Source organism: Aquarana catesbeiana, linkage group LG02 (assembly GCF_042186555.1).
Source record: "Aquarana catesbeiana isolate 2022-GZ linkage group LG02, ASM4218655v1, whole genome shotgun sequence".
In the NCBI taxonomy this organism is placed as follows: domain Eukaryota; kingdom Metazoa; phylum Chordata; class Amphibia; order Anura; family Ranidae; genus Aquarana; species Aquarana catesbeiana.
Genome location: NC_133325.1, coordinates 552,269,597 through 552,341,685, shown reverse-complemented (window position 1 = coordinate 552,341,685; position 72,089 = coordinate 552,269,597). Strand labels below are relative to the sequence as shown.

Below are 72,089 nucleotides of genomic sequence, written 5' to 3'. Positions count from 1 at the left end.
ACTGGACAGCATACTCCAGGTGCTGCCGGACCAGAGTCTTGTAGAGCAGGAGAATTATCGTTTTATCTCTGGAGTTGATCCCCCTTTTAATGCATGCCAATATTCTGTTTGCTTTATTAGCAGCAGCTTGGCATTGCATGCCATTGCTGAGCCTATTATCTACTAGGACCCCCAGGTCCTTTTCCATCCTAGATTCCCCCAGAGGTTCTCCCCCCAGTGTATAGATTGCATTCATATTTTTGCCACCCAAATGCATTATTTTACATTCTTCTACATTGAACCTCATTTGCCATGTAGTCGCCCACCCCATTAATTTGTTCAGGTCTTTTTGCAAGGTTTCCACATCCTGCGGAGAAGTTATTGCCCTGCTTAGCTTAGTATCGTCTGCAAATACAGAGATTGAACTGTTTATCCCATCCTCTAGGTCGTTTATAAACAAATTAAATAGGATTGGTACCAGCACAGAACCCTGGGGAACCCCACTACTCACCCCTGACCATTCTGAGTACTCCCCATTTATCACCACCCTCTGAACACGCCCTTGTAGCCAGTTTTCAATCCATGTACTGACCCTATGGTCCATGCCAACGGACCTTATTTTGTACAGTAAACGTTTATGGGGAACTGTGTCAAATGCTTTTGCAAAATCCAGATACACCACGTCTACGGGCCCTCCTTTATCTAGATGGCAACTCACCTCCTCATAGAAGGTTAATAGATTGGTTTGGCAAGAACGATTCTTCATGAATCCATGCTGATTACTGCTAATGTTATTGTTCTTATTACTAAAATCTTGTATATAGTCCCTTATCATCCCCTCCAAGAGTTTACATACTACTGATGTTAGGCTAACTGGTCTGTAATTCCCAGGGATGTTTTTTGGGCCATTTTTAAATATTGGTGCTACATTGGCTTTTCTCCAATCAGCTGGTACCATTCCAGTCAATAGACTGTCTGTAAAAATTAGGAACAACGGTCTGGCAAGCACCTGACTGAGTTCCCTAAGTACCCTCGGATGCAAGCCATCTGGTCCCGGTGATTTATTATGTTAAGTTTCTCAAGTCTAATTTTAATTCCATCCTCTGTTAACCATGTAGGTGCTTCCTGTGTTGTGTCATGAGGATAAACACTGCAGTTTTGGTTACTGAAGCCCCCCGATTCACTCGTGAAGACTGAGGAGAAGAATAAATACAATACCTTTGCCATCTCCCCATCCTTTGTAACCAGATGTCCTTCCTCATTCTTTATGGGGCCAATATGGTCTGTCCTCCCTTTTTTACTGTTTACATACTTAAAGAATTTCTTGGGATTTTTTTTGCTCTCCTCCGCTATGTGTCTTTCATGTTCTATCTTAGCCGTCCTAATTGCACCCTTACATTTCCTATTGCATTCTTTATAAAGTCTGAATGCTGAGGATGATCCTTCAACCTTGTATTTTTTGAAGGCCTTCTCCTTTGCTTTTATATGCATTTTTACATTGGAGTTAAGCCATCCAGGATTTTTGTTCGCTCTTTTAAATTTATTACCCAATGGGATACATTGGCTAATGCCCTTATTTAATATGCTCTTATCTCTCCTCCGTATTCTTTGTTCCTAATATTTTATCCTAATTTATGCCTTTTAGCAGTGTTTGTAGTTTAGGGAAGTTGGCTCTTTTGAAATTCAGTGCCTTTGTGTTCCCTTCATGTTTCCTATTTGTGTGATTTATACTGAAACTAATTGGCCTGTGATTGCTGTTACCTAAATTGCCCCGTATTTCCACATCTGTGATCAGGTCTGTATTGTTGGTAATCAGTAGATCCAGTAATGTTTTATTTCTAGTTGGTGCGTCTACCATCTGACCCATAAAATTGTCCTGCAAGACATTAAGGAACTGGCGAGCCTTAAATGAATGCGCGGTTCCCTCCGCCCAGTCTATGTCTGGATAATTAAAATCCCCCATTATGATAACACTTCCCATCCTTGCTGCTAATCCAATTTGTGATAGGAGATCCGTCTCCACCTCCTCCCTCAAGTTAGGGGGCCTATAGCATACTCCCAGTATTATTTTCCCCTTAGCTTCATCCCTTTGGAGCTCTACCCATAAGGATTCCACCTCCTCACTAGCTCCCTCAGTGATGTCATCTCTCACATTCACTTGTACATTATTCTTGATATATAGGCATACCCCTCCCCCTTTTTTACCCTCTCTATCCTTGCGGTATAGGGTATACCCTTGAATGTTTGCCAGCCAATCATGAGAGCTGTTGAACCAGGTCTCTGAAATTCCCACAAAATCCAAATCCTCCTTGTACAACAGTATCTCTAGTTCACCCATCTTGTCCGCCATGCTCCTGGCATTGGTGAACATGCCACATAGTTTAGACCGGTCGCATATTGTCCTCGTATTGGGTGTTTCAAGATTGCAACTAGGACTTGCTATTATACTCACCTTGTGTTTTTGTGCTTTGGTTAACCTACCACTAATGCACCCAATACTACCCATGGAATATCTTCCGCGCTGGCTATCACTGTCTCTGGACCCTCCCCCCCATCGCCTAGTTTAAAAACCCCTCTAACTTTTTGGCCATCTTCATTCCCAGCAGATCTGCACCCTCCTCATTTAGGTGCAGTCCGTCCCTTCTATAGTACCGGTTACCGACTGAGAAGTCAGCCCAGTCCTTCAGGAACCCAAACCCCTCCTTACTACACCAGCTCTTCAGCCACTTGTTTACTTCCCTAATCTCCCTCTGCCTTTCTGGTGTGTCTCGATGTACCGGTAGTATTCCTGAGAACACTACCTTGGAGGTCCTTTTCCTCAATTTAGCACCTAAGCCCCTAAAATCGTTCTTTAGGACACTCCATCTGCCTCTGACTTTGTCATTGGTGCCAACGTGCACCATGACAGCCGGGTCTTCACCAGCCCCTCCCAGTAATCTGTCCACAAGATCCGTGATGTGCCGAATCCGAGCGCCCGGTAGACAACATACTGTTCGGCGCAGATCGTATATAGATCAGCACCACAGATAGTATATAGATCATAACCACAGATAGTATATAGATCAGCACCACAGATAGTATATAGCACCCCCTCGCGGTTGGCTTGCGGCTGCCAGCACCCCCTGGCTCACGGCACACTCACAGCAAACCCTCCACCCCCCCTCATGGGTGGCTTGCGGCTGCCAGCACACCCCCCCAGCAATGCGGAACACTCACAGCAAACCCTCCACATCCCCCTGCGGGGGTGGCTCGCGGCTGACAGGAGGTCCAGTGGCTTACCATCAAAATGGAATATTCTTCATAAATAGGCCCCGCTTGGGCCATGCGATCCATCCAAATTCAGCTTCTCACTGGCACAGAGCAAACGGAGGTGACTACGTGGGAAAGCATCGCCTATGTTCTACGGGGGTGCCATTCTAAACATAGACAGTGAAGAATGACATGGAAGTGAACAAGTGGGAGTGTTGCCGTGCAAAGCATTGCGCCACAATGCAGCACAAAACCCCGCAAATAAAGCATCTCGTCTGCAATCACGCAATTGCATTGACGTCACGCTTCCCATAGTGCACTGTGCCCGGCGCCCGAACACAGTGCACTTAAAGGACCTTTTTTTTTTCTTTTCTTTTGTTTTTTAAAGGGCCTTTTTTAATTTTTTTTGTCACTAGCTTTGAGGGGGGCGGCACCGTGCACCCCCTATGGACGGGTCGCCACTGGTGTCCACTCTGCATATGGGCCCCCTCTATGGTACACAGCCCACTCTTCTCGTACACAGCCTACTTGTACACAGCCCACTCTACTCTATGGGCCCTCCGATCCAATCCTCCCAGATGGAAGGGGACCGATCCCCTTCTGTTTTTTAGTGGATTAAATTGGGGGTAGGCAAGTGTAAACAGACACATGTCTGTTTACATCTGCTGCTCCATAGCGAAGCTGCTTTCACATTGCCGAGGTATGGTTTACCCATACTGCGGGTACAGCACAGTGCACCTGTGTCTTTCTTGCGGGTTACCTGCACTTTGCCATAAAATTTTATTGTATCCTGCAGGTGTGGTACACTTTCTGAAAGGGCACCAAAGCTCCTGCATTCAGGAGTTTTGGTGTGCTTTTAAAAAGCACCAAACCCGCAGGTAAAAACAGAAGTCTATAGCGCAGTGAAGGTAACCTGCAGGTGCCCTGTGCTGCATCTGTGGATCAGTTTGACAGCAGCCCGGAGTAACCAGTGTAGAGAACAGATATGTCTCTTGCTGTTTGGCTTTAATTAAAAATACTGACTTCAAACTTCACTTCTTCCTCAGGATTCCTGCAGGTATCTGTCCCATGCTGTTGCTGTCCCAGGCGGGTATCTCCAGCTGTTGTTGCCACAGGCAAAGCACATTTGGTATTACTCCACCTGTGACAGGCTTCCTCTACCGCCGCCTCCATTCTTACCACTGATGCTCTGGGATAGCGAGTTGGGAACCTGTGATCTGGGCTTGCCAACCCGCCATCCCAGAGCAGGGGTTTATGGGGCACATCAGAGGGCCAGCGGCTTGCACCCCTGCTCTACTCAGTTCCCATACCAACCTGCACAATCAACAAGTGCTGGTCCCCATCAAATTGTGGATCCGGAGTTGGATCTGCACTTGCCATGGTGCTGCACATGTGATTAGTTATGACATTCACAGAACTCTAAATAGGATATTCTCTGAATTACCAATCTAAGGCTTTATTACTTAAAGCCTATCTCTGGGGAATGTAAAAGCCTTTCTTGTAATGGGGTTGCCTCTGTACTGCAAGGTTTAATTGGTCTTTTAAATCTAGGGGACACGGAAAATATTTTTTTTGAAAACTGACACTTTTAATAATTATCAACAATAAAAACAAGAAAATACTAAACAATATACATGACAAAAGCCAATAAGTGCCCATTGACATTGCAATCACATGAAAAAGTGGAATAAGACACGTGGATCCTGTAGATGGAGACAATATACAACAATGTCAGGTTTAATGATCACAACCACAGCAGCAGTAATACTACGACATCACAACTGCCCAATGGCATGTAGCTGAGTGGGAAAAAGCACTGAAATGAGCACAATGGCAAAAGTCAAAGGGCATACAGTACAGCAAGACAGAGGTAGAAAGAGAAGAAAAGAAAAGAGAAAATAGTAAAGAGCAACCACCCACACCAGGACCCCCCCAAAGACCAGAGTCACCGTCCACACAGGGCGTCACCAAATTAGTAAGACTTCAGGCTGAAGGGGATTCTAACAGATCCCACAATTCCCAAACCCGGTTATGGGCATCGAGAGTGTGTTTATTGAAGCGGTCAGGCTTTCCATCCGTTTCACTGAAAAAGCAGTTTTACTTACCTGATTCATGTTTCGCTTTGGTGCTTTCCTCTTCTCCACTGTGATCTGGCAGTGGACTGTTCTTTTTTATCCTCATGTCCAATGCAGGGCTATCGTCCCTGCATTGTACATGATGATGTCAGAGGACCTGCAACTGCTGGAGTGTAGGGGAGAAGAGGCTGCTGGCAACGATCCTTCAGAATGAAAAGAACCTGAATTGAACCATGAACCATGAATAGGAGCTGAGGATCAGTTAAATATAGCTGCTTTTCCTGGTCCCCTAGACCTAAAGGAGCATTTAACCCTTTCAGTGAGGCTGGGATGAATTTTTACTTTCCTCTGAATTCAGCTTTAAAAATATTAAACTAGTCAATTATATTCCGTGCATTTAGAAACATATCTAGATCTTCTGAGTTGACTAGAACTAGCTCCTGAGGGAGTTTATTCCACATTTTCACAGCTCATATTGTAAAGAAGCCTTTGCTTATGAAGGTTAAACCTCTTTTCCTCCAGACAAAAAGAGTACCCCCTTGTCCATTGTATTGACCTGAAAGTGAATAACGCCACACCAAGTTCACTATATGGATGTCTCTTCTCATTTTAGCTAATCTTTCCTCATAGCTGAACTCCTCCATGCCTCTTACCAGTTTGGTTGTCCTTCTCTGCACTTTCTCCAGTTCACCATCATTCTTGCCAGACCAATCTATTAACCTTCTATGAGGAGGTGAGCTGCCATCTAGATAAAGGAAGGCCTGTAGACATGGTGTATCTGGGTTTTGCAAAGGCATTTGATACAGTTAGCCATAAACGTTTACTGCACAAATTAAGGTCTGTCGGCATGGACCAAAGGGTGAGTACATGGATTGAAAACTGGCTACAGGGGCGAGTGCAGAGGGTAGTGATAAATGGGGAGTACTCAGAATGGTGTGGAATGTGGGGTCCCCCAGGGTTTTGTCCTGGGACCAATCTGTTTTAATTTATTTGTAAATGATCTGGTGGATGGGAAAAACAGCTCAATCTTAGTATTTGTGGACGATACTAAGCTAAGCAGGGCCATAACATCTATGTAGTATGTAGAAACCTTGTAAGAAGATCTAAACAAATTAATGGGGTGGGCAACCACATAGCAAATGAGGTTTAATGTTGAAAAATGTAAAATAATGCATTTGGGTGCCAAAAATATGATGCAATTTACTCACTAGTGGGAGAACCTCTGGGGAAATGTAAGGATGGAAAAGGATCTGGGGATCCTAGTAGATGATAGGCTCGCAATGGCATGCAATGCCAAGCTGCTGCAAGCAAGGCCAACAGAATATTGGCATGCATTGAAAAGGGGATTAACTCCAGAGATAAAACAATAATTCTCCCACTCTATGAGACTCTGGTCTGGCCACACCCAGAGTATAGAGAACATAAAAATAGGCTCCACGCCAATGCAAAATTAAGATATAAATATAAATATTAAGCTGCTCCCCTGAAAAGTGAAGTACACTCCTAGATGAAAAAATGTGAAAGAAAAGGGGGCGCTAGTTTAATTCATCTACATAGAAATTACAGATAATGTGAAAAAAATGTGAAAAAACTAAATCACACACAAAAAAAATAAGGATCTTGCCTGGAGTGTTTTTTAAAGTTTTTTTTGTGTGTGATTTAGTTTTTTCATTTTTTTTTCACATTATCTGCAATTTCTATGCAGATGAATTAAACTAGCGCCCCCTTTTCTTTCACGTTTTCACGCCTAGAGTATGCCATCCAGTTCTGGGGACCAATCCTCAAGAGGGATGTGCTGGAACTGGAGAGGGTCCAGAGAAGGACAACAAAGCTAATAAAGGTACTGGAAAATCTCAGCTATGGGGAAAGACTGAAACCATTGAACTTATTCTCTCTGGAGAAGAGACGCTTGAGAGTGGATATGATTTCATTGTACTAATACCGTACTGGCGACCCCACAATAGGGAGAAAACGTTTCTGCGGAAGGGAATTTAATAGGACACGCGGCCATTCGCTAAAATTAGAGAAGCGGTTTAACCTTAAACTGCATAGAGGGTTCTTTTCTGTAAGAGCGGTAAGAATGTGGAATTCTCTTCCAAAAACAGTGGTTTCAGCGGGAAGCATCGATAATTTAAAAAAACTATTGGATGGGCACCTAAACGACCACAACATACAGGGGTATACAATGTACTGTTAACATAAAAACAAACACACAGGTTTGACTTGATGGACTTGTGTCTTTTTTCAACCTCACCAACTATGTAACTATGTAACCTGGTGATTCTGCCAAAAACACACCTCCTGTATTAGAGTGCCTACACTCTGGACAAAGGAGCACAGAGACACCTTTGGACAGCAACATTGTTAATCTGGGGGGAGGGTAGTGTTAGATGCACTGGCAGATTTAAATACACTAACAAATTGAAGACAAACTCCTGCTAACACTATTTTAAGCCGTCACAGCAAACAGGTTTTTTTCCTTTGGGGATAAACATTTTACATAAATAAATAAAAGCAGACCATTGTAAGCACCCCTACCAGTGGTAAATGGTTTGTCTCAACCCTCTAACTGCTACATCTGCAGAACAGCTTATTCTGTTGAAAAACAAAAAAACGAATTGGTCTGATCACCAGGTGAAAGAAAGAAAGCCTAGCAAAGAAAACAAATGCAGCCATCACATATACTAGTTGGTAAGCTGCAATATAATAAATGTTTCCTTTTGAGTTTAATACAGCTTTAGCCCTCTTTTACAGAAAGGGGGTTTATGACAAATGGAACTCCCCAAACAGGATACTGCATTGCACAAAACCTGTAGGTAAATAAGAGAACCAGAACAATTACAAAGTGGAACAGTAGGTTTGACAATAAATTTGCCAGAGCCTCTAGCCAGGACAGGGCCTCTGTGAAAAGAAGGGATTCCTTTCCTGAGAATTAGCAAAGGGCCCAATAAGAGTCTTGGTGGAATTGTGCACATATACCCAGCAAAGTCCAGTTGCAGGGGCCCCTGAGGATGATCATGATGCAGCATTCATCTTGGAGTCAGGTCTGAAGATAAGATATGCAGTGATGGGGAGAATCTCCAGCCATTGTCCAACCAGCCTGGAATGCAGCTTTTCACATACAGAAACCGTGATGTGGCACTTGAACTCAGATTTAGCCTATCTACTCTGTGCTTATTTCCTAGTAGCACCTAATCTGCCATGCAAATGGATCTCTAACTACCAAAAGTGGTTGTCAGATGCCTAACCTGGCTCTAGCCTATACTGGTTATTAAGCCCTGAACTAAAACCAACTATAGAATTCCAGATCAGAAGGGACAGGGTTACCTAAAATAACAGGAGCTGCATATAAACTCTACTACAATAAACAGGTTCACCTGCTAATATAGCGGAAGAAGACTACTACACACATACAGTAGCACAGACCTAGCTATCTGCCAATGGGCATATGAGCTCAGCCCTCAAATTTTCCACTCGCCTACTCGCATTTTGCAAGTGGAAAATGAGGGCTGGCGAGGAGCTGGGCTGCCTGGGAATGGGGGGGGGCGAGCAGCACCAGCGGGCGGAGTTGATCAGGAGCCGTTCTCCCGGTGGAAGAGTGCCATGGAGGTAGAGGAGAGCCGCGGGATCACCGAGCAGTAAAACACGCTGTAACAGCTGACATTGAAACGGTCTCTGCTCTGCTCACTCTCACAGGCACTCTCCTAACCCCATGCCTGTGATAGACAGAACGCGGGTCCAATGCAAGGATGCATTATGTCTATTACAGGCGTGGGGTTAGGAGGAGGCGGGGCTCTCCTATAACTCGTCATGATCCCTCTCTCTTCCTCCGCCCTGGCAAGGCTGCAATGGGGCACTGTGAGGCTACTATTTGGGGCACAGTGATGCTGCAATGGGGGCACTGTGAGGCTACTATTTGGGGCACAGTGGTGCTGCAATGGGGGCACTGTGAGGCTACTATTTGGGGCACAGTGATGCTGCAATTTGGGGAACAGTGAGGCTGCAATGGGGGCACAGTGAGGCTGCAATGTGGGGCACAGTGATGCTGCTATTTGGGGCACAGTAATACTGCAATGGGGGCACTGTGAGGCTGCTATTTGGGGCACAGTGATGCTGCAATTTGGGGAACAGTGAGGATGCAATGGGGGCACAGTGAGGCTGCAATGTGGGGCACAGTGAGGCTGCAATGTGGGGAACAGTGATGCTGCTATTTGGGGCACAGTGATGCTGCAATTTGGGGCACAGTGAGGCTGAATTTCGGGCCACAGTGAGGCTGCAATGGGGGCACAGTGAGGCTGCAATTTGGGGCACAGTGAGGCTGCAATTTGGGGCACAATGAGGGTGCAATTTGGGGCACAGTGAGGCTGCAATGTGGGGCATGGTGAGGCTGCAATGTGGGGCACAGTGAGGCTGCAATGTGGGGGATGGTGAGGCTGCAATGTGGGGCATGGTGAGGCGGCAATGTGGGGCATGGTTAGGTGGCAATGTGGGACACAGTGAGGCTGCAATGTGGGGCACGGTGAGGCTGCAATGGGGGCACGGTGAGGCTGCAATGGGGGCACGGTGAGGCTGCAATGGTGGGCACAGTGAGGCTGCAATGATGGGCACAGGTCATGCTGCAATGACGGGCACAGGTCACGCTGAAATGATGGGCATAGGTCACGCTGCAATGATGGATACAGGTGAGCCTGCGTTGATGGGCACTGGTGAGGCTGTGCTGAAGGGCTGAAGGGAACTGATAAAGTTGTTGTTAATATTTATTTTTGTAACTTAATTCTGCATAAAACATTTAAGTGTCATTCCATGAGATCATTTATGATGGTGTGATTAGGGGTGGGGCAGGGTAAGGGTTGGGTGGGGCAATTGGTGGTGAGTAACCCTTGAGACCTGGCTAGTAGCTCAGGACTTTTTTGAGCCCTGTATGAGCTAATAACAATTGGACAAACATAGTCTGTCTGTCACTAGGATTCAGATACACACATCAGATAAAAACTATTGGAAGCTGCAGTTAAACTATCAGAACACAGGAATACTTGCATAATAGTCTCTGCTTCTGGTCTGGGTAAAATACAACAGTAGCAACAGCCCCTGTGTGTAAGGTCATGTGGAGAGCAGCAGACAGTGGAGGGCAGCAGATTCCTACACCGTTTTAAGTCTATGATCTACCAGAAAACTGAGATCCTTTTCAACAATTGACTCCCTCGGCTGTTCTACTCCAAGAATGTATGATGTATGCATGTTTTACTCCCCAAGTGCATAATTTTACGTTTATCAACCTTAAACCTCATTTGCCACACAGTTATCCAATTAAAGTGCATTAAAGTAGTAGTAAACTTGTACTTTGAACTTGTACCTACAGGTAAGCCTATAAAAAGGCTTAACTGTACGTACAGTGAATATCTGCTAAACTTGCGGTATTTAGGAGATATTCACAGGGAATTATGTCATTGATGCATGTGCTCTGAAGGGACAGCATACCGTACCGTCCCTTCAGAGCTCTGTGCCGTAAACCATTACTCTCGCACGCATCATTGCGGCTCAGCCAATCAAGCGGCTGCAGCACGTGAACCCGGAAGGAAGACTGGGTAAAGATGTAAGCCCTGGCCCCTGTCAGCGGTGACAGCGCACTTCTGGAGGGCTTAGTTTTGAGGTAAGTATTTCGTAATGTACTCATATGCGAGGCATACTAGCACATTATGGCTTAAACCACCCGAGGCCCATGATTTTTTTTAAATAGCCAGTTTACTAACGCTTTAACTCTTTCACTGCCAAGTCCGTACGCCGTACGGACCTACAGAAGTGCCCGCAGGTGGCCAAGTCAGTAAGGCCAAGTCAGTACTGCGTACGGACCTCCTTTCTCCCTCTCCTATAAGCTTATGGTCACTTCAATGACTATAAGCTTATATCAGAATTGTTCAGCAGACTCAGCTGAACAATTCTATAACTCTGATCAGCGGATTACAACCCGCTGATCAGAGTTATTAACCCCTAATGTGACCGCCCCCCTCACCCATGCCGCCGCTTCCCTGCCCCCTGCCTCTCCACCCCTGCTGCACCCTTCTATCTAAAACTGATCACTGCTATGTGCCCACTGACAGCTGATATATGGTAACCGCAAGTGTTACAATGTATCAGATTGTCATTTTCTGAATGAATGGAATCTCTATACAGATTTTTCATTCATTCAAGTAAAGTGATACAGAGAAAAGGGACTATCTTCAGTCCCTTTCTCTGTCTCAAAAAAGAGATATGGGAGTCTAATTAGACCTCTGATATCTCACCAAAGACCCCCCCCCCCTCAAAAAAAGCTAAAAATAAATAAATGACAGTAAAGAAAAATGTAAACAGTAAAAAAATAAACAAAAAGCACAAACATAGTAAGAGCCTCGCACTCACCCCTCCAACGGAGATGGTGTCAAGCAGATCCGCCTGCTCAGCGGGGGATCTGTCTGCTAATCCCCGCTGAGCAGGCGGATGACAGGTCCGTGTCTGCTCCGCTGATGCAGAGTGGACACAGTTCGCTATTCCACATGTCCATTTACATCAGTCTCTCCATAGAGAACAATGGGTGGTCTGATTGGGCCTGCCTTTAAAACGGACAGGCAGACCCGATCGATCTGCTTGTGTGAAAAGGGCCTAAGGCCTTGTCCACACAGGGCATACACAGCGTACCTTTACAGGGATGCACGGGTGTTCCATGCATCTCTGTGCAGGCAGTCCCATTTATGCAATTTGGGATTTAGCACTTGCACGAACAGAGCCGTTGCTCCCAATTTTACATCCATGTAGGTCTGCATGCATGTCCCAGAGCTCACACTGTCTGCGATCGGGGTCATGTACCCACACGGATGTCAGATTGGGAATAGCAGCTATGCCTATGCAGCCATTGCATCCCAATTGACATAAATGGGACTGTCTGTACGGGGATGCACAGAACACCTGTGAAAAATAAAAAAGCAAAGGAAAAATTGCAAAAATGGTCTGGCCATCTGAGTGTACAAAATGGAGCACAGGGCCTGGCAGCGAAAGGGTTAGGGTCTTGTTATAATTCAGGGACATCTTGTAGGCACTTTATTCCACTACATAGCTTGCTGTCTTTTGCAAACACAAAAATGCTACTATTTATCTCAAACTCTCTATCATTCATAAATAGGTTAAGCTAACAACCTTAGATAATTCAGAATATGAATCATTAATCACTACTATGGGTTTTAAAGTGATTGTAAAGGCTAATTTAAAAAAAATAAAAATAAATAACAAACATGTTATACCTACCTCCTCTGCGCAGTTGGTTTTGCACAGAGCAGCCTGGATCCTCCTCTTCTCGGGTCCCTCTTTGCTGCTCCTAGCCCCTCCCTCCTTTGAGCGTCCCTCAGACAGCAGCTTGTTACAGGGGGCACCCAAGCCGAGTCAGAGCTCTGTGTATTAATTCTGGCACGGAGCCCCACCCCCTCTCTCCCCTGATTAGCTGACTGACTTTAATTGACAACTGTGGGAGCCAATGGCGCCGCTGCTCTGTCTCAGCCAATCAGAAGGAGTGTCCTGGATGGCTGAGGGGATCGTGGACATCACTGGAGAGAGAAGGGGCTCAGGTAGGTAATTAGGGGGGTTGCTGAGGGGGCTGCTACACACAGAAGGTTTTTTATCCTAATGCATAGAATGCATTAAGATAAAAAACCTTCTGCCTTTACAACTCCTTTAAGGTATATCTAACCCCCCAAAACACTGTAATTGATTATAATATACTGCTACTTATATGTGGTGGCAGTATTAGTTTTATTTTTTCAGGATTAGCACATTTTCAGCAAGTACATTTTCAGCGGTCGCGGAAGGGAGTTTGACAAGACACGTGGCCACTCATTAAAATGAGAAGAAAAGAGGTTTAACCTTAAACTACGTAGAGGGTTCTTTACTGTAAGAGCGGCAAGGATGTGGAATTCCCCTCCATAGGCGGTCTCAGCGGGGGGCATCGATAGTTTCAAAAAACTATTAGATAATCACCTGAACGACCACAACATACAGGGATATATAATGTAATACAATGTAATACTGGCATATAATCACACACATAGGTTGAACTTGATGGACTTGTGTCTTTTTTAAACCTCACCTACTATGTAACTATGTAACAAAAAGTATCTAAACCAAAAGAAAATTGTGCTTGTGCTAAAAAATATCACATAAAAGCAGCTGCAAACACACCATGAGATATTGTCATAGTAGATAACATTGACAAAAATGAAATAAAAATTTTTGTGCATGTTATCTACTATGACAGAAATTTCCTGTTGATCGTGCTAGAAATACATTGTCAACTACTTATTGCCTTGTCTCCCATGTAAAATAAAAGAGAGGATATGTTTGTAGTCTATTTCAGGAGAGCAGCCTGTCAATACATACAGCACAGTGATTGAGTAGTCACCCTTAGACATTTAGACATGAAATATGTTACTGGAAGGATTACCAGGTAAAAAAAGAAAGAAAAAAGCCCAAAAAAGAAATATAGTCACTACATCTAGGAAATAGTAAGCGGCAATTTATTAAATTTTTTTTTTTTTTGGGGGGGGGGGGGGTAGCTACCCTTTAAGCTAATTTTATTTCCATTTACAGAATGGATTGTCTAAACCCATGGACCCAAAATTACACATTAGCTGCCTGTGGGGAAAGATGTCAGCTGCTTTAGCAAAGTCTGGTTATACTAAATCCACAGCCACTCCGTTGTCTACATTTTTCCTTACTTCCTCATTTAAAAAAAGTCAATTTTTAAGCCTCATCAATCTTTAGGAGTAACAGTACTAGAATTTTCACAGGTACATACTGTATAGTTTGGGTTTAGCAGCAATTTATTACTTGTAACCAGCAGGGGGAGCCATTGTATCTTTTATGAACTAATAACAATCCCTATGGGACGTTCTGCTCTGAGTTCCACCCCACGTTGTCATGGCAATATCATGTATACAAAGCATCGGCAAGAATGGAGCAGGAACCAGGTAAGGCTAGATTGGCATGGTGATCATAAGGCACAAATCACATCCAGAGATATGAGGGTGCTAACATGAAAAACACACATTCCTAACTTTTTTTCTTAGTTTAAGTAAAACAAAAAAGGAGTTTAATTTTAACTGAAAATGTGAACTATGCATAGTGCCCTATAGTATGTCATAATGGGTATGTGATCAGCATCCTCACTTGCATTTGACACACATTTCAGATAGGTTTCGTGCATATTTACATTAACTGGATACTTGAAACACAGCAGGACATGTTGCGTTTAAAAATGCAATGCTATAAAATTGAAAAAGCAAAAATGAGTGTATTCTGCTCCATGCATCTAGCTAAAAAAAAAACCCACTGCATTCCACCTCCCTTTCAGATGTGTTTCAGAAAAAAAAACAGAAACAGCAGTGTCTGATAGATGGAATGGCAAACTCTGATTTGATCCTGTTTGTTTGAATTTGGAAGGACTTTGGGTCAGGGACTGATGGGAATGACCTAAAGTCCTTTGCCCTGGTTCACATTGGAGTGATTTGGCATGCGATTTGACATCGGCATCAATTTCAGGCAATGGCACCATCCGAATTGGTGCGATGACGCATTTGCGGTGCTGCACTGATTCCCAAAAGTAGTTTCTGTACTACTTTTGGCGACTTCGGGGTGAGATTTACATAGACATCTGTGCAGCAACCCGCACAGATGTCTCTGAAATCGCCTCAGAAGTCGTGACTGACATGCTGGAATCGCCCCCGAAGTTGGGACATACATGTGGGAATGAAATAGTGCGAGTTCAGCTGAACTCACACAATTTCATTCACACTCTCATTGTGAACCTGGGCTTAGGGCTTCTCACACCAGTGGCTGCTTTATACCGTGGCTGCTGCTGTGCGCTGTGAAGAGAGTGGTGCCGATGCATTGTTATGATATATCGCACTGTTTACCTTTTTTATGTTATTTTTTTTTTCAACTTTTTTTTGAAATGTCAGAAAATTATATTTAATTCATCTCTATTCACCACAGTAGGCTGTGATGCGATGTACTGCGTCACAACACATATATGCCCTGGTTTTTTCAGCGCACACTACTGCAGCACAGTGCTTTGAACTGAACTCATAGGACTCAAGGCAAATTGCTTGCTTTGTCTATGCATTGGAACAGCATAAGCAAGGTTGCCTATGCAGCCTAATTCAAATGCTTTGAATGTACCGTTGGTGCTATACTTATGTCTAGCAAAGTGTGGCCATTTGTAGTACAGTTAATTCAGGACGGTGTGTTTTTTTTTTTAAAGCATATCTAAACTCAAGAACAAAAATTTATAGCATTGTAGCTTACTGATCCTTAGATGTGTTCTTTCACACTTTTTTCTTTTATTTTAACTTGGTAACTCTGCCATTTTTTATTATATCTTTTCATGTGACAGCACTGAACAAATGACACTTTTCTACAATGTAAAGTAGTGAGTGCAAAGCTTGTATAACAGTGTAAATTTGCTGTCCCCTCAAAATAGCTCAACACACAGCCATTAATGTCTAAACCGCTGGCAACAAAAGTGAGTAAACTTTTCCAGCACTGCCTTAACCCTCTTGGACATGGAGTTCACCAGAGCTTCACAGGTTGCAACTTGAGATCTCTTCCACTCCTCCATGACGACATCACAGAGCTGGTGGATTTAGGAGACCTTGCTCTCCACCACCTTCTGTTTGAGGATGCCCCACAGATGCTTAATAGGGATTAGGTCTGAAGACATGCTTGGCCAGTCCTTCACCTTTACCCTCAGCTTCTTTAGCAAGGCAGTGGTCGTCTTGGAGGTGTGTTTGGGGTCGTTATCATGTTGGAATACTGCCCTGCAGCCCAGTCTCCGAAGGGAGGGGATCATGCTTTGCTTCAGTATGTCACAGTACATGTTTGTATTCATGGTTCCCTCAATGAACTGTAGCTCCCCCAGTACTCATGCAGCCCCAGACCATGACACTCCCATCACCATGCTTGACTGTAGGCAAGACACGCTTGTCTTTGTACTCCTCACCTGGTTGCCACCACACATGCTTGACACCATCTGAACCAAATAAGTTTATTTGGTCTCATCAGACTACAGGACATGGTTCCAGTAATGTGATGAAGAGTGGGTTGAAAATGGCACCTAGTGTATTGTTTTTAAACATAGCTGCCCCTTTAAGAAAGTGTAAACACTGAACCATGTAGAAAATCTAATATAAAGGTGTTGGCGCTAAACACATACAAAAAGAATGTGAACAATTTTCAGAAAAAGTAAATAAATATATAGTGACAAAGTGACAAAGTCCAAAGTGACCATCCCAACACCATAAATAAATTAAATCTTCTGGTTTGATGTTCTATCAAATAAAAGCTTCATCACGAGTGCTCATGAGGTAGTGGTGAAGCTTTTATTTGAAGGAACATCAAACCAGAAGATTTAATTTATTTATGATGTTTGTATTGTCACTTTGGACTTTATACATTTATTTGCTTTTTCAATCACCGTATGCTTTTTCTGATATTTGTTCACATTCATTTTGTATGTGTTTTAGCGCCAACACCTTTACATTTGATTTTTGTATATGGTTCCAGTAATCCACGTCCTTAGTCTGCTTGTCTTCAGCAAACTGTTTGCAGGCTTTCGTTTGCATCATCTTTAGGCTTCCTTCTGGGACGACAGCCATGCAGACCAATTTGATGCAGTGCGTGGCATATGGTCTGAACACTGACAGGCTGACCCCCACCCCTTCAACCTCTGCAGCAATGCAATAGACTCATACGTCTATTTCCCAAACACAGCCTCTGGATATGACACTGAGCACGTGCACTCAACTTTTTTGGTCGACCATGGCGTGCCCTCTTCTGAGTGGAACCTGTCCTGGTATGGTCTTGGCCACCTTGCTGCAGCTCAGTTTGAGGGTCTTGGCAATTTTCTTATAGCCTAGGCCATCTTTATGTAGAGCAACAATTCTTTTTTTCTGATCCTCAGAGAGTTCTTTGCCATGAGGTGCCATGTTGAGCTTCCAGTGACCTGTATGAGAGCGAGAGCGATAACACCAAATTTAACACACCTGCTCCCCATTCACACCTGAGACCTTGCAACACTAACGAGTCATATGACACCGGGGAGGGAAAATGGCTAATTGGGCCCAGTTTGGACATTTTCACTTAGGGGTATACTCACTTTTGTTGCCAGCCTTTACCTGTATTCGGGTGACAACATGACATTTTGGATTTCTACACAAATAGTGACACTGACAGTGAAAAAACCTGAGAAGTCCCTTTATAATCCAAATAAAAGTTACAACAGGAGTTATACTTGAAAGTATAACTAAAGGCAAAACTTTTTTTTTTTTAGTTTTGGATAGGAGATTAGATTAGATTGGATTTGAAGAGGGATTAGAACGCTTGTTAGTTTTTTTGCTTTCTGTGCCCCCGTTACGGAAATTTACCTTCTCTATTTGGCTGTTTACCGTTATCATTGATAGTGAATGTAAAAGAAAATCTCAATTTTTGGGTTGTCCCCAGAATAGTAAAAGAGGGGAACTCTTCCAATGGGGACACCAGTTCTGGTGGCCTGAGGGTCCACAAGAAATTGCAACTATTATCTTACACTCTCTCTTCCACGTTGTACTAAAAACATTGCTCCCACTGAAGCGTTATAAAACACTATGTAAGCCACAGTAGTAGGACTTGTAGTAGGGGGGCAGTAAAAACTGCCTGTCAGTGCTCAGACCATACGCCGCACACTGCATCAAATTGGTCTGCATGGCTGTAGTCCCATAAGGAATCCTCTTCTAAAGATGATGCACAAGAAAGCCTGCAAACAGTTTGCTGAAGACAAGCAGACTAAGGACATGGATTATTGGAACCATGTCCTGTGGTCTGATGAGACCAAGATAAACTTATTTGGTTCAGATGGTGTCAAATGTGTGTGGCGGCAACCAGGTGAGGAGTACAAAGACAAGTGTGTCTTGCCTACAGTCAATCATGGTGGTGGGAGTGTCATGGTCTGGGACTGCATGAGTGCTCCCAGAACTGGGGAGCTACAGTTCATTGAGGGAACCATGAATGCCAACATGTACTGTGACATACTGAAGCAGACATGATCCCCTACCTTCGGAGACTGGGCCGCAGGGCAGTATTCCAACATGATAACAACCCCAAAAACACCTGCAAGACGACCACTGCCTTGCTAAAGAAGCTGAGGGTAAATGTGATGGACTGGCCAAGCATGTCTTCAGACCTTTACCCTATTGAGCATCTGTGGGGTATCCTTAAATGGAAGGTGGAAGAGCGCAAGGTCTCGAACATCCACCAGCTCTGTGATGTCATCATGGAGGAGTGGAAGAGGACTCCAGTGGCAACCTGTGAAGCTCTGGTGAACTCCATGCCCAAGAGGGTTAAGGCAGTGCTGGAAAATAATGGTGGCCACACAAAATATTGACACTTTGGGCCCAATTTGGACATTTTCACATAGGGGTGTACTCATTTTTGTTGCCAGCGGTTTAGACATTAATGGCTGTGTGTTGAGTTATTTTGAGGGGACAGCAAATTTACAGTTATACAAGCTGTACACTTACTACATTGTAGCAAAGTGTAATTTCTTCACATGAAAAGATATAATAAAATATTTACAAAAATGTGAGGGGTGTACCCACTTTTGTGAGATACTGTATTTAGCAATTGAGAATTTATTATGTCCAATATATATTGTATATGAGAGATTCATACTGCAGTGGTGGAAGCAGATTCGCATAGAATTGGCAAATATTCCATAACAGTGTTCTATTTCTGTATGCATACTGTAGCTCAATGATGCAACCATTAAAATAGTTTTTTATTGTTCACTTTACAAAATATAAGTGCCATTTTCTATACACTCCTTTCAACAAGCTAGCGGAACATTTATGCACTTTCTGGCAGTATAATAATCAGTACAGAGACAGTGGACTTCAATGCACGAGAAGTGGTACAGTAGAATTTAAAAAAAAGACTGTATAAAAAAGTACTTAAAAATACGATATCACCTGCTCATTGCTGCTTATTTTTTATTATATTGCTGGAATGTGTTTTTTTTTCCCCAGAAACTTTAAAGAAAGTTTGTTTCGGCAGCACCCAGGAACGTAAACAATTTCCATATCACTGTGCACCAGACCGCTTGGGTAATGAATTAGCCCCTATCAGAGGGAGTCCGCAATGTGGGCCTGGATGCTATAACAATGAAGAGGTGGGTCAGCAAGATGTTAAACAGCTAAATTTACAACCAAAGGCTTAACCAATTATTTCAGTTTTAATATAATGTATAATATATTTATTGTTGTAGTATAAAGGAATTAAACAACCCCAAGTGCCGTACACCATCAGGTAAACAAAGAAAATTTTGAAAATACCGCGCCAATCAAAAACATTGAATAGCGACCAACACTCCAAAACGACCAAATTGTGCAAAGTACATGAAGATAAACAGTGTAGCGCTAAAGTACAAACTATGTGAGAGAATAAAGTGACAATTATATTCACAGAAAGACTAACCGTATCTAGTCTCCAAATTACGTAAATTGGGGAAGTGAGTCCCAAATGTGTAATCTAATGACATGTGAAACATACATTCATCAGTGATGAGAAGAAACATTAGTATCTCCTCCGTAATGATCCAAATCAAAATAAGGGATAAGGTACTCTTACCAACTTTGGTGGACTCACAGGCCGTCGGCGGTGAGTCAGAAAGGCTTGCACTGTCTTAAGATGGAAGACAGTATAAGAGTGGACCATGCGTTGGTAAACCTCTTCCTTCTGATGGGGGACCAGGATCCTGCCCAGCAGAAGTCTCTTCAGACGAAACGCGTCGGATCTCTTTGCTGTACCCAGCCACCCACACCACGCTTGCCTTTTTTATTACTGGAATCGATTCTATTACATTTCTTTTATATTGTCATATTTTTATGGATTGTCCGATGATCGTGACTGATCGAATAAATACCAATTGAATTTTTTGGATTTACACCATGTGGAGGCTCCTTGTTTCTTTCTTTATACATGGTTTACCAATGGTGACAAGGACGGTGATCGTTTAGACCATCCGGGCAGGATCCTGGTCCCCCATCAGAAGGAAGAGGTTTACCAACGCATGGTCCACTCTTATACTGTCTTCCATCTTAAGACAGTGCAAGCCTTTCTGACTCACCGCCGACGGCCTGTGAGTCCACCAAAGTTGGTAAGAGTACCTTATCCCTTATTATGATTTGGATCATTACGGAGGAGATACTAATGTATCATCTGCACTGTATGGAATTCGGTATATCTGTATGATATTTACTGGGACTAGATCATTTCCAGACTCATTTGGAGGCCATACCTCTCACTTAAATTGTGGACATTTTATTATTATTATTACTAAGCTTGCCATGTATATTTCACTTTCTCTATGAATGTGGACACATTAAGTTATCACTTGTTTTGTCCCAATTATCATTTTACACTATATATACTTTCTTATGTTTCTTCTCATCACTGATGAATGTATGTTTCACATGTCATTAGATTACACATTTGGGACTCACTTCCCCAATTTACGTAATTTGGAGACTAGATACGGTTAGTCTTTCTGTGAATATAATTATCACTTTATTCTCTCACATAGTTTGTACTTTAGCGCTACACTGTTTATCTTCACGTACACCATCAGGACCCTACAGTCACTGTAGTAGAAGCAGCCTCAGCCCAGCTGTTTCAGGCCACACCACTGATGCGTTTTGTCCCGCCCAAAAATATATATTATATATAGGTTTACACTTATAATAAAATGGTTAACATGATTAATATGACCAAAGCTTTCTGTTTTACATAAAAGTGGAAGAAAAAAGGGTCTAATAATGCTGGCAGCTTGGCTGTCTTTGCCATCGATATTTATTGAGTCATTGACCTGAAACAAACTGCAAATGAAGCTACTCCTAATTTACATACTTTTTCCAAGTCGGTTAGCTAGAAAGCAAAAACTTTTTGCATCAGCACTGGACAACTATCATTTTCAGGAGGATAGCTTAGTAACGGTAGACTAAATATTGCCCTTAGTTTTCCTTTATTGTTGTTTATCGGCATTAAATGCTTTATCGTTCAACAATACCTCAATTTTTCTTCTTGAATAAAGTTTGTGTTAAGGGAATATTTTGTAATTTGTTTATTCTAACTTTTGATTCAATTGGCTTTGTGGAGAGTATGGTACCAAGACATGGGTCTACTAGTGCATCCTTAAAGTTATTTTTAGATGTTAGATTCTTTTAATGCTGCGATTTGCTGCTGTATTACCATGTATGTTTTATTTTTCAGGTTACCAACATGATATATCTTCAGAACAGGAAACCCATGAGTAAAAAAGGGTACACTTTGGGAGCCAGAACAGCAAAACGTTTCAGCTCTAATGAAAAGGTGATAGTCAAAGAAGGCATTTTAGTGGCTGATATAGAGACTGACTATGTGTGTATACCTCAAATTGAGGGGCGTTAGCAATAATGTACTGAAAATAAATTTCATTAATTCTTCATCCTTGGTAAGCAGATGATCTGAATGTCATATGCTCTACAACAGATATATTCGGATGCATAACGCATTCTTTTTTTTTTTCTCTCTAAATTTCAAAAAAATTTAATGCACTGCAGCTAGTTGCAATGCATTGCAGAGTGACAGAATGCACTGTGCAAAATGTAACATGTCTTGTGTGGTTGGTGTACATGTTGGTGTGAATTGGAGCCATAGGACATAGGGCAAATAGCCTTGTTCCTGCATTGGGCAACGATGCCAAACACAGTCAACATCACTGATGTGAACAAACCCTAATTGAGCGGTTATGTCTTGAGTAGTCTAATTATATATATATAGCAGTTAATTATATATATACTGTAAAGTTCCTTATAAAATATAACCAGGTAGTTCTGTCTCAAAATGTGACACATTGGGAAGCCAAGCATTCAAACTGTAACATCAGTGTGCATTTCTCACTTTAATATCTGGCACTACTCTCTTACTAATAAACATCTGTCTGATATTCTGGTTTAAACCCTGTTTATCAGGAAAGTACAGTATCTAGGATTATTTTGGAGCCCACACACATAATATACAATCCAGTGACAGCCACAAACAAATCTCCAAGAGCCCAAGGTAATTTAATGATAAAATTGACTCAGAAACAAAGCGTTTAGGGGGCCAAACATAACCCTTCTCCTTCATCGGGGCTTAAGAATTCTGACTGGGCTTAAATAGACTCAGGTGAGCAGATACCTTATAAAACTGCACTGTGATTTACTGCTTGGAAAGTTTCAGAAGGGCAGGTTACACCAGTGTTAGTGAATGCACCAAAATGATTATTTTGGGGCTGGGGTGATGTAAGTAATGACAAAACTCTCACCTATATACAGCATCTCACAATAGTGAGTACACCCCTCACATTTTTGTAAATATTTTATTATATTTTTCATGTGACAACACTGAAGAAATGACACTTTACAATGTAAAGTAGTGAGTGTAAGGCTTGTATAACAGTGTAAATTTGCTGTCCCCTTAAAATAACTCAACACACAGCCATTAATGTCTAAACCGCTGGCAACAAGTGAGTACACCCCTAAGTGAAAATGTCCAAATCAGGCCCAATTAGCCATTTTCCCTCCCCAGTGTCATGTGACTCGTTAGTGTTACTGGAACCATGTCCTGTGGTCTGATGAGACCAAGATAAATGTATTTGGTTCAGATGGTGTCAAATGTGTGTGGCAGCAACCAGGTGAGGCATGCAAAGACAAGTGTGTCAAGCCTACAGTCAAGCATGGTGGTGGGAGTGTCATGGTCTGGGGCTGCATGAGTGCTGCCATCATGTACTGTGACATACTGAAGCAGAGGATGATCCCCACCCTTCGGAGACTGGGCTGCAGGGCAATATTCCAGCATGATAACGACCCCAAGACGACCACTGCCTTACTAAAGAAGCTGAGGGTAAAGATGATGGACTGGCCAAGCATGTCTCCAGACCTAAACTCTATTAAGCATCTGTGGGGCATCCTCAAATGGAAGGTGGAGGAACGCAAGGTCTCTAACATCCACCAGCTCCATGATGTCATCATGGAGGAGTGAAAGAGGACTCCAGTGGCAACCTGTGAAGCTCTGGTGAACTCCATGCCCAAGAGGGTTAAGGCAGTGCTGAAAAATAATGATGGCCACACAAAATATTGACACTTTGGGCCCAAGTTGGACATTTTCACTTAGGGATGTACTCACTTGTTGCCAGCGGTTTAGACATTAATGACTGTGTGTTGAGTTATTTTAAGGGGACAGTAAATTTACACTGTTATACAAGCTGTACACTCACTACTTTACATTGTAGCAAAATGTAATTTCTTCAGTGTTGTCACATGAAAAGATATAATAAAATATTTACAAAAATGTGAGTGGTGTGCTCACTTTTGTGAGATACTGCATATTCTTTATTTGCCCTCAAAATATGTGCCAAGTTAACCATGATGTACAATTGCTGACCATATTTTTAAGTATGTATCTTTATATCATAGCTATGTGGCTAATTTTTTTTTGCTTTTTCCAGATGGAGACACCAAGTCCTGCAGAGTATCAATCATTTTGGGCCAAAGAGCGGACATTCTCTGCAAGCTATGCTCCTTTTAGTATCAAAGATGTACGATTTCCAGGCAAGATGACAGATATCACACAAAATCCTAGGTATTATAATTTTATTAGTATGTGATTGTCACAGCCTTGGTAGTCCATGTTAGGCCATGTGTTGCTTTTTAATATAATACATTGACAGAAATGAGTTCAGCAGGTGGTTGTCCCATTTATTCCACATCACTTTAAGTGGGTTTTAGGTGCATATAATTAAGTGGTATTATATGAAATGCCAAATGTGTAGTTTGCTGTGTTTGCTTGTAATCAACATATTTTAGTTCTAAAGTACCTGGGGAGAGGCGAGGGGAGATTTATTATTTCACTAATGCAATGTACTAATGCAATTTTTACAGCCCAGGAACCTATGAACATTATACAGAGCAGGGTAGAAAGGTGTCTTGGCCTGGACGATTTGGATCCCCTGATTGGTCTTCTGTGCCCTCTTTGCAGAAGAGAACATTGAGATCAGAGGTAACTGATTTACTTCTCCTTTCAATACGAGTCTGTGAGTATAATGGTTTACTGTTTATTTCTGCTAAAAGTATTATTTTACTGAAAGAAGAATATCTAACTGGAACCAATTGCTAGCAGATAAAGTGAAAAAATAAGCAGTTACTGAATTTGCACAGATATGTATGTGAAAAAATTAAATAGATTGGCAGAACAGCTAGTACTCACTCTCAACTGGACTTGTTTTGTAATGTTGAAAACTTTTTGCTGCTTATTAAAGTAGCCTTTTCAGCAGCTAATGAATAGAAACAGACTGCGAGGTCTGGGCCCACCCCACAAAACTTGCTTCCATCCTCAGTCTTCTATTACCCCAGTATTCTTTCTACTTCCCTCCTTTCTCTCTTGCTTCTTCGTCTCTAAAACCCAACACGCCACAAATCTAGGGCTGCTACTATAAACCCACAATCCTTATAACATCTAACTTTATTCTACAGTATGACACCTCTACCATATCAGGAACTTCATTACAGTCTACATTCACAGCTTTACTCCGGACTATCTGGAGCCACACATTTTATAAACCTCACCAGTTAGTCAACAGCCTAATATCAACCTCACTCACAATCACCTGCTTCACTTTCCCGTCAATATATGTTTCTAGTAACTTACTACCCTAGAACAAGGGTCTTCAAACTGTGGCCCGTAGGCCAGATGTGGCCCTTTGCTTGCCTTTATCCGGCCCTCAGGAAACTATTCTTTTCACTGATATGAGCTTCCGATAACACCAAAGACAGGGCACTATTCCTCCCACTGACACCAACAATGGGGTACTCTTACTCCCACTGACACCAGAGATAGGAAACAAAGTCTCCCACTGACACCAGTTATAGGGCACTATTCCTCCCAATCACACCAGTGATGGGGCACTATTCCTTCCAATGGAACCAACAACGGGACACTATTCCTCCAACTGACACCAATGATGGGGCACTATTCCTCCCACTAACACCAGTGAAGGGGCACTTATTCCTCTCACTGACATCAATGAGGTAATGTTTTTCTCCCACTGACCACCAAGCCTATGGCATTGTTTACTCCCACCGATGCCAGGGTATTTTCCACTCCCACTGGCCACAGTGGGGCCGCCCTAAAGTTTGAAGGGCATTAAACTGGCCCCCTGTTTCAAAAGTTTGGAGACCCCTGCCCTAGAACATTTAACATTGTGAATACAGTACTGTATGTTTCACAAATGAGTTTGTACTCTTTTTTCTTAAAACTACAATAAAAAACTCTTTTTGCAACTAAAATAAATTGTATGTGTATGAAAAGTAAAACTTTTGTTAGCAAAATAAAAATATTATATGCACCTAATTATTAACATATTCTGTATTCCTTATTGGTTATGATTGTAAACACCATTGTTTCTTTTACTGTCTTCTACAGTTATCAACAGATAAAGAATTTAGGAAAAACAGGAACCGGGTGGCATATTTGAGTTTGTACTACAGTTGACCAAATACTGCAAATAAAAGACTTTATAATCCATTTTGGTAGTCTTGTGTCTGCTTTCTGTGAATTCATATAATAATAATAGTATGTATAAATAGGGGGAGATTTATTGAGGCCTTTTAAGGCATATGTGAATAGACATGTGTCAGCTGACACCCTGTGGCATCTGAACCGATCCGGGCGGATGGGGATATGTTCGCCAATCGCCATCCATCCGGCGGATCAGATGACAGTTGGATGGAAACAGACAGGCAGTCCATTTCCTTTTAACCGCCCTATAGAGAACAGAGGGCTGTGTCCGTGTCCGCTCTGCATAGCGGAGCGGACACGGACCTGTCACCCGCCTGCTCAGTGGGGATCAATGCAGAGATCCCCCGCTGAGTAGCCGGATCCGCTTGACGGATTCTGCTCCATCGGAATGGAGCCTAAAACTGGGGCACTCAGAATGTGGTGCAGCTGTGCATGGTAGCCAAGCAGCTTCTAACTTCAGCTTGTTCAATTAAGCTTTGAAAATAAAATCTGGAAGCTGATTGGTTTCTATGCAGAGCTGCATCAGATTTTGTACTCTCCAGCTTTAGTAAATCCTCCCCAAGTGTAATAAAATTATCCTTTCTTGACATATATGGATATTTTTTAAGTAATAATAAGTACTCTTTTATGGGAAATTGTGGAAAAGTAAAAAATTCAATGTAAGAAGAAAAATGAAAAAAAACAGTAATTGACAAGACTAGAAACATTGGCGCATTTGCTTTGTGTGTGCTAATTTGAGCATGCCACCCCCTCCTTTCCTTGTAGTAGCCAGGGTTGATTGTGTGTGTCCATTGTCCAAAAACCTATTGAGTTTGCTGGGTGTTGTGTTTGCCGCTTGCCTTCAGTGTTATCCTGCATTTGATGTTGCAGCAGTGCCTTGGCTGCATATAGTTTTCTCACAGGGCTTGAAGTATACAAATGTAGAAGAATCCATTGGCTGGCTTGCCTAAACTGAACAGGGCAGTAAGCTTGTGTACTTCAGGCCTTTGTGTGCGGATAGGTACCACTGTGAGCTTCAGAGAACTGTTCTCCTCAAGAAGATACTGTGAAGAAAGATGGGAATGTTATTGTGGATCATGCCTTGTTTGAGTGGGAGCTCCATACTGAGTGGCCTAGTAAGCAAATTATAATAAATGAATACAGTACTTCCATATTAGATCCCAAGGTGAGTAATCTTTCCTACCTGCTCTCTATGTTGCTCAAAGCGGACCTTCAGTCATTTTTCATCTTTCCATCTATTAAATCTTTTGCCCTTGTTGTTTTAGCTTTGGATAGTAAAACATTCTTTTTTCGGCCATTAAATACCTTATACATTTCACTTCCTGTTTCTTGTCTGGTCTTAGCCTAGGCTTATGACATCATGCACAGCTCTCTTTCTCACTCTCGTAAAAGTATGCCAGGAAGGGAGGGGGTGAGTCATAAAAGGGCCAATGGGAGCTTTAGGGCTGCAGAGCTAGAGGTGTGCCTCTGTGTGTGTGTCTGTGTAAATCCAGGAAGTAAACAGGCAGCAGCTTCAGCTGCCCACAGTTAAAATGGATGCAGCCAGACTTAGTGGACGGAGATTTCTGCAGCATATTTGGCAAGTACAGAATCACAGTATATATGAAATAATATGCAAAGTGGTTGGAGGGAAGCTTCCGAATGACAAAGATGTTTTTTATGAAAAATGAAGTGAGCAGACTACAGTTTCATCTTTAACAAAAGAAGGATCATAATTGGATTTTGTTCACTTGATGGCGTTAGGGTCATGCACCCCACTTCAACAGTAAAACATTGCCACTGCACTTGGGGACGTTCACAAATTCTTCCTGCATCCTTTATTTTATGATTTATTTACTACAGGTACTTATATAGTACCTTCATTTGTTGTAGTGATTTACAAATATCCAGGGTTGAGAAAGGATTTGGCCATAGCCAGATAAGTGAGTGGTAATTTTAGCAAATGATACGACTGCAAAAGTCATTCTCTTGTCCTTACAAATAACCTCTTTTCCTACAATAGTTCTGCAATATTTTAGCTCAGTGGAATTCCATGTTATTAATTGCCTCTACAAGCAGGGAACAGAAGTAAACAACTATAATAGGCAGCACTGCAGCCAAGCAGTGAAATAATTATTTGAATTCTTGCAGTGGCGGTCAGTTAGGACATATCTTACCTACTGAGGCTTTCAAAGAATTGTCCAGCTTTGTAAGTGGATACAATTGGGGCATGACCAATGTCAGCCTACTGACCTTCATATTAAAGCCCAGGTAGGGAGAAAGGCCAATGTTAAAGTGTACCTAAACTTAGAATGTGAAGATCTGCTAGAAGGAGCATCTAGAAGTAATAATTGTGCCTAAGAAATACCCTAAAAATTTACCTTTTCTTTTAAATTCATCCTGAAAAATAGCAGTAGACTTCTTCCCCCTTATGTAAGTGTGCCTAAGCACTTCTCTGTATACAGCCTTATAGCTGTATTTCTGCAGCGTGTATCCAAGGCACTGCAGACTTTGCTAGTCACAGAAGATTTGGAGTGAGATTTGTTGATGGGGCTCAGACGTGAGACACAAAGCCCTGTCTCTGCAAGTCAGTATCAGGGAAAAAATTTTAAAGAATACCACCGATAATAGGGCTGACTTGTCTTTTACCCTTTGCCTACCTATTTTTTGGGCATAGCTTTCAGGGATCAGTTCCTCTTTAAGATTTCACTTACTGCAATGTTGCTGTTGGGAATCAGCATGAAAATATAGATAAATACAGTATTTATGTTTAAATGTTGCTGGACACTGTGGGAAGGTGAAGGTGGGGGGACAGGGAGGCTGATGTGACCGATCCCCTGTTTACCAAAAGTGTGAGCAGTGATAATGGTGAATACAACAATAAGGACGATAAAGAATTCCATTTGTGGGCAATGAAGCAGATATAAAGACAAACATAAAGAAAATTTTAAAGTGTACTGCAAAACAATTTGCCTAATAAAGGTCAAGCAAAACTTAACCAACATAAAAATCATGTTGGCGACCCCCAATGAGTTTTGTCCACCAACATTTGGGGTTTTTCAAGGCACCTTGGGTTACTTTCACATATGAAGCTAGTCTGCACTACTCTGTTAAGTCTTTTATCCTTGTTAGTCTGACAATATTGTCAATGATTCTATTTTAATTGACCAGATGGGATGTTTCTGAGGAGGGGGGCATTATTTGCCTTTGTTTAGCATGAAATAATAAATAAATTGATTTGCAGTACTCCCTTTTACCTTTTTTTATTTTTGTTGTAATATTATTTTGTTTTAGGAGTTCCTGATATTCATCACCAATGGCATAAATATACAATTCCGCCATTTGGTTTACATTCTGTTGTTTTCAGAATACTTCCAAGCTGTATGCTTGTCTCTTTCCAGACTGACAACTGGATATTAAGGAAAGGGATAGCTACTGGGTAGCCCCACTTTTAGACTTTTATTATCATGCCAAAACTAGAAGACTTTTTTTAACCCTCCAAAAATAGTTTGACCTATCAGGATGTAGTCACTCTCTGGTCCCAATTACATTGTCACTCTGCCACTCTTGCCAGCAATGGCAGAACTAGCTGCACACACAGTCAAAGTTTATTATTACTGTATTGTAACACTGTACTTGGACTGTCCCTAGTAGATAGCCAAGGTCATGGATCGTCGTTTGGCTCTGCAAACTGGAGCTGTAGCCTATAGTTTCCTGTGGATACCTTCTTCTGTATTCTAAGTATTCCATGCAGCAGATAATGTTGCTCTTCCAAGGGGCATCAGAATGGCTTACAAGCATGGAAAGAAATTCTTGGCACACAAGCAAAAATAACATCACACATTAGTGAAATCAGAGATCAGAGTTTGTATTTTATTTACCATACGCAAAGTTAAAATCATTGCGAAAGTGGCCAGGCACAACACTTGCAGTTTTCATCAAACACCAACCCTGAGCCACAATTCATTGGGTAGGTATAATGCTGATGACACATGTAGAATTTATTGTGATCTAATGGATTTACATAGATGCCGTCTGATAGGCTGGAACAAAAATTAGGGTCAACAGATGAATCGTGAGTAGTTGCCTGGGTGGTAGTGGTGGTGGTTGTAGTCGTAGTATGTGTTGTAGTGTCCTCTCCTGGAGATGATGTTGGAGGGGTAGGAGGAATAGGAGGATCTGTGCCTAAGGAAAAAAAATAACATAAAATCCAGACATGGAAATTTTTGTGAGCATATTTTAAAATGCGCAAACACACATCCAGTAAAATCACATTTATTTCAGTAAGTCCATAAAAACATATCCTAAGATAAAGACACTAGTGCGCTATGACTAAGCGCTAAGGAAGCGTGAAACACGTTAGCTGGTGATGCTGTTCCCCTCTATTTGTGTCTTTGGATATGCTTTTATGGATTTGCTGAAATAAAGGTTTTACTGGTTGTGCAGCCAACCAGAATTCTTTTTGCTCATTGGAATCCGTGATGGACCGAGCCAGCACCTGATCTGTGTGTTAGTGGAGGAGGAGATTGGAGATTGACCTAGAGTTGTTTTCACACCCATCTGTATATTTTAAGTGCTTCCGGACCAGCCGCCGCAGTTTTACGGCAGCAGGTTGGCTCCCCTGCGCGAAACCACGTAGCTATAGGTTGGCTCGTGGGGTCCGGATAGCAGGCGCGCGCACACTGCACAGCGGGGGTGCCGATGCTCGTAGCTGACTGTCGCAATGACCGCCGGCCATGAGCGATCGTGAGCTGGAGACACAGAACAGGGACAAGTGTGTGTAAACACACACTTCCCTGTTCTGACAGGAGTGACAGATCGTGTGTTCCTATTAGCTAGGAACCACGATCTGTCACTTCCTGTAGTTAGTCCCTCCTCCTTCAGTTAGAATCACCTCCCAGGGAACACAGTTAACCCTTTCACCGCCCCTAGTGTTAACCCCTTCACTGCCAGTGACATTTATACAGTAATCAATGCATTTTTAATCGCACTGATCGCTGTATTAATGCCAATGGTTCCAAAAATGTGTAAAAATTCACGATAAAAATCGCAGATCGCCGCTATTACTAGTAAAAAAAAAATAATAATAAAAATGCTATAAATCTATCCCCTATTTTGTAGACGCTATAACTTTTGTGCAAACCAATCAATATACGCTTATTGCATTTTTTTTACCAAAATATGTAGAAGAATACATAAACTGAGCAAAAAAATTGTTATTTTTTGGGGGGGATTTTTATTATAGTAAAAAGTAAAAAATAATTCATTTTTTTCAAAATTGTTGCTCTTTTTTTGTTTATAGTGCAAAAAATAAACCCACAGAGGCGATCAAATACCACCAAAAGAAAGCTCTATTTGTGGAAAAAAAAGGACGTCAATTTTCTTTGGGTACAACGTCGCATGACCGCACAATTGTCAGTTAAAGAGACGAAGTACCGAATCGCAAAAAGTGCTCTGGTCAGGAAGGGGGTAAATTCTTCCGGGACTGAAGTGGTTAAAACATGATGCTTCCTTGTCTTGTAAATAATGTATTTTACCAAATTATATATAGGCTAGAACAAGGATGTGTGTGTTAGGAACACCGCAAACAGCATTAGGGGTTCTTATATAAATGTGTGTTACATGTTTAATAATATACCACTGGTATCCTATAATCATGGTGGCATGTCCACAAACAAATGTGTTGAAAAAATTATGTCATGATCGGGTGTTTGTAGTACCTGTTATTTGACAGTGACAGGTATGAAAAACTAAGATAAGTTATTCTTTACAAATGCTTTTTCATTTTTATTTCATACTAAATCATATAACACATGCTTATCTTTGGTTGTATTCAACCAACTGAAAATGGGTGCTTAATAAGAGTGGCTCTGTGCATAATGAGGTTACTAATTAAGCTTTAGTATATGTTATCACCAAAAAGTATGTAGAAATTATGTAATTTTAGCGAACAGTAAATTTGAGCAATCAAAACCTTTAGTAAGATACAATAAAAATGTATATAAACTGAAATAAAAATAACTAAGGAAAACAAAAACGTTTTAAGGCTATACATACATACTGTATATACATAATACTTTTATACCTGTTAATGCTTCCTTTAATTTGCTGATCAGTGGATATTTCCCTTGGTTGCAAAATGTTCCCAGATAATCATCCAAATCAATGGCCCAAACCATGCCTCCACCAAATCCTCCTTGCTTCACAAATTCTACCTGAAAAGAAAACAGCCATCAACCATGAATATCTTGCATGCAACACTTGATTTTAGGCATTGGATTACACAACTTTATTTTTATTCTTGTTTAAGAAGTAAATCAATAAGAATGACCATACAAAAAGTCAATTCAAAATGTAGGTATTTCTGTCCTTATAATGTATCATTTGCACGTTATCAAAAACAAGCTAACAACAGATCTAGGTTTGAAAAAGAATGCCAAAAATTTGTCACAAATTTCCTTAAAATGTACCTTATAGGCATAACTATCTACTGTGTCATAGCCAACCCACTGGTTGCCCTTGTATGCATATGGAACCTTCTGGTCATCCATCCATACCACTGTTGCTCCAGAGAGGAAGGTGCAAATCTGTATTAAAGTAATACAAAAATAATTACAGGTAATTACAACTTAAATGAAGCATAACTATTAAGTTTTCAATTGAGGCTAGCAAAGCACTTTATCTAGCAAAAATATAAAGATTTGGGCACCAAACCCTGTCTTATAGCCCAACTGCACACCATCAAATAAAACAAGGTATGAAAGTAGATTGCACTGCTCTGTTTAACCCTTTCATGCCTAAGCCTATTTCTGACATTTGTTGCTTACAAGTAAAAATCTGTATTTTTTGCTAAAAAATTACTTAGAACCCCCAAACATTACATATATTTTTTTTAGCAGAGACCCTAGAGAATTAAATGGTGATCGTTGTAATATTTTATGTCACGCAGTATTAGCACAGCGGTCTTTCAAATGCACTTTATGAGGAAAAAAATAAATTTTCATGAATTAATAAAAAACTAAACAGTAAAGTTAGCCCAATTTTTTGTATAATGTGAAAGATGATGCTACATCGCATAAATATGTACCTAACATGTCATGCTTTGAAATTGCGCACACTCGTGGAATGGCGACAAACTACTGTACCTAAAAATCTCCATAGGCGATGCTTTAAAAAAAATTAACAGTTACCAGGTTAGAGTTACAGAGGAGGGCTTTTGCTAGAATTATTGCTCTTGCTCTAACGATCGCGGCAATACCTCACATATGTGATTTGAACACCGTTTACATATGCGGGCGCGATTTACGCATGCGTTTAATCACACACATAGATTGGACTTGATGGACTTGTGTCTTTTTTCAACCTCACCTATTATGTAACTATGTATGTAACTATGTTTTCTTTGCTGCACAAGCTCACTGGGACGGGGGGCGCTTTAAAAAAAACTTTTTTTTTTTTCTAACTTATTTTTATTTTTTACTTTTTTTTACATTGTTACTTTAAAAAATTCTGATCACTTTTATTGCTGTCACAAGGAATGTGTCATGGTTATGCAATAGAGTTTTGTCCATCAACTTACCTGTCTCCATGTGTTCATCTCTAAAGACCAGCTGACTCTCACCTGACTGCTTTTATTAACTCTCCTCTAGCATGGCTCCACCCCAGCTCCTATCAGAGAACTCTATATTAACCTCTGCACTGCAGGCCAGCCCTGCTGATCAACCTTTGTGTGTTTTGGCTTCCTGTTCCTGCCTGCCGTGTACGCTTCATTTGTTTCTGTTACCGACCTTGGCGTGTTCTCTACTATTCCTGTCTGCTCGTTACCCTGACCTTTGTCGTGTCCCCGACTATCCCTGTTTGCCTGTGACCCTGAACCTTGGCGTGAACTCTGTTGTCCTTGTCTGCTTGTGGCCCTGACCTTGGCTTATTCCTTTACTATCCCTACCCTCATGTTGCCTACTGTGGGTGTGAGCGGGGGGACCCTGGGGGTCGCGACCTGGAGCCAGTTGCAGCCCAGTCCATGCTCACCACTAGAGGCTCTGGTGAACACCTGCTGGCTCTTAGACTCCGCGCCCCAAGGAATCCTACGCTCTAACCCCGGTGGGATCCGTGTTGGTGTTCCAGCGGCCCTGCCTTTCTTACCACCCGGACTCCCATCCGCAGCAGTCAGCCATAGGGTCCACTGCCTTGTGGTGCACTCCTGATCCCAACGGTGTGCATCTGTCACCTAACCTCAAGGTGACCTGACAGAATGTAAACATCCCTTGTGACAGTAATAGGTGGTGACAGGTACTCTTTATGGAGGGATCTGGGGTCTAAAAGACCCCAAATCCCTCGTTTGCACTTCAAAGTAAACAGGAAGTGACGTTGTGACGTCGCCTCCGTGTGTTTACATAGGAGACTGGAACAAAGCCGTTTCCGGCTTTGTTTCAGTCTCTGCTGGTGGAAGTGCTGGATCAATGATTGGGTCTCCCGGTGGGACGGGAGGCCTGGGAAGAACCTGCGGAAGGCGGGGGGGTGTCCCCTCCTGCTCCTTTAGGATAACAGCCGAGCGGCTTTTAGCCGCATCAGTTGTTATACCTAAAGAGCCGACCGCCCGCTCTAAAAAACAGTACTGGGGTGATGCCTGGTATAACCCCTTAAAGTATCAAATTGGTCTGCATGGCTGTTGTCCCAGAAGGAAGCCTCTTCTAAAGATGCAAACAGTTTGCTGAAGACAAGCAGACTAAGGACATGGATTACTGGAACCATGTCCTGTGGTCTGATGAGACCAAGATAAACTTATTTGGTTCAGATGGTGTCAAGCATGTATCGGCGGCAACCAGGTGAGGAGTACAAAGACAAGTGTGTCTTGCCTACAGTCAAGCATGGTGGTGTGAGTGTCATGGTCTGGGGCTACATGAGTGCTGCCGACACTGGGGAGCTACAGTTCATTGAGGGAACCATGAATGCCAACATGTATTGTGACATACTGAAGCAGAGCATGATCCCCTCTCTTCAGAGACTGGGCCGCCGGGCAGTATTCCAACATGATAACGACCCCAAACACACCTCCAAGACGACCACTGCCTTGCTAAAGAAGCTGAGGGTAAAGGTGATGGACTGGCCAAGCATGTCTCCAGACCTAAAACCTATTTAGCATCTGTGGGGCATCCTTAAATGAAAGGTGGAGGAATGCAAGATCTCTAACATCCACCAGCTCTATGAAGTCATCATGGAGGAGTGTAAGAGAACTCCAGTGGCAACCTGTGAAGCTCTGATGAACTGCATGCCTAAGAGGGTTAAAGCAGTGCTGGAAAATAATGGTGGCCACACAAAATATTGACACTTTGGGCTCAATTTGGACATTTTCATTTAGGGGTGTACTGACTTTTGTTGCCAGAGGTTTAGACATTAATGGCTGTGTGTTGAGTTATTTTGAGGGGACAACAAATTTACACTGTTATACAAGCTGTACACTCACTACTTTACATTACATAGCAAAGTGTCATTTCTTCAGTACTGTCACATGAAAAGATATAATAAAATATTTACAAAAATGTGCGGGGTGTACTCACTTTTGTGAGCTACTGTATATATCTTACATCTATGATATATATATATATATATATATATATATATATATATATATATATATATCATAGATATATATATATATCTATGTATAAATTATATATATATAAATATATTTGTAAAGCTTTTTTGCAATTTTTTTCCTTAATGGAAGGTCTGATCCAGACCTGTCCCCCATGCAGCTCTGCTGCAATAGATCACTTCTAATAGTGATCTATTGCTGACTGCAGAGGTCAAGAATAGGTCACTATAGCAGTGCATCAGCTCTGCCCTAGTCTTGGAGCTTACTGTATATGAAATTATGTGATTTCACATAACTTCCTATTTAAACAAAATGTAGAAGCATTGTGTTTACACTCCTATGAAGTGCTATGAAGTAGGATTTTTTCAGATCCTAAAGTTAATGATGTCATTAACAGCTGGCTGCTACAGCCCCTAGTTGAAAAGTGAATATGCTAGAGGTGTTAAAGGAGATGTAAGGGCTACAAATCCATACTGGAAATACCCTAATGAAAAAAAGTAGAAAGCATGACTGCCATTAGACAGAAAATTAAGTCCCGCTATATCACTTTAGGCTGGCCCTTATTGCAGGTGTAGCTACTGTATGTAAAACAAGAAAAATAAGTGTCTATACTGTTTAAAAGCCAGTAATATGCTGTCTCACCCTGCTCTGCACATGCTCAGTTGATCTCCATTTTTAGGCATTTTTAGGCACAGTTTAGTTTGTAGAGGCCGATCTGCTGACAGCCTTATGCCTGGTAGACACGATGAGATTATCGGACGTTTTTTTTTTTTTGCATGCTAATCTCAGATCAAATCTGATGAGTTTACTAATGTCACGAAAAATCGCGTACGACAGAATAAAAATCCGGAAGTGATGTCATGTGTTGTAACGCATTTGTACTTCATTTTTGAAAGACAGCTGTACTGATTAAAGGAAAGTCGTACGATCAGGCATTGTACGAAAAAAAAATTTGTGCATGTCCGATCAAATAATATCCGATGAACTGCCCTGATCTGCTCTCGAAAGCTCTGTACTAACGATCGGATTATCGTACGATCGCTAGGAAATCTGTATTTTTCGTACGATTTTCTGATCATGTGTACCAGTCATCAAAGCCGAATTGAACCTTCCTATCCTTTACAGTCGAGGAAGCCGCATCTGTTTGATCTGCAACTGCCATGGTGCTGCACATGTGATCAGTTATGACACAAGCCATTTGATGGTTTGACAGTTTGGTTGAGGACACAAACAAATGTGATAGTTAGCAATCCCGGCATTCCAGGAATTTAACTGTTTTTTGTTAAATCTATGGGTTAAGTTCTGCATTATGATTTACTGCTGTTCAGGGCCTCTGGGCTTCAGCAAAATGGAAGCCTCCAGCAAGAAGAACCAGACTCAATGCTGGAGGCAATTTACAGCACACACTCATTTTGGTAGCATACTGTAATTATAAATGTGGAATGAATGTTCCTTGCTAAAGAACATTATTTTTTATCAAGTTGGGTAAAGTTCCACTTTAAGTACCTACTGGAAATACACAATAGTGTCTCTACAAAGAGACATTAAGTCCATCTGTAATGATAAGCATTTCTTTACTCATACCTCAAAGTATGCCCAGTATCCAGCCTCTTCAGTGTAAGGCCCAGGGGACCCAGCTCCAGCAATGGGAGCTCCAACATTTGTGTTTGATCCAGATAAAGTGAAAGAACGACCATAGGTAGGGAATCCCATGATGAGCTTCTCTGCTGGGGCGCCCTTTTTCTTCCAGTAGTTCATTGCATATTCCTGTTTGGAAAATATATAGCACATGAATTAGGCCAAATAATTTTCATTGGATTATGTTCTTGTATGCTTATTTTGCAGACTGGTAAGTGTTCATACATACAGGCATCATTTGACAGCATTTTTAAACTTTTTGAGCCTCCTCAAGGCCACGAATTCATTTGTGCATACACAAACATGTGCAAGAGTACCATTATCACTGCAAATGTCCTCTACAATGTTATTTGGGCTCCTGACTGCCTTGAGGCTAAAAAAATGCAAAAAATGCAAAATGAATACACACTTGGTCTTGTAGGTATTTGGAAAGCACTTATATAATGATGACTCCCAGCTCCTGGAGAAATATCAAATATTCGAAATACTTCTTTTTGTACATGGAGAGCTTTGCTCTGGCATCATAAAAGCTTTAAAAAAGCTGAACAAATGTTACTTTAATGATATGCCAAAGACTGTTACGGTAAAGAGGAATTGACAAACTTTAAAAGGCCATTTATTTTTTTTTTTAAACATCTGTAAGTACGATCCCTTTAAATTAGAGAGACGCGGGCAGCACCTTTTTTTTTTTTTTTTTTTTTTGGCACATTGTTATGATGACAAAAAGAATGCCTGCTTATAAAGTAAACCTTTCAGTTAATCCTACAGAAGCACAAAGGATGCCTTTATATACCTGCTTCTGAAAAAGCTAGTTGCTAGGTTGTAATGCCACTGACCAGTCACTGACCTGGAACAAGCATGCAGATCAGGAAAGTGGGAGAGAACTTGGAAGTCCTTATATGTACATTTGCTCTGGGTCAATGACTCAGAGGGTCCAGCATAACAATCAGAACATTTTTAAATACAGAGCCCAGCAACGGTAGCCTCTATTTTTTTTCATGACAAGTTAACTTAGAACCCTAGTATCCAAATCTGATTCCTTGCTAATCTTACTCACAGACAATTACCAATGTGAACATTTAGGGTTGAAAATGTTTTTATTAGGAACAACATTACAAAAAAAACATAAGCAGGACATCAAATGGTAAAAAAAAGGGACATCGAGTCAGCCCATTGTCTATCGTCTATAGCTGGACTCGTGCCAAACAGTAATGCCCCGTACACACGGTCGGATTTTCCGATGGAAAATGTCCGATCGGAGCGTGTTGGAAATTCCGACCATGTGTGGGCTCTATCGGACATTTTCCATCGGATTTTCCGACACACAAAGTTGGAGAGCAGGAGATAAAATTTTCCGACAACAAAATCCGTTGTCGGAAATTCCGATCGTGTGTACACAAATCCGACGGACAAAGTGCCACGCATGCTCAGAATAAATAAAGAGATGAAAGCTATTGGCCACTGCCCCGTTTATAGTCCCGACGTACGTGTTTTACGTCACCGCGTTCAGAATGATCGGATTTTCCGACAACTTTGTGTGACCGTGTGTATGCAAGACAAGTTTGAGCCAACATCCGTCGGAAAAAATCCTAGGATTTTGTTGTCGGAATGTCCGAACAAAGTCCGACCGTGTGTACGCCCTATAAGACATAAAGGACCGTGGCAAACGTCATAATAATTCAGCAATGGAGGGGAAAAGGTTGTTCTGTATTGCACATGAAGGAAGAAGGTAGAGAGAAATTATGAAAATAAAAAGGATAAAAAAACAAAAAGTAAAAAGAGGAGAAAAAGAAAATGTAAAAGACAAGATTAGTAGGAACAGAGGAAGAGAAGGAAGACAACGGGGGAAAGATCTGCTTGAGAGTCATGCGTGGGAAGAAGTAGCAAGGTAACGATGATGAACCATCTTCAGAAGTCCTGAGTCAAGGCTAATGTGGGGATGGCCCTGTATGATTCAAGAGCATATTAGTAAGGGTATCAGAGGAAGAGAAGCGGAGCCAAATAAACAATAAGACCTTATATTTATCAAAGGTATTATTATCTAGTGCTAACATTTCCTCCATCCTCATAATATCGTTCACAGTGGAAACCCACAATGACAGCGGTGGGGTAGTGGTACATAGTTACATAGTCAGATTGAAAAAAGACACAAGTCCATCCAGTTCAACCATAAAAAAGAAAAAAAAAATGGTAGTTTTCCAATATGAGGGAATGAGCTGCCGTGCTGTGAATAGAAAGAAACGGAGAAGCCATATAGACGGGGAGGATAGAGAGAAGCCAGTGTGAACATTTAAATTCTACATTTTTGTTAAAGAAAATAATATAATACTGAATATTACTGCCTACTTACATTATGTGTGATGGAAAGGTAAAGGTTGTTTTTCAACAACAGCCTTCTGGAAAATTCCAAGTAAGGGAAGTCACTTATGGAGTTATTACAACAACCACAAGTGTCACATATTTTGACAGCTAAAAACAGTAAAGATAACGGTAGATTGCGGGAAAATTAAGAAGGATCCTGTACAGGTCTGAAATTTAAAGCAGTTGTATACCCTTTTTTTTAACTTTTACCTACAGGTAAGCCTATATTAAGGCTTACCTGTAGGTAAAATTAATATCTCCTAAACCTGTACGGTTTAAAAAAAAAAATCTGTGCGAGTATACAACTGCTTTAAAGGAATAATATTTGCCTCTTTTTTTGACATGACAACTACAAAAAAACATTTCTTATTCTTAAATTTATGTAAAAGAAGAACCCCTGTCCTTCATTTCCACCAAATATTAATAACAGAAAGTCTTATAATGAGAAGATATAAAGCAACTATCCAAGACAAACATTTTGGAGAGGAAATATATACAGTCAAAAATTGCACTATGGGACTTTATAGATGCCAAATAAAACTGTACTAGACAATGGAGGGAATTCATCAAAGCTGCTGCGCCGCTTTTCTGGCAATAAAGTGGTTGTAAAGGCTGAAGGTTTTTTTTATCTTTCTGCATTCCATGCAGGGAAGTAAAAAGCCTTCTGTGTGCTGCTGCCCCCACAGCCTCCCCTAATTCCTACCTGAGCCCCATCTCGATCCAGCGCTCTCCAGGGTCTCTCTCTCCCCATTGGCTGAGACACAGCAGTGGGAGCCATTGGCTCCCACTGCTGTCAATCGCAGCCAGTTAGGAGGGAGTCTTATAGGCACACAAAGCAAGGCTCAGGAGCATGCACACATAAGTCCCCATAGCAAGCTGCTTGCTGTGGGGGCACTTAGCAGGGGGGAGCGGCCAGGAGCACCATCGGGGGACCCAAGAAGAGTAGGATCAGGGATGCTCTGTGCAAAATCATTGCACAGAGCAGGTAAGCATGACATGTTTGTTATTTAAAAAGAAAAACTGTTAATGTTTAATGTTACTTTAATTGCTCTTGTTAATGTGCTGCGCCTAATTCAAAAAACATCTGTGACAGTTTTGATTCGTCTGCCAAATTCAGATCGTTTTGCTCTACTTCTACGTTGTGGCACGACACCTGCTCCAAATTAAATATAAAATACAGACAGTTCCTATATATTACAAAATTAGGACCAACTTTCTTTTGGCATACAGAGACATATTTTGCAAAAGTCTCTCACATGCGTTCTAAAAGTGACGCAGCATGTGCCAAATTCAACTACAAGTTCTAGACAGGTAAGCGAACTTGATGCATGCCAGTAGAAGCCTGTCCATAGAGGGGGCATGGGCGCCGCCCCCCTTATCAATGTACACATATCAGTCTACATATCAGTGGCGCCGGACCATAGATTCCAAAGCGGGGTGTTTTTTTTTGAAGCACCTGATTAGAGCCAGAGGCTCTAATAGGCTTCAAAAAAGGGTGGGCTTGAAGCGCAGAGCATTGCGCTCCGAGCCCACCCAGTTGTGTGACCATAGCAAATGAATTTTCGCTCTGTGAGACCTGTTTCCCGATTGGCCAAAGGGTCAGGCGATCCTATTGGATGCCTAGCGCTGGTGGAAGAGGAGACACACGGCGGGGGAAGCTGGAGGAGCAGACACCGGAGCCTCCCCGGCCCAGGAGAGGAGGAGAGGACACCACAGCCCGCCACATGAGCCGAACCGTCCATGGGGGGGTAGGTTTCTGTTTCAGTGCCGTCCTGGGGGGGGGGTTGTTTGTTTGCCGCCCCCTAAAAGAGGAACCCACCAGCTGCCACTAATGCACACTATGCTACTTTTAGAGTGTATGCGAGATACTTTCGCAAAATCAGTCTACACCAGGCTTTATGAATTCCAGGGAATATTTGTATTAAATGTAATATTTAAAAAGTTACATTGTAATGCAAATATTGCCTAGTGCAGTTCTTTTGGCACCTATAAAGTCTCACATTTCAATTTCGAATTATAATCGGTAATAATACAGTGGTTTGTGGTGCCTTGAGCAGCCATCAGTCCAGACAAAGTATGCAATATGTAAATCTGCACTTTAGAACCAAAGTTGATTGGTTGGTTTAGTTATCTTACACAGTTGAAGTATTCATTGTCTCCATAGTCAGCTTGTCCTTTGTGCAATGGACTGTTATGACCAGTCTGTCTATCCCAGTCGCCATGAAAATCATATGTCATGACGCTAATAAAATCAAGCAACCTGTATAAATACAAATGAAGAAAAATAAATCAGTTTAAAGTAATTTTATTATGCTTATTATATTTTATCTCCACAGTGCTGTCATTTTAAATTGTCTTTTTGCTATTCAGACTGCTGCTGTTCACCAGGCGCCCACAAATTGGTCCTTCTATTAAATGCCTCTACTCTATTCACAGCGCTGTCCTAAAATCATATCAATCTATTTCACCAATAAAGTGCAATGAACTCATTCAAAAAAAGATACATTCAGTTAAATAATAAATGTCCATATGTAAAATGATCTACATACATCAAAAATATATATTAAAGTGCTTCAAAAATTCTTCTTATAGTGCTCCATATACAAGGTGCTCCAGCTCCACTTCTATGTGCATATATAAAGAGACTCCGTGCAGCTTATAAGCTTTCAGTGCTTCATACACCTTGACTTTGACTTTGTGCTTTTCAGCTACAAAGTCTTCATAGGCTTGTGAACATGTAATTTTAAGCAGTTCTTTTCATAAAATGGAATTATATGTAGCAAAGTCCCGGGTCCCTTGAGGCTTAATGGTGACCTCCAGAGTTAGGGACAGCTGACATCCTTCTGTGTAGAGTGGGTTACAAGGCATGCTGGGTGTACTGCAAGATGAAATGGTGGGAGCCAGACACTGTTTGAATACAAAGAGATTTATTGTCTCTTGATCAGAACTGTGGGAGAGAGGGTTAGGTCCAGGACACCCTTAAGTAGATGCAATGATTGGCAGACTCAGAGACTTCAATAGGAAGACAGCTATACAGGTGAAGGCCTCCAGCCGGACAATGCTTCTGTATAGGTAGGACTCCTATAGATAGGTCTCCTATGGCAACAATCTTGTAGTAGTTACTAACGGTAGTAGTATTCAACTATTGGCAACTTAAACAATTCTCTGCTTATTCCACAGTCACTCACTGTGGGCTTTCACTCAACGAACTCCCAGTCTTTCAGTAACTTCAGATTCAATAGCCACTGGATCCCCTGAGCTCTTCCACTTCTAGCACTCAGTATCTTCCTCAAGCGTCACCCCACTTCCCTGCTGGGCCCCTGGCTTGGCGCTCACAGATACTCTTCCAGCGTCACCTCCGCTGACACGCTAGGTCCCTGGCTTGGCACTCACTGATGCTCCGCAAGCCTCACTTCTGTTCTCCCGCTGGGTCCCTGACTTGGTACGTGCTGAAGTTTTCCCACTTCTTCACTGTCCCCGGCTGGGGAGAAGTCTGCTCTGGCATTCGCCTCAGTTTACTCACAGTGATCTCCAGGTAAATAAGTGGATGCTCCCTTAATGGCCCAGGGCAGTACAACACACGTCCACCCAGACAGCCATCTGGGCGGCACAGAACCCTGATCACCTGACTCCACCCAAATAAATAGGCGCCCCCAGCAAGCCAAGGGACCAAAAAAAATCCCTGCCCATTAGCTGAAACACCCATCTATTCATGTCTGAGCTTGCAAAGGCCCTTATCTAGTGTCACCAGCATAGCACCACCTAGTTACAGAAGAGAAAGGGTGCAACAAGTCCAGATTTAGAGAGGAACCAATTGATCTCCTAACAATCGGCCAAGGCAACTGTTGCTTGGCAAATAAATTTGATAGCAACCCTGCCTAAACATCAGGGTGCTACATATACTATGTGGGGTCCCCTTCTGTCCCCTTGTATGATATCTGAGGAGTGGATACACAGTGGTTGAAAGAGAGTGCTCGAGGAGTGGAGGAGCTGCCTTATTTCTGCAAAAGACCGGGGGGGGTAATATCCACAAGCCTATGGAGACTTTGTAGCTGAAAAGCATAAAGTCAAAGGGATCTGGTTATTGTTACAAGACATGGGGTGGTATATGAGGCAAAGAAAGCTTATAAGCTGCACAGAGGCACTTTATATATGCAAATAGGAGTTGCACTGGAGCACCTTGTATAAGGAGCACTATCAAAATAATTTTTTAAGCAGTTTAATACATATTTTTGATGCATGCAGATAATTTTACATATTGACATTTATTATATGAACTTTAACTGAATGTATCTTTTTTTGAATGAGCTCATTGCACTTTATTGGTGAAATAGGTAGACTGATATGATCTTAGGACAATGCTGTGAATAGAGTAGAGACATTATGCTTATTATGTTCAGTTGTATTATGTTATTGTCGCCAAACAGATGCAATAGTGCACACACTGACATGCCCACCATCTCTAACCCAAAGAAGCATTCACTTGTCTCTCCACTCCTCCCTTCCTTGGAAAAATGGAGCCATATATCAGTCAGCCAAAAAAAGTGCAATGCCATTCTCTTTTAAAGCATAGCTAAACCTAAGAACAAAAATTTACTATATTCCAGCTTACCCAGTGGTGTCCATAGGGACTGTAGCCCACACCAGGAACTGCCGATTAGGGGGTGTTTGCAGGGATAGAATTTTTAATTTTTTTATGTGTTCTAACAAAGTGCAGGTATAGAAAAAACTTTTGGCTGGGGGCAGGAGCAGTGATTTGACCTCACTCTACTCCTACTCCCACCAACATCAGTCTGTCGCAGTACGCTACAACTCCTGCCTTGTTCCTGCTGGAATTGGTGAGTAACACTGTGAATCTGTGATGCAAGGCAGTAAAAAGCTATTGAAACTGATGATGTCTAGTAAATTAGTTAGTAGTATGCTAACATTTAGGGATAATATTACAAGCCCTTTCATTAACTGATGAATGTTTAATGTAAATCTGGTGTGGTGATCTGGGTGGTTATACATCCTTTTGTTGCCCTGTAGTCTGTTCTCAAAGGTGCCTTCAATGTTTTTGGCAGTGTCAGTACAGTACTGATTGTATACCTGTATCATGTTTTTGACAGTGTTAGTATAATGCTGATTTTATATTTGTCTGTGGACATGTTACTTTCAGTGTCAGTATGATTCCAGTTTTATATCTGGGGATATGTTTACATACAGTAATGAACTGTAACGTTTTCATGATTTCAACATATTAAATAAAGGTAATTTTCTATGTTGTTAAAAACATACTAATGTGATTAAAAAGTGTTCTATTACTTTTTTCCACTTGTTTTTATTGTGTTTTTTTAAATGACATGATCAAATAATTGAATATATTATGCCTCTACAAAAAGTATACTGTATATTTTGAGATCGCAGGAGGGACAAAACAGGATCAGCCCTGGGTGCCAGTGGAACTAGAAATAAGAACAATAAGGAAAGACTGACACAATCTTCAGGCACTGGCAATGCAGATAACACAAGGTTTCCTTGGCCCTACAGGGCCTTGGCTGATATCAATGCCAAGTAGGGGACTAGCTTTGCGTGTTTAGAACACACAGCCTCCAACACTACCTCCAACAATCCCAGAAGTGTCAGAGGTGATGAAAAAAATTGAATATTTGTGTTTATTACAGCGGGGCAAAGCATTTGCAAACAAATGATGCATAACATATTCTTATGTGAGAAGTTTAAGTGTATCTTAATAGGCATTTTGCTCTCTGGTCTCTTGCAAGAAGAGTTTCTTCTTCTTTCTATTACCATATCTTGGCTAGATAGGCTAGGTACATACAGTAAATAACTATCAGCAAAGGACTGTAAGTTTTACTTCTCATTGATAGGGCTTTATTTCCACTTACATGCCAATTTTAGAAATTTCATAAGCATTATCAATGGTCCCCCTTCCAGCAGAAACAGCAGCTGTTATCAGAAGACGTGGACGTTTGGTCTCTTCTCCTTCTTTCTCAAATGCAGCAAGCAGTTCCTTTAAAAAGGGAAAAACATTAAAAATATTCTTGAGTATTTAACTGAAAACAAAAATAGTTGGATATGGCATTTTGTTGAGCAAACTGCATATTAAGCCCTGGTTCTCACTGGTGTGGCTTTGAAATCAAGCTGCTTCAGCGTGATTTCAAAGCTGCAGATCAGTGTGATTTGCACTGCCGATTTCATTGCCACTTGCAACTTCATTTAACAGAATACGATGCAAGTCGCGATGAAATACAAAAAAAGTAGTGCAGGAACCTTTTTCATAATCGCTGCGACATGTGTCGCGGTGATATGAACAGTTCCATTGCCGACAATGGGTTGCAACATGTCATTCGATTTGGAACTGTCGAATTGCATGAAAAATCACACTGGTGTGAAGGAGGTCTAACTTACACAGCCTGAGACTTATGTTGAGAATTAGTCATCCCCCGCTGCCAGGCCACTGCTTGCCTCTTGCTCCATGAATCATGTGACCTTTCCAGATATTTGCCCATGTCCACCATCTGCCCGCTGCCACTGTGCCTCTTCCATTAAAATTACCCAATAAGCACACTGGCAACATTGTGTTATAGCAAGGGTCCTCAAACTATGGATTGTGGATGAGGAAAAATTACTCCTGCGCTTGTGAGGGTCTGATTTGGTTTTGAAAAGGGTAGTATTGTAAACTGTAGCACAGCTTGAAAAGATGGTATTGCTTGTCCCGCTGCCCAGAGAGTGACCCCGGGGTGGTCAGGTAAGGCTAAGTGGAGAGTGGTGGATGAAGGGCGCGTGATCAAGCTTACATCAAAACATATAAAATTTATTTCGGAGGAAATAAAGAGCAAATAAAAGCAGTTGAATAATACCAATACTACGTATCATGCAAACAGGTGACAAAATATAAAAAACATGAAAAATTAAAAATGGGTTAGGAATATCATGAGCCCATGTTGAGGCAAATATTTAGAGTTGGCTGAATACCAAATACTTGCCTCAACATGGGCTCATGATATTCCTAACCCATTTTTAATTTTTCATGTTTTTTATATTTTGTCACCTGTTTGCATGATACGTAGTATTGGTATTATTCAACTGCTTTTATTTGCTCTTTATTTCCTCCGAAATAAATTTTATATGTTTTGATGTAAGCTTGATCACGCGCCCTTCATCCACCACTCTCCACTTATCCTCAAACTATGGCCAGTGGGCCACATGCAGCCCGCTACAAGATTTTATCCAGCCCCCTGATTTAAGGGCAACTCTGATGTAAGGTCGGACTTTGATTTGGTCTCTGATGTAAGAGGGACTCTGATTGGGCCCAAATGTAAAAGGGACTTTGATAAGGACACTGTTGTAAGGGGGGACTCTGATGTAAGGTGACACTGATGTAATGTAGGATTCTGATGTAAGGGAGGCTCTGACGGGGGAATTTGGCATAAAGATGTACCCTGATTTAAGGGGATATATGTGATTTAAAGGAAACTCTGATGATATAAGTGCAGAATGAATGTATTTTTGTTTCATAACTCACTGTTAATGGCTTAAGGTTATTTGGAACTTCTCTGATTTGCTTAAGGCTAGGTTCACGCTAGAACACGGTGTGGGAAACCCATGATCCCTGTGCGTTTCCTACACTGTGTTGAAAATGCACTGCAATTGCGATCTGCAGTGTCAATGTTAGGTTAATGACACCCCAAATGCAGGTCAAAAACATAGAACATTTACCTTTACCGGATCGCATGGTATAAATGTACCATACAATCAGGATGCAAAGAGTTTCTAAAAGTAGTGCATGCACTACTAGTGCATGCACTACTTTTGGTGAGATGCAGTGAAATTTGAGCTCATTCAAAATGAATGGGCTCATATCGCACCACACTGAACCGCATGTGAATCAAACTGGAACGTGCCGTGCGATTTATATGTGAACCAAGCCTTACAGAAGTTATTTCTCTGTTGTTCTAAATCATATCAAGCTAATCACAAAAAAACTCAAAGTAAAGCTCATTCATTCATTTAAATGTTTTCATTAGTTTATAACTGATTTTCACCGCCCCCTAAACATTTGTAAAATATACTATTTGGCCCTCATATTGCAAAGTTCTGAGACCCCTGTGTCAGAAGACTCTTTCGGTCATACAAGCCTTTACTTTTCTAAATAGTTCATTCTTTTTAATGTTCTTAAGTATATGTTTATGTCAGCCTACAGCCATTGGAGCTGTCCTTGGTCTTACAGAAGTTCCCCTGTAGCACTATTCTCCAGCTATCTTACCCTGCCTTTCACTCTCTAGTAACAGCCACTGCAGCGTACAGATAGTGCTAAGAAAACAGATGAAGAGATAGGAAGCAATGATGTTGTATGGTTTGGTGGGTTAAACAAAATACATAAATGTTAATATTATCATAGAGACCAATGTTGGCCATCAGGCTATACACTGTGTGCCCTTATCTAAATCAAAAGGAATAATATAAATAATATATAAACTAATACAATTCGTTTTTCACATTTCTATAGAATTATTCATACATAAAATTCACAGAAAAAAAACAGTATTCCTGCTAAGTTGTTATTGAATATTGACCTGTTTGCAGCAGCAACTAGAAATCCTTTGCTGGTACTGTTTGGTGTGGGGCTTATTTTATACTAAAAAATCCTATAGCTCCTGTAGCTGTTTATAAGGTGTAGATTATCCCTATCACTAGAACTTCTACTACCCGAAACTTTAAAAAGTTTTCAAAGCATTAGAACCATGATAGGTTTGTATTGTCTTGACAGAAAGTGATTATTTTTTATCCTGATTTCTGATCCTGATCTGATCTGATCCTGAAACATTTCTAAACAAAATACAGTTATTTTTCTTGTTTATATAGGGATTAAACTGTCAGGTTTTTATTACTCTCTGTGTAAATGTCTCAAGTTAAAATTGGAACAGCATAATTGTTGCAACCTGTTTTGAAGTTTGTATTCTTCTGTGCTACAGGCCAATAATTAAAATTGTAGCCTAATGCTGTTAGCAGTACATCAATCTGTAGCACCCTTCAATTATTCATGTAAACAATCTCAATTTAGCATGAATGTGAAAACCGAAAATAAATTTCGGCAACAGAAGGAATAAACCTTCTTGCCAATAACGTAATTTAGTTGCATACCTCTATCAAAACTGTGAAGCGCTGTTTGTCTTCTGGGGGACTACCTCTTTCTTCAGAGCCTGGATATTCCCAATCTAGATCCAAACCATCAAAACCAAACTTTCTAAGATGATCAATAACTGATTCAATGAATATCTGTCGATTTGTGGCAGAGGAAGCCATTGCGGTAAACCTAAAAATAATTGTTAAACAAGCATATATTTTATCCACCTTTTAGGATTTCTTCACTCTGAACACTAACAGTTACTAGAGTTAACTTTTCATCTTACTTCTGGACTCCAAAATTCCATCCTCCAATGGCCAATAAAATCAGGAGATCAGGATTCCTGTATTTCGCAGAGCAAAAAATATGAGTAGGGTCAGTGAAAAAGCTTAGACAATATAACATATATTTTTTCTCATTTTACTTTTGCAACTCAACTTCTTGTTTCCTTACAATATATGCATGTTTGCTATGACATACAACTCTGTCTGTACTATGAAAAACAAAGTCATATGCAGGCTTTACCTTCACCAACCTGTTGCCAATGAGATTTCCCTAAAATGGACATGTCTGACTGTTTTTCATTTCATTCCTTCCCTTTCTCTATGGTAACCAGTTAATGAATTTAAATTAACAGGGCACCAGGGTAGAGTAAAAACAGCAAAATTAAGTTTAGAATTCTGGTGAAATTTTAATAAATCATTTGAGAAATGTCAAGTTGACCTTTAGGCCGGGTTCACACTATTGCCGCATGCGGCTCACAGCAGGGGTCTGTTGCATGCCTGTTCACTGTTTTAAGTCCAATTTCAGCCCAAATTTTTGGGCTAATTCGGATTTGAAACAGACCAAAAAATGCACAGGACCCCTGTGTAAATTTGCACCGGAGCCTCAGCGGAGATATGTGAACCGGCTCCATAGAGACCCGATCACAATCTCCTAACATGCAAATTGGATGCGGCAAAACCCGCTTCCAATTCGCATAGGTGTGAACCCAGCCTTAATTTATCCCCCAATCCTATAAAACCACCATTTATTTATAATGTTCTAGGCTGCTTTGTTCAGCAGACAAATACATCACTTGAAAAGCTTGTGTCCACAGCCAGTGATGGTTTTTGAAGGGCAAAATCTTATAGTGCAAAGCAGGCATTGCAAAACATTTGCATAATGGAGTTGATTAAATAAAGGAGTATAGGCTTAGTGAATGACATGATTCTTTGCTAACTTCAATCTTCCAATCGCATGCAAGCAAAAATTATGTTTTTAATTTTCCTTTCATATGATTGGGTATTCTTCGCTGAGTGATTTTTCACTTGACTTTTTTTCCTTCACTAAGTTAAGCAAAAATTTGTTTTGCAATGTGAATATGCTCCTAAAGTGTTATAAAGTGCAAAACAGTCTGATCCTTAAACATGAACATTTCTGTTACCCCAACATAACAATAATCTTTGCAATTCAGGGTTCACTGTTTAACTGCAGGTGAAATGTAGTATTTCATCTGCTTCAGTCACTTATATGACTTCTGTAAATATATTAGATGAAAGATACATTTCAGCTCTGAAGATGTAAAGGACTGCAGGCTAAAGTATCTGTCATTGTTAATGAGAAAACATATACTGAAAGGAATACCTAGCATTTGGATAAAGAGGCAAATAGGGGAAAATTTTATACTTACCTAACGGTAATTTTCCTTTCCTGATCCAAAGCATGACAGTATACATGTGTAGCGCTGACAATATTTGTCTTTAAATATTTGCAATGCTGTAAGGTTAATAAGTTGGTATATGCGCCACCTAGCAGTCAAAATATATAATTACAGCACAATTATATGTCCTTTATTATTCAGAAGTTAGACATGGAAGTGTTTTGTTTGTGTACATCTGGACATTAACTTGACCTACCCACAAATCTCAGGGTGAAGAACTGCATTGTGGGGAGACTATAAAAAGGCTGGGGGCAGCCATCTTAGGTCTCTTGTTCCTGGGATGCGTGGCTGGCAGCAGGACTCTGTGGGTGTGTGTGTCCCGCAGGGTTGCGGCCTATCCTGTGAAGAAGTGGAACAGCAGCCAGCGATTCTGCCATTGATCACAGTGTGCTGGAGCAGCAGAAGTGATCGTTCTGGAGATCCGTGAGGGAGGTAACCGAGGACTCTCGGTCATCGATAAGCGGAACAGTGCAACAGCAAGATTGCAACTCCATACAGACTGAGAACTTGCGGAGTGGAGACACCCATCTGACTGGATCCCGTGCGGTGAGAGGGCTAACGCCCAGAAGTTTGTTCCACACTACACACATTCAGAGTTATTACAGAGTGTTGCTGGGACTGATAGTCCCACTGAACAATTCAATTGGGAAAATCACATTTGCACAGATTTACAATCAGATTTCAACATACAGGAATTGATGCTGGATGTTTGTTCCTTTCAAGTAAGAGTATCCAATTCATTTGCCTGATTCTAATTACTTTTGTGCACCACCTTGCACCGAGCATTTGGCCAAAGGGAAACCCTGTGGATTACAAGTATTGTTTTCTTAGCTAGCAGAAGATTGAAGACGACGGGACTATTTCTTTCATTGCGGGGCTCCGCATTTAGTCATAAAAGAGAGTGACTTTACTGTCAAAGTAGGGGGGGCTCCCTAGTGTTTGCATTGTGGGGCAGTTATATTCCTGTGTCTTTGCGCCTGCTATAGTGTGCTGGAAGTGGGAAGGTGTCCAGGGTTAAGACAATTTCACTTTGAACACTGGTCCCACCTGGAGACACACTAATAGGGGATTTATTCAAGAAAATTATATATATAAGCATATATTTGTGTACAAGATTGTTGTGAATATCCACTGTGCTTTCACACTACGTTTGTGTGACCGCATAGTTGCTGTAATTACTTTTAATATCACTTCAGTAAAAGAAGTAATTCTGGTTAACCACAAGTTCTTGTGTGCAGTGTTGTTTTTCTCCTGTAGGTGGAGCACTAAACACCCAGGTAAAGATATATCTAATTGTAATATATATATATATATTGAACTATAATTTGTATTAGCATCTTTACAACACTGCACTACAGCTGTGTCAAGGGGATTGAAACAGATCTAGAAGGGGTGTAAAAGATCAGAGAACAGGCCTGATCAATATCAGCAGCTCCGTCGGGGGTAATTGCTACATGTGGGGGCTCGTCCAGGATAACTGTCTCTCTGAAGTCAAGCACCCTCTTAGGAATCATAGAATGGATCCCCCCACTGTGGCGCAGTGGTGTGAGGCGGAAGGCATCCACTCAGAAGCAAGCGTGGCAATGGAGCTCTGGGGAGATGTCTGGGAGAAAGAACACATTAACCGAGTGGTAAAGACACTGTCCCCAGAGCAAAGAGCCAAGGTGGTCGCAGTCAGACTGGACCATGAGACATTCCGCACTTACGCATTATTAGAATGGAGAAAGGGAGTTCCAGAAAAGTTCAAGGGTACAAGTGTTAAACTGACTGATAAGACAAGATTTTATTTAACACAACCAGAGGGACAGGGGGAGAGTCCTACCACCCTCCCACAGATGAGATCAGCTAAAGTTAAGGTTCCCTCACAGTCAGTTCCGGCTGCAATTGAATCAGAACTTTTCACAGTTCTGGGGAACTTTGTGTCTCAATGCCAAAAAGGAAACCCAACATGCTCAGGGACTGGACATCGAAAACTGGGAATTTTCTCGGGTCGACGGCCTGTACCCCCAGAGGAGGACGCCTTCAAAGAATGGTTAGAGCAGACCACGCAAGCTTTGGATGAGTGGGACATCCCTGAAATGCAAAAAAAGCAGCGGATTACTGAAAGTTTGAAAGGGCCTGCTTCAGAAGCTATCCAATGAAACTCAGCAAACAGAACTGTGTAGCCCAAGACTACCTAGATATCCTGCAAGACATGTTTGGATGTACTGAAAAAGTCTCAGACCTGATTTACCAACTGGAACACACCTATCAAGAAGCAGGGGAGAAACTGTCAGAATATATGAGACGGTTGGACAAGGTCATTCACCAGATCTTGTTGAAGAAGGGGCTAGGTCCTCGTGAGGTGGATGAAATTCGAGCCAAACAAGTTTTAAGGGGTGCCCAGCCTTTGGACCCCATCACGCTCCAGTTAAGAACTCGTCAAGATGTAGGCATATTGAAATATCCCGACCTGATTCGGATCGTGCGGGAAGAAGAAGCTATCCTGGAAAGGAAGAAGGAAAAGACTCAAGCGGTGAAACAAGCTGTTGGAGTCAGAACGGTTAGTATAATGGATGATGATCCTCAGATCGAGCTCCTGAAGACTCAGGTGGCACAGTTAATGGAGATGATGGCTCTGTTGACCGAAAAATCCCTTACTCCGCCTGGCGGAGGGGCTAGAAAACCTGAAAATGTGTCAGACTCTACCCTTGAGAGGAAATCTGGGCTCTGTTTCAACTGTGGAGGGGCTGGACACTAGAGGAGAGTGTGCCCAAGCCCAAGGGCAGCAGTGAGACGCCAACAGCCAGCGGAAAACTTCAAAGGGCCCCAGTGAAGGAGTCAACTGGGTGCCCTGTAACAGCCGCCAACTCCAACAAAACCCAGACACGCCAAGCCAAGTTCTAAGGACAAGAGAGAGAACGAAGTTGGGTAAACGCCCATGGAAACGAGGAATCAAGATACGCACTAACAAGCAGAGTAAGCCAAACACTCGTTGTGGATTCCCTCCCAAGTTAGTAGGACCCTCCCCGATCATCCCAATCCAGGTGGAAGGAATCTATGCCAAAGCACTTCTGGATACTGGAGCCCAGGTGACCTTATTATACAAAGATTTTTATGAGAAGCATCTCAAATATTTGCCCCTGCAAAAATTAGAAGAATTGGAGATATGGGGCCTGGGTACCCAGAACTTCCCTTACGAAGGGTATATCCCTATCAAACTCACCTTTGACCCGAGTGTGGCTGGAAAGGCAGTAGTGTGTCCTCGCCCCCCAGGGGCTCACAGAAGCTCCCTTATCATCGGAACAAATACTGATCTGGTCAGAAGGCTCCTGACACCGCTTGTGCGGAAGGAAAGTACCCCGACCATGAAGGTACACCCCATGTTAACCCAAGTGTACAAGAATATAGCACACGAGCAGAAGGCCCCAGCTGAAGGAGTGGGAAAGATTTGATGTTTAGACCGAGGTGAAGAACTGCTACTACCGGGTGAAGTGATTTGTTTGAAAGCTTCTGTCAAGTTGAGCTGGAGACACCCTGGTCCTTTTATTGTCTTGGAGACAGACACTCAAGAAGAAGATATCGGTCTAGAAATAATCCCAAAAGTGTTATCAACCAAGGCACTCAAGAGAAGCAGAGGGAGGGTCTCAGTCAATGTTCGAAACAAGACAGCTTTGCCTGTGAAGATACCAGCAAGGATGCTGCTTGGAAAGGCAAATCAAGTGACCCCGGTCTCGCCATTTGATATTGAAAGAGAACCAGAGGGGGAGATTCCCCTAGAAGACTTCTATCCGATAAACACCTCTCTTCCCCCAGCTTGGTTGGAGAGGGCCAAAGCCCAGCTCATGAGATGGAGAGAGGCTTTTTCAAGAAGTGAGTTTGATGTGGGGTATGCCAAGAGCACGGCACACAGGATCGGACTGGAGGAAGACAAACCTTTTTGAGAAAGGGTCAGGAGAATCCCATTGGGAGATCTTGAGGACCTTCTAGAGCAGCTGGCTGAGCTGAAAAGGACTGGGATCATTAGGGAATCCAGGAGTCCATACGCTTCCCCGATAGTGGTAGTGAGGAAAAAGAATGGGTCGTTACGGCTGTGTATCGACTATAGGACACTGAACCGTCGGACCATTCCTGATCAATACACTACCCCTCGTATAGAAGATGCCTTACAGAGCCTTTCGGGGGCGAAGTGGTTCAGTGTGTTAGACTTGAAGAGTGGCTATTATCAGATCCCCAAGAGTCCTGAAGATAGAGAAAAGACTGCCTTCATCACCCCCGTGGGGTTCTATGAATTCAACCGGATGCCACAAGGCCTGTCTGGGGCCCCGGCCACTTTTCAGCGGTTAATGGAGAAGACGGTAGGTGACATGAACTTGATTGAAGTGCTAGTTTATCTGGATGATAGCAAAGTGTTTGGCCGAACACTCGAGGAGCACGAAGAGCGACTGGAAAAAGTCCTGAGGAGACTACATGATGAAGGCCTGAAGCTTTCAATGGAAAAGTGTCAGTTCTATCAGCCCTCAGTGAACTATTTAGGACACATAGTATCTAAAGAAGGAGTGGCAACCGACCCTAAAAAATTAGAAGCCGTTACCTCTTGGCCCAGGCCCACAAATGTGACCGAGCTCAGGTCATTTTTGGGTTTCTGCTCCTACTATCGGAGATTTGTGGAGGGGTTTGCAAAAATAGCTCACCCCCCTTACGGAACTATTGAAGAACCAAGAAGAGTCTGATGTCGGTTCAGATAAACTTGGGAAGCGGAAAGAAGGGCCCAGGATGAAGAAGGAGTCTATTCAGGATCAATGGACTCCACAATGCGAAGAGACATTCAGACAGTTGAAGTGGAGCCTTACCACTGCTCCGGTTTTAGCTTATTCGGATCCTGCCAAGCCCTATGAACTGCATGTGGATGCCAGGTGAGATGGGCTCGGTGGGGTGCTTTACCAGGAGCATGATGGGCACTTAAGGCCCATTGCTTATGTGAGGAGAAGTCTAGCCCCTGCTGAGAAGGACTACCCCACTCACAAACTAGAATTTCTGGCCTTGAAGTGGGAGGTGGTGGACAAGCTAAGAGACTACTTGTATGGTGCGGAATTTGTGGTCAAAACAGACAACAACCCCCTCACATATTTACTTACCACTGCAAAGTTGGATGCCACAGGCCACAGGTGGTTGGCTGCCCTTTCAGCATTTACCTTCAGCCTAAAGTACAGACCAGGGGTGGGTAATAGAGATGCAGATGCGCTGTCCAGAAGACCCCACTGTCACCTGAGCCCTCAAGAAGATTGGACTCAGCTTGCCCCAGAAGGGGTAAGGGCCCTTTGTGAAGGAGCGGAGCAGCAGGAGAAGGGTGGAGGCAGAGCTGAAGAGGTTGGAGTGACTACAGCAGGGGTACCCATGTGTTACTGTAATGTCTCTCAGATTGCAGAGGAAGGTTTACCTAAGTTATCGAGGAAAGACCTTCGGAGAGACCAACAGGAAGATCCACTCTGCAGATTGGTACTGGAGGCTTTGGAGAGTCAGTGCCCTGACCTACTTCTCAAGAGCACTCGAAGGGAAGGTCATTTACTGCATAAGGAGTGGAGTCGGTTGCAATTATAACAAGGGGTGGTCTACCGAAGGGGCCCCTCTGAATATCTTGAGGAGAAATGGCAACTGTTTCTGCCAGAGAAACATAGGGAGAAAGTGCTAATTGCTCTGCATGATCATCATGGCCATCTGGGATCAGAAAGAACTCTTCAACTAATAAGAGACAGATTCTATTGGCCTTACATGAGGACAGAAGTGGAGAGTTACTGTCACTCCTGCCATAGGTGTATACAGAGAAAGACTTTGCCTCAGCAAGCTGCTCCAATGGGTCATCTGTCAAGCCAGGGTCCAATGGATTTAGTCTGTATAGATTTCCTGTGTCTAGAATCCGACTTGAGTGGACAAGGAAATATCTTGGTAGTCACTGACCATTTTACCAGGTATGCTTAGGGCTTCTCCACTAAGGATCAAAAGGCAGTCACAGTGGCGGAGACACTAGTGGAAAAATTCTTTATCCATTATGGCTTACCACAGAGGATCCACTCAGATCAGGGCAGAGACTTTGAGAGTACGCTCATCAGGAGGTTGTTGGATCTATTGGGAATTCAGAAGTCTAGAACTACCCCTTTTTCACCCACAAGGAGATCCTCAGCTGGAGAGGTTTAACAGAACCCTTCTCAATATGCTGGGGACTCTAACCGCTGAACAAAAACCCAATTGGAGCAAGCACATTACTGCCCTGGTACATGCGTATAATAGCACTAAGAGTGATGTCACAGGATATTCACCCTATCGGTTGATGATTGGACGAGAGGCAAGGCTACCAGTTGACTTGGCTTTAGGAACTTCTCTGGACCACACTTCAGAGACCTCTCATCGAGGGTACGCCAATAGGTTGCGCAGGAGTCTGAAGATTGCTTATGAGAAGGCTCGGGCTATGTCCAAAAGCAGAGGGAGTAGAAATAAGAGGAACTTTGACCTCAAAGGAAGGATTCAAGATCTGCAACCTGGTGACCGAGTCTTATTAAGAAACCTAGGTATTCCAGGGAAATACAAGCTGGCTAATTGCTGGAGGTCGCAGCCATACGTTGTATGTAGACAACTTCCAGGCTCCCAGTATTTGAAATTAAAGCGGAAGGAAGTGCTGGACCAGTTAAGACTTGGCATCGGAATCACCTCTTACCCCTCACTGAAGCAGTCAGGATAATCCCAGAGGAGGAGTTGTCATCTACATCCACGACGGTACGTCGGCCTGTAACTTGGTCCCAGCCTGGATCCTTGATAACTGAGGATAATGTGGAGGAAGACATGGACATCAGCTGGTTATGGTCACCTGATACATCAGATGTTGAAAGGAGTGTTTCATTCCAGACAAACAGAGAGGATAGTGAGGCCCTTAGGCCAGAAGCTCCAGAGTTTGTCTGAGCATTCTAAAGAATGTTTGTCTCCCACTGACTTTGAGAAACAGAGGACTGTAATAGAAGAAAATAGTGTCTGCCCAGAAGTAGTGGACCCACCAAAAAAACAAAGAGGAAAGAGGGACATTCACCCACCGAAAAGACTAACATATCATACACTGGGCGAGTGTTCTGAAGTAGCTGAATTTACCAGTAAAAGGAATGTCAAAGAGTTTAATTCTCCCTCTGTCAATTTAGAAGGAGAGAGCCCCATTTCACCCCTTGGCACATCTGTATCTGATATTGAGGTGACAGTTGTGGGTACACAGAATAGCTTCCCAACACCTGAGAATTGGTGGGAAGCTCCTCTGTCGGTTTTGTGCGCTTGCTTAGAGGCCAAAATGTGTAACAGAAGCAGGGTCTTGCATATCTTTGGGGACCAAAGACTCAAAGCAGGGGGAGTATATAGCGCTCACAATATTTGTTTTTAAATGTTTGCAATGCTGTAAGGTTAATAAGTTGGTATATGCACCACCTAGCAGTCAAAATATATAATTACAGCACAATTATATGTCCTTTATTATTCAGAAGTTTGACATGGAAGTGTTTTGTTTGTGTACATCTGGACATTAACTTGACCTACCCACAAATCTCAGGGTGAAGAACTGCATTGTGGGGAGACTATAAAAAGGCTGGGGGCAGCCATCTTAGTTCTCTTGTTCCTGGGACGCGTGGCTGGCAGCAGGACTCTGTGGGTGTGTGTGTCCCACAGGGTTGTGGCCTATCCTGTGAAGAAGTGGAACAGCAGCCAGTAATCCTGCCATTGATCACAGTGTGCTGGAGCAGCAGAAGTGATCGTTCTGGAGTTCCGTGAGGGAGGTAACCGAGGACTCCCGGTCATCGATAAGCGGAACAGTGCAACAGCAAGATTGCAACTCCATACAGACTGAGAACTTGCGGAGTGGAGACACCCATCTGACTGGATCCCGTGCAGTGAGAGGGCTAACGCCCAGAAGTTTGTTCCACACTACACACATTCAGAGTTATTACAGAGTGTTGCTGGGACTGATAGTCCCACTGAACAATTCAATTGGGAAAATCACATTTGCACAGATTTACAATCAGATTTCAACATACAGGAATTGATGCTGGATGTTTGTTCCTTTCAAGTAAGAGTATCCAATTCATTTGCCTGATTCTAATTACTTTTGTGCACAACCTTGCACTGAGCATTTGGCCAAAGGGAAACCCTGTGGATTACAAGTATTGTTTTCTTAGCTAGCAGAAGATTGAAGACGACGGGACTATTTCTTTCATTGCGGGGCTCCACATTTAGTCATAAAAGAGAGTGACTGTACTGTCAAAGTAGGGGGAGCTCCCTAGTGTTTGCATTGTGGGGCAGTTATATTCCTGTGTCTTTGCGCCTGCTACAGTGTGCTGGAGGTGGGAAGGTGTCCAGGGTTAAGACAATTTCACTTTGAACACTGGTCCCACCTGGAGACACACTAACAGGGGATTTATTCAAGAAAATTTTATATATAAGCATATATTTGTGTACAAGATTGTTGTGAATATCCACTGTGCTTTCACACTACGTTTGTGTGACCGCATAGTTGCTGTAATTACTTTTAATATCACTTCAGTAAAAGAAGTTATTCTGGTTAACCACAAGTTCTTGTGTGCAGTGTTGTTTTTCTCCTGTAGGTGGAGCACCAAACACCCAGGTAAAGATATATATAATTGTAATATATATATATTGAACTATAATTTGTATTAGCATCTTTACAACACTGCACTACAGCTGTGTCCAGGGGATTGAAACAGATCTAGAAGGAGTGTAAAAGATCAGAGAACAGGTCCGATCAATATCAGCAGCTCCTTCGGGGGTAATTGCTACACATGTATGGGTAGGCTCCGCCCCTTTCCCTATATCACTCAGGACCGGTTATACTATATAAGTAAGTCTCCTCCCTGCATGCAGCATTCTCGTAACTTAGTATCATGGCAAAGCCTTTTCGGGAGGGACCTATATGCTGTCATGCTTTCCTGACACAGCATGACAGCATATACATATGGGATGTACCAAATCACCAGACAAGACGGATGGGTAATGCTGTATTATTTATATATATATATATATATATATATAAAACAATATATATATATATATATATATATATATATATATATATATATATATATATATATATTTTTTTTTTTTTTATCTGCTTATATATGCATATATATATAATTTTGCTTATATCGTTCCCTCCAAAACCAAATGGCCAAACTGCACTGTCGTTAAGGCAGCGGGGTCCACTTTATAGTGGCTCAAGAACATATTGAAGGTCGCCCATGTTGCGGCTCTACAGATTAGTTTAGGAAATCCGCCCATGATGCCACCATCCCCTGGGTGGAGTGAGCCCTAAGCCCCGCTGGAGGTTCCATATTCTTTGCAGTATAAGCTCTCCGTATGACCTTAACTAGCCACGATGCCAGTGTCCTTGTGGACTGGACGGTGCCAGCCCTTTTCTACTGCCTTCTGGAATGACAAACAGATTTTCTGTTTTTCTAAAGGATGCTGTCATCTCTATGTAGATTTTTAAGATGGACCCGACATCCAGACTGTGCGGTGCTTCTGATGCTTCCGTCAGTAATATTGGGAGTACTATTTCCTGATTTTGATGGAATGGGGTATTGATTTTAGGCCTGTAATGTGGAAGGGTTTGTAATACTACTCCGTCTGCCAGGTGGCAGCAGTATGGTGGTTTGTAGCCTAAGGCTTTTATGTCTGACACCCTCCTTCCTGAGGTTATTGCCGTGAGAAATACTGCTTTTGAGGAGACGTTCCATAATGATGTAGTCTGCCCTCCCCCGAAGGGGGCTTGTGATAGTAAATCCAATGCTATTTGGAGATCCCATGGTGGAACATATCGTTCTGCGGGACGAATTCTCGCACATGCCTTTAAGAACTGACGGATTAGACACAGTGAGGCCCACTTAACTCCTGTTAACGCTGTCAGGGCTGAAATTTGTACCCTCAGTGTGTTAACACTGAATCCTTTATCTAGACACATTTGAAGGAAGTTCAGTACTTGCGGTTCCGGGGATCAAACTCCTGGGTTTCTGCAAAGGATTTGAACTTTTCCCAGATCCTCGAGTAGGTCTGGTTAGTGGTGGGCGCTCTTGCTTTTAACAGTGTTTTTACCACTGCTGCTGAATACCCTGCTTCTTTTAACCTTCTCCCCTCAGCCTCCAGACTGCTAAGTGTAGAACTCCTGGGTCTGCATGTACCACCTGACCCTGCTGTAGTAGGTTCGGTATGTTCGGAAGGGGCATTGGTGGTTCCACCACCAAAGACTGCAGTAATGGGAACCACGGTCTGCGTGACCATATTGGGATTATTGCTATTACCACTCCTGAGTGTGTTCTTATCCTGTCGAGTAGCCTGAAGATTAGTGCAATTGGAGGAAAGACATATGCTAGTCTGCACTCCCATCTTGCGTTGAGAGCATCTGCTACTTCCGCTTCCTGGAACCTTGCTCTGGACAGAAAACGCCTGCACTTCGTATTGACTGCGGTTGCCATTAGATTCAGGTCTGGGTATCCCCACTGTCTGCATATCCAGTGGAAGACCGACTGGTTCAGGGACCACTCGTTGGGGTCTAGGGATTTCCTGCTCAGGGTGTCCGCGACAAAGTTCTGTGGGGCTGGGCTGTAGACCGCTGAAAGGTGGGTTAGGTTTTGTTGCGCCCAATCCATAATCGGTGTTACTTTGGTCAGTAGCGACCGAATTTGCGTCCCGCCTTGTCTCCTCACATAAGTCACTGCCGCCCTGTTGTCCATCTGGATGAGTACGTTTGTCCCTTGAATCTGTGTGTGAAATGCTTTTAGTGCACAGAGGGCTCAGCTCTATCACATTGAAAACCAATGTTGCCATCTTCTCCTTCGAGAGTTCTATTGTGTTTCTGTGGGTTTCGAGGGTCGCACCCAAAAACAGTAGCCTCTGTGTAGGTTCCAACTGGCTTTTTCCCCAATTGATGAGCCAGCCAAACTCTTGTAACGTGTTTATTAGTATTTGTCGATAATCTAACAAGACCTGCAGACTTCTTGCTACCAGCAGGCTGTCGTCTAAATAATGAAAGGCTTGTAGGCCTTGTCTGCGTAAACTGGCTATTACTTGGAGAAAGTTCTGGGCGAGGTTGACAGGCCAAATGGTAATCACACAAACTGGAAATGCTGATTTGACACTGCAAAGCACAGATATTTGTAAAAATGCGAATGCACCGGAACGTGCAAGTATGCATTCTTCAGGTCGAGAGACAACATCCAATCGCCCTTTGTGAGGGCCTGTGTCACTGATTGCAAGGATTCCATTCTGAAGCTCTGAACTGATATTGTCTTGTTCAGGTCTCTTAGATCTGGGATGGTGTTAAGTCGCCTGTTTTTTCTGAATGAATAAAAGTGGTGAATGCATTTGCTCTTGTATTGGTACTGGTTCTATCGCGCCCTTCTGTAGCAGCGTTTGTATGTATTTGAATATCACCCGCACGTTTTGCTGGTCATGTAGTAACCATGTGGGAGAAAAATGGGGGATTATGGGAAGGGATAGAAATTTCCAACAATGTCCTGACTGGACCACGTCTGTGACCCAGGGTTCCTTGACTTGCTCCGTCCAGACATGGGTGTATCTGCGTAGCCTGGCACCCACTGCCCCTATCTGGACGGAGACATTTTCAAAAGGGTTTCTGTTTTGCAGAAGCCGTCCCTGTCTTTGGCATCCGAGCCATCGTTGTTTGGGGTGTTTTCCCACTTTTTCTATATTTTTTGAGAAGCCTAAAAGGCCTAAAGTCTCTTTCTTTATTTGGATACTGCTTTCTTCCCATGAATCGTCTCTGCTTTGGCTTCACATCCTGTGGGAGCATACTTGATTTGCTTCCAGTTACTTTTGAAATTGCTGTTTCCATTTTATTCTCAAACAGGGCAGTTCCGTCGAATGGGATATGACACCAATTAATTTTTGATGAGATATCCACTGTCCATGGCTTGAGCCATAGCGCTCTCCTCGCCATTATGGCCCTTACTGAGCAGCGTAAAGAATCAATCGCTGCTTCACCCACAAAGTCTCCCGAATGTTTGATGTTGCTTAGTAGCTTGAGGGGTGTTGCTATGTCTGCACCTGACTGCAGATCTGCCTCTATCCTTTCTGCCTACGAGCTAATGGCTTTGGCCAGAGATGTAAGTGGCAACACTCGTCTACATGCGTTGCCTGCTGCTGTGTAGGCTGTTTTCATGTCTGCATCCATCCTCCTATCTAGAGGTTCTCTAAAGGATACTGCATCGTCCATGGGGAGGGTTATGTGGCAGGCAAGCCTCATGACTGCCGCATCCACAAGAAGTGGTGTCTTTAACGAGTGCATATCTTCTGTCTTGAATGGGTACATTCTGTTAAATCTGTTGAATGGTGACAACTTTCTGTCTACTTTTTCCCACTCTTCTTGAATGACATCTTTCACCTCTTCTATAAGAGGAAATGAGAGTATTGTTTTCTTTAATTGGGGATAATACTTTCTTGCTTTAGTAAGCTGTACCACTTCTTCCTCCCACTTGAGTGCCTCTCTAACCGCCTTCACTAGAGGTTGTACTGAGGAATATCTGAACCCTACACTGCTGTCTTCTTGCTGGGATTCCTCTCCAGAACTAGACCCTGGGGATGGTTCTCTTATTCTTTGGGCCGTGGTTAGGCCCTCGCTAGTCCCCCTAGGTTGACTAGTCGTGGCTGTCAAGTCCTGTAGTGACTCCTTGACCATCTGTCTGATCATCCGGACCATATTAGCCTTCTTGGCCTCTTTATCCATTGCTGCTTCTAGCAGGCAGGTTTTACACAGCATTTTTCCTGTAAGGGCCCTTTGCCCACATCCCATACAGAGATTATCTCTGGGTTCCTCTTCCTGCTGTGTGTATTCTATCCTGTGCCGGCTCTGTTGGAGGGCTTTAGAGTGTGTAGCCGACCTCTCAGAGCTTGAGCAATGGTGCTGTTGCATCTCCTTGCTCTTGGAGGTGTGTTGCAGCTGATGAGGGCTGAAACAGATTACAGCCTGTCAGTTTATGCACTCCTTTTTAGGATGTCATATAGACACATATACCTACCTGCCCTCACCTTAGAATACATGGCTGGTCTCTAGGAGAGCTTATCTTGCATCTAAAATGTACAGATAGTGCTGTCTCAGTCATATGTCACAACATTGATACTGAAAATCTTTGACTTTGTATGTCTCCTACCTGTCTCCCAGGCTCGATTCCTGTAGCGCCCGACAGGTTCACGCTGGTGCACTTGTGCTTTCATTTGCTGCGCACTGCACTTCCTCTTCCTCTGTAATTTAACTGCTGGGAGTGGGTGGGTCTCCTCCTGCGGCTTTCTGAGCCTCCAATCGCGTCCTTTTCACGACCGGAAGTGCCTCGGTTGCCATCTTGCTCCATGCGGAAGTCGTTTCTTGAGACTTGCTATGCTGTTCTGCCCACTGGAAATGGCGTTTCCACCATCTTGCTCCACCCGGGGAGGCTGCTGGTGCTATGTAAGGTTGTTCCTGTCTCGGAAGTAGTGCTGCCACCATTTTGAGAATGGGCAGCCCTTACACGTTTGTTTGCTGATGTTTTCAGATGGCTCTCCTAGACCAGATGCCTGCACCCCCTCTTTCCTGGATCCTGAGGGGGGAAGTCTCCCCCTGTATAAGCGTTCGTATCTGCCCATACCGGGGGGAACTTCGACAGGAGAGGCTTGAACCTATGCGGCTTGGCCAGAAGTGTCCGGCAAGGTGAGGGAAAAATAAAAATCCTGCGTTCAGCAGTAGCATAGCTGGCTGTAGCAGTGAGGAAAAAAGAGAAAACGCTGCATGCAGGTAGGAGACTTACTTATATAGTATAACCGGTCCTGATATAGGGCAGGAGGCTGAGCCTGCCCATACATATAAGCTGTCATGCTGTGTCAGGAAAAGTGTTTTCTTTTTAACAAGAAAGTCCCTTTTAAGAATTTCTGAGCTAAGTTTGAATGGTACTTACTGTTTTTTAAGTGCAATGACTTGCTGGTATAGCTCCTCATCGTTGACTTCATAAGGAACGATTTTGTGATTTTCCATGGAGGCAAATGCATATATGATATGTGTGCAGAGATTTGGGTCCACATTGTTTGGAAAATAAGCAGTGGGAGACGGGCGGTACTGGGACCAGTTGGTAAAGTAGCAGACCACCTTGTAGGCAGAGCCTGGGATAAAGAACATTAGAAAAATAAAAATGATGCTCAAAGTTTTTGTTTACCAAAGATATTGATAGCTTAGACCAACGCATACACAGTATCATACCTGTGGGATTCCCCTGGAAGCTAGAATTCACTATAGTAGGCACCGCTACTCCAGTGATCCCAACTAGCTTATAGGTCCAATGTCAAGCAGCTGCCCTGCTACTTACTGAACACAAGATTGATTGCTTGTCACAGGCCCTTTTCAAATTTTCTCAGTGCTCCCTCATTGAACGAGGTGGAGAGGCAGATTTCATGCTCCCCTCTTCGCCCAATCAGAGAATGCTTTGCATTCACTGAGAAAATGTAAAGCATTTTTTGAATGATACCCAAGCTGAGCAGCCAACCTTCTTTGTTCATAACGAATACGGCAGCCACGCAGCACGGGACCCGGAAGGTAGTGGAGATCACTATAGTAGTGGTGCCTACTACAGGGATTTCCAGCTTCTAGAAGGATCCCACAGGTATGGTATATACATAGTTAAAGTGATACTAAAATCTCCTTTTTTTCTGTTTAAAGATAACAAACATGTCATACTTACCTGCTCTGTGCAGTGGTTTTACACAGAGCAGCCCAGATCCTTCTCTTCTCTGGGCCTTCTTCGAGGCTCTTGGCCCCTCCCTCCTGTTGAGTGCCCCCACAGTAAGCAGCTTGCTATGGGGGCACTGCATTAAGATAAAAATGCCATACATGGAATTCTTCTTTAACAATTTAAAAAGTATATGAGATTTTAGTGATTGGGTTTAGATCTACTTTAATAAAGTGTGAAGTGAGGTTTAATTAACTTAAATGAAACTTTGAGCATCCAGTGTTTACGGCTGCACAGCACTTCTATTACTGCGTGCCCATTCTTACCCCATTTTATGAAGGTGCTTGACAATCAGAGCCCCCCCGCGCTGAACCATACTAGACCCCATGCCCTCATGCTTTGAGGGAGGGGGGCTCCCCCCCATGTTGATGAGACAAGGACTCCTTCCCCACAATCCTGCAACCCTGGCCTGGTGGTTGTGGGGGTGCGGGGGGGGGTGACTTATCACAATCTGGAAGCCCCCTTTAACAAAGGGGGTCCCCAGACCCCCCCATGTGAATGAGTAGGGGATAGATAGTACCCCTACTCATTCACCAAACAAAAATTTCAAAATTAAATAAAAACACTAACACCAGGGGACCATGCCCCTGTGATGTCACTCAGAGACCTCCATCCATGATATCTTGGGGGGGCATGATGTCACCGGGTCATCTCACTCCCCATGCTTACTTACCGGCAAGTGGCTGTCATTCGGCGAGTGTCCCTTGACAAGACTGGTCCTGTTTGGTGTGTGGTGGTGTTTTTTTTTTTGCGTGGGTCAGCATTCATCGTGATTGATGCTGGATTTACATCGGGGATCATGTCATTTATTTTTTAATAAAGGACTTGTCAAAAACTGTGGTGTTTTCATTTATTTTTGACATTTTTTGGGTGAATATGTAGGCATATTCATTCATATGGGGGGGTGGAATCTGGGCGCCCCTTTATTAAAGGGGGCTTCCAGAGTCCAATACGTCACCCCCACACCCCCACAACCAACGGGCCAGAGTTGTGAGGAAGAGGTATGTAAACCCTAAGAAGAATTTTTTATTTTTTGCGCCACATGATATGTTTGCATACCATCAAAAGTATTTGGTTATATCTGTTGCATCAGCGCAAATAAATACCTGTTGATTTGCTATAAATCTTTTGAGCTCTCTGCCTGTGCACAAGTAGGGGTAAGGGAGATGAGGGGGAAGGGGATAAGGACAGGTATAGCTAGGCAGGGCTGACACCACATGCTTCAGAGTTGTGTCGTCATGTCAAAGAGGAAGGTAGGAGCATACTATATTTCTGGCGCATCAACAGTTATCATTTTGTACTTGCATTATGCCTAAAGGTTAAACATGGGAAAATTTTGCCCTGACAGAAGCTTTAAATTCTTGAACATACAAGCGGCTTAAAAACTTAAAAAGAGACTCGGGATAAAGTGAGAACATAGAAACATCTGATACTAAATAAAGAATGAACTGATTTGATTGTCAGAATGATTGCAGGCTACATGTAAGAAATATGTATTGAATACAATGGAAGGTGAACAATGGAGATTATTTGCTTCTCGTTTCATCAATAAATGGCAAATTGTTTTTGTGTGCAATCATTATGATTGTGTACAACTAGTTTGTTTCTTACCTAGCTGCAGAAGAGCCAGCAAACCTTTTAAAAATAAAAAAGAACAATCAAAAATCTCAGTCATGAACAACATCATCCAATAATAACAATAATCCTAACAGTGAAATCACAAGACTGTTTGTGGTTCTAAAGTCTATTTTTTTACCTTAAATTTTTCTCTGAATTAAGCTAAATACACCCAACTAACTTTTCTAGCACCCCTGTCCCTTAACACTTACCTGACTCCTGTCACTGCTCCAGTGCTGTCCTGGCTACAGCACTGCTTCTTTCACTTCCTGGTGTCACAAGAGACACTTACAGCAGTGGGAGGCACAGGCTCCCGCTGCTGTCAGTCAAACTCCTATGAGGAAGGAGTGGGGGGCGTGGCTTACTGGCGCTGTGTGTGTGTCTATGGACCCGGCTTGCTGAGGAGGTACCCAGAGGAGGGAGGAATGGACTGCACCGGCAGATGACTCCCAAAGAAAAGGTGAGGGGTCTTCCTGTGCAATATAATTGCACAGAGAAGGTAAGTATAACCTTTTTTTTTTATTTTCACAAAAAAAGCCTTTAATATCACTTTAAGGAAAATCTAAAAGGTTACATTAGCCACCAAAATGGGAGACACCTACTTTAGTGACAACTGTCAAAAGTGTGAATTCACCCCCCATTATGTGGAGACTTTCTTTTTCTGTGAAGTCAGAGGGAATCTCCTCACTGAAAACACAGGCAGCAATAAAACCCCCCAAAGAGTTTCTAATCCTACCCTACCAAAAATTTAAAAAGTTAAACTGTAATTTATTCTACATTTAATTAATAATGAGAGTGGGAACTACCTTTTCTGATTTAATTATTTTTCTATATTGTCCATGTTCTCCTATCTGACAAATACTCGACATGCTGCCTCTTTGAAAAGATTATTAAAGTAGGACCCCACACTATAAAGTTGTTGGTAAATGTTGTTGATCTGAGTTGTGATGTCATCCACCTTTCCTCTACATCTCATCAAATCAGAAAATGTCTTGTATTCATGGAAAAAATACAAGGCTTCTCTGAATGCCAAAACAGAAACCCCTGTGTTCAGTGTGCAAGTCGTTGAAGTAGCACCCCAAGATCGTAGTTATCACTTTATGTAGTGTGGACTACTGCAGTGATCTTCAGCATTAGCAGCTGCCCCATGGATATGAATACTTGACCAAGGTAAATTGCCCAAAAAAAATAAAAAAGAGTCCTGGAGTTCCACTTAAAGGAAGAGAGGGGGATTCTGCATCTGGCTACTTTTTTTAGGGTTCAAGAACCCCTCTCCACATTATCAATATTTTGTAGCTCACAGCAGCTAATTTTGCTTAAATAACTTTTTTTGTAGAGCTACTCATAAATATTTACACCAGTTTGGGATAAAACACTGCCTTCTAGCTAATTTAGATTCTAGCTTTTATTTGTAATTATATTATAATATGGTGCTGCAGCCATTAAAATACATGATTACTGTCACATTAAGTTATAGAAATTACAGGATTATCATTCATACATTTTGCATGTGTCATGTATTTACCAAACCAAAATATATGCCTGACACATGACTGTTTGCGTAATGTTCAAGCATCCCAACTGTTCATGCAACCCACCTGCCCACACCAGTATCTTCTGCATGTTGCCGTCTGTCAACGCACTGACTGAAGACACCTACTTATAATAGGGAGGAGCCCATATCAGTGTGGGAACAGTGCAGGTGCTAATGCAGATATGACAGAGTCCAAATTTCACATATCTAATAATTAAAGTACAAATATATATTTATCATCCCTATATAGAGTTGTAAACAGCCTAAATGACAAGTCAGAGCCCTCTTGCTGGTTTCAGAATGGCTTCTTCTCCCTTCTTGCACACGCTTAAGTATTGCCAGTTGACCTTGGCTGAAGTTAAATATACCAAGGATATTGTTACTTATAAAACTGTGTGCCAAATGGGGATAGAACATTGCCAGGTATGTGTCTAGCCTTTATTTGATTCAGATTGTAAAATGGAGCCACAGCCATTAAAATGCATGATTGATGCCATATTAGGTCATAGAATTAACTCATACAATATATGATCCATGTTAGTCATTTTCTAGCATAGTATTTATCAGTTATACATTTTGCATGTGTCATGTACAGTATTTACCAAACCAAAATACATGCCTGACTGTTCACACACTTTATATGAAAAAAAAATTGCTTTAAACAGGATATTGTATCAGTCAAAAGATTTTAGGAAATTGAAGCTACATACTCCACAATATAATGTGATAAGTACATGAATCTGTACCCACAGGTCAAAAAAGTGGTAATGTCTTTAACAACGTGAACCTCTTTATTGGTTTAAAGCGTGCTCCTCTTTTTTTTATTTTATATTTTTAGAAAACTTTTTTTACTTACAAAGTAACACTAAAGTAACACAAAGTAAAGTAACAATCTGTCATACATTACAGATGAGTGAAAAAAGTAGCAAACAGAGTACACCTCTGAACAGTTATACACTTCTATAAGGGAATGTGAGAATACATCACTGGATAACATTCCGAAGAAACATAGTAGCATAGTAGTAACACTGGTTTACATCACATCAATGCATCAGGACCATACAGCATCAAATTTGTGTGATGCATTAAACAAGTAATATGTACAGTATGTTTCTCAAATGAGATGCATCTATTTCATTCAGACCCCCATTCTTCCACAGTGGGCAGGTTAGCAGATACCCATTTCTATTGTCTTGCAGACGACAAAGAAGTAACTTCTAAGGTCAGGTTGTCATCCATAAATGAAGAGTCATAATGGCCTAAAATACAGCTGAATGGATCAATTTTCAAGTCAACACCAAAGAGGACATTAAGGGTTGTGATTAAACCTTCCCAGTACCTTCTCAGGTTGGGACAGTACCATAGAACTGTATGAGGTTGCCCTGTGAATGACCACATCTGCTATCAGCCCGTAAGCTGATCTTGTGGAGAAATGTGTGTGTGATACAGAATGAAAGATGAAAAAATGCATTATCTTGTGCAAGACACTGACAACCACAGACATGACTCCCAGAGGCAAAGGCATAATGAGATTTGTAGTTTTACTGCTGAAATTCTGAGGGTTGCCTACCCCACCATAGATCCTCCTCCAGCTATTATTTAGCTGCTGTAGATTTTTATATTTCATCTGCTATGGTTGGTCAGACATTATTTGAGAAGTTTAGCTTTAAAGCCTGTCCTGCTTATTTTACAAGTGCTGTTGTGGATTCTTGTATACAGTGGTTTTCTTGAGGCTCCACCTCCTATAACACAACACAGGCTGTAACAGTGTTCACCACATCATTCTGAGCAATCAGTAGATTCCCTTCTAGTTTTTCTCTATGGCCACTGTTTCCTTAGTGGGTACAGTACTGGCCAGAGCCCTGGTACAGTCCTTCTCACTGCCTTTGGTATTATAGTACACCTGGGCATTTGGTGGATTAGTTTGAACCTATCTTTGGCTTGTTTTGTTTGGCCTTCATGACTAGAAGTGGTAGCACATAATTGGACAAGTACACCATAGGGATCAGTCCAATTTGGCTGTTGTGTGAAGGGGGCTTCTAATGGTTTGGTTCAGCTGCCTGCCAGAGACCACCTCTGATCCATGGGTCATTTCTGTCTTAGCCCCTTCTCAGCTGATAAATCTGATAGATACGTTAGATTTCTCTGATTTAGGTCAGGATCCCTCTGTGGCTCTATCATAAGAGGTGGACTTCATGCCCTCTCTGAAGTAAGAAATGTTCAGACTTATTTTTGGATGCATCTATTATGTACAGTCTGAGAAGTTATTTTCTCCTTATTGTGGAGGTTAGATTTACCCTTTAACTTAGTAACATCAATGGCTCCTGCTTATGTTTGTAGTCTATTGAGCCATGGAGTATACATGAATACATGGCTGTAATTTCTACTTTCAACTGTGCTGGTCTAAGAGCTTCCTGTCAGGGCCACAAAAGGAAAAAATTGAGAAGTGACCCCCATGGGATTGTCACCCCTACCACCCATTTGTTTTTTAAATAAAGTTGGCTCCTAAGAGAGGGCTATAATAATTGTTAAGTACATGGCCTCTGTGGCTGCTTTGCTGGTTCTGTTTTGTGTTTCATGTAACAAGTTGCCTGCTTTTGCTTGGAAGATTTACCTCAGCTGCTGAGCACTAGATTGGTGACAAACCTTTTGGTGGGAAACTTCTAGCCAATGAGTGTAACCTTTCACTTGTATATCCTTCCCTGTTACTTTGCAGAGTCAACATTTTCCTCACGTTTGTCAGCTGGACTCACCTCTGGATTCTCCTCAGTCTTCATTTTGGATCTTTTAACCTGCTCTTCAGCCCACACACCCTTTTGTTATTTTCCCTCATTGCGGTCCACCTTTATGTGGGGTAATATAGTCCACTTTGTGGGTAGACAGTAGTTGGTACACTGTTATGTGGTTGGTGTAAGATGTTGCTGCTTGAGTCTTGGTGTCTAAGAATGGTGGTCTGTTAATGGTTAACAGTGGTTCTGTTTAATATTATAAAAAAAAACTCTGATAAGGGAATTGGCGCTGTTCACAAATAAAATAATTTAATGCCTCAACATCAGAAAATGTGCATCAAAGTGTATCAACAAACTTAGTGAAAAATCTGTGAAAAAATATATATATTGAAAAAATGTGTGTCATGTAAAAATGCTGAGTATACAAATCACCACACAATATGTATAAAGTAAAATGTGAGCTAATATAGGTGTAGCTAAAACATCAATTATCCTATAAAAAGAAGTGTACACCTGAAAGTAGCAGAAAAAAAAGAGATAACTTTCTGATGCTGGCTGAAACAGTCCCAAAAGTGCTACACAAAATATACCAAAAAATACTCAAATAAGATAAGTTCATATGGTGAAATTTTATGAGATAATATTCCGTGCAACCAGATATTCCAAAAAAATTTGATATAAATGTCCAATAAAAATTGTTCTCTGTATGTGAAAAAAACTCTGTGAACAAATGGTGTATGCTTCCAAACGATCCCATACAGGTTTGCTGTAGCTGTTATTTAACCGTCTTCAGTGGAACCCCCACTTGTGCCCCCACTCACCGGAAAGCCCAACCCCTGCAGGGGTAATGGGCATGTGAATGTAGATCCAATGGCTGGAATCCTAAACGATCGATGTCCCCCTCACCGACTCCGCAATCTCCTTCCTAGTTATGTCACCGCTGTTCTTTTAATGGTATCCACCGGAAAGTATCCATATATGTTGAGAAGAGAGGAGCCTCATAGTGTAAATCCATATGAGGCTCCTCTCTTCTCAATATATATGGATACTTTCCTAGTTATGTCACCGC

At 42.2% G+C, this 72,089-nt stretch overlaps 2 protein-coding genes across 2 annotated transcripts; one reads left to right on the top strand and one right to left on the bottom strand.

The window, feature by feature from the left end:
* The first annotated feature begins 14,191 nt into the window (after positions 1 to 14,191).
* On the top strand, positions 14,192 to 25,955 carry CIMAP3 (ciliary microtubule associated protein 3). The gene is made up of 6 exons (XM_073618002.1): positions 14,192 to 14,293; positions 19,382 to 19,524; positions 21,624 to 21,722; positions 23,881 to 24,014; positions 24,314 to 24,431; positions 25,854 to 25,955. Exons 1-6 carry the CDS (start codon positions 14,278 to 14,280, stop codon positions 25,920 to 25,922), a joined length of 579 nt encoding a protein of 192 aa, XP_073474103.1. The 5' UTR covers positions 14,192 to 14,277; the 3' UTR covers positions 25,923 to 25,955.
* A 3,821-nt stretch (positions 25,956 to 29,776) lies between these two features.
* On the bottom strand, positions 29,777 to 68,441 carry LOC141130008 (acidic mammalian chitinase-like). Its single transcript, XM_073618001.1, has 11 exons — positions 68,356 to 68,441; positions 66,752 to 66,775; positions 64,316 to 64,517; positions 48,936 to 48,992; positions 48,667 to 48,838; positions 45,408 to 45,532; positions 41,659 to 41,782; positions 37,108 to 37,290; positions 32,399 to 32,515; positions 32,014 to 32,143; positions 29,777 to 30,113 (listed from the first exon to the last, which is right to left on the bottom strand). The coding sequence occupies exons 1-11, from the start codon at positions 68,378 to 68,380 to the stop codon at positions 29,827 to 29,829; spliced, it is 1,446 nt and encodes a 481-aa protein (XP_073474102.1). The 5' UTR covers positions 68,381 to 68,441; the 3' UTR covers positions 29,777 to 29,826.
* Between the last annotated feature and the right edge of the window lie 3,648 nt (positions 68,442 to 72,089).

Bases quoted from the DNA above. Each gene is read 5' to 3' on its own strand.
- LOC141130008 (XM_073618001.1), bottom strand. From the start codon at position 68,380: ATGCAGAAGATACTGGTGTGGGCAG. The intron at 66,776-68,355 runs GTGGGTTGCATG...TATTTTTAAAAG, and splicing joins GAAGATACTGGTGTGGGCAG to GTTTGCTGGCTCTTCTGCAG. The intron at 32,144-32,398 runs GTACATTTTAAG...TTTTCTTTTCAG, and splicing joins TAGATAGTTATGCCTATAAG to GTAGAATTTGTGAAGCAAGG.
- CIMAP3 (XM_073618002.1), top strand. The intron at 19,525-21,623 runs GTGGGTCAGCAA...TTTATTTTTCAG, and splicing joins GATGCTATAACAATGAAGAG to GTTACCAACATGATATATCT. The intron at 24,432-25,853 runs GTAACTGATTTA...TGTCTTCTACAG, and splicing joins AGAGAACATTGAGATCAGAG to TTATCAACAGATAAAGAATT.